Source organism: Pseudophryne corroboree, chromosome 5, assembly GCF_028390025.1.
Source record: "Pseudophryne corroboree isolate aPseCor3 chromosome 5, aPseCor3.hap2, whole genome shotgun sequence".
Classification (NCBI taxonomy): Eukaryota; Metazoa; Chordata; class Amphibia; order Anura; family Myobatrachidae; genus Pseudophryne; species Pseudophryne corroboree.
The window spans coordinates 200,373,146-200,445,234 of record NC_086448.1 but is presented as its reverse complement, the minus strand read 5'-3'; the positions used below and the strand labels follow the sequence as shown (position 1 = coordinate 200,445,234).

General features: G+C 48.0%; 1 long non-coding RNA gene across 1 annotated transcript; it reads left to right on the top strand.

The window, feature by feature from the left end:
- The first annotated feature begins 27,380 nt into the window (after positions 1 to 27,380).
- On the top strand, positions 27,381 to 53,809 carry LOC134928925 (uncharacterized). The gene is made up of 2 exons (XR_010178129.1): positions 27,381 to 27,575; positions 52,806 to 53,809. It is a non-coding gene; the product is annotated as an uncharacterized LOC134928925 (long non-coding RNA).
- The last annotated feature ends 18,280 nt before the right edge of the window (positions 53,810 to 72,089 follow it).

Genomic DNA, 72,089 nt, shown 5'->3' with positions numbered 1-72,089 from the left:
CAGATCCGAACAACAGGCAAATATTTGCGTTTAGGGGCTGATTCAGAGGTGGACGCTATAGCACAGCTGCTGAGTCTTGGAAAGCACTGGCTTTGCTAATATACGCAAAAACCGAAGGATGCGTCCTGTGTAAATTGATGCCTGCTCTCAGATTTTATGATCAGCTGCTGCATCTGAAGACACAGCATCAGATCCCTCTGCATGAACATTGAACATCTAAGTAACCCGTGAAATCACTCTGCATGGGGAAGTGATGCCAAGTCCGATGACGCAACCACTGGCCTCAGTATGCCCAGAAAATGTGGCGGTCAAGTTTCCATTTTCTAGAACGCGGGCCTTCGTCACCCCCAAACATCAGCAGCATGTCAGTCATGCTATTGTGTTGGGGGCACTGCTAGCAACATCGCAGCTCTAGATCTGCACAGTACGGCGTCTGCGCATGTGCCATTCCAAAAACATTGCAGATTCACGTAAACATCGGGTTTAAGTATACCTATGCTCAATCAGGTATAGCAGGAAGAAAACAAAGAAGGACAATTTCTCTAAACTTCCTTCTAATCTGACTGAGTGCTGGAAAGGAAGAGAATTCCAAAAGTCATAAGAACCTACACAACTAATGAATGATTGAGTTGCATTACCAGGAACTCCTTAGCCGCTAGCCAGTCACAAGCAGCCAGTGTGGGAATCCTCCATTGTACCTGGCTAAATCGGCCTCTTGGTCTTCCAGTGGGGTGCATCTGTAGCAAGCAGTTGTGTTGGTATTTAGGTTTTTATTTCCACCCAGTGGATTCCAAAAACAGAATTTTCCATTGGATAAACAACTGATCAAGAACAAAGACAGATTTTATTTTACAATAAAGCACACTTGCAGACTTTTGTTTTTCTCCCTGTGGGAGAAGTCCGGAGGGGAAATGCAGCTGACCACAGATGGGAGCAGGCACTTTATGGCATAATGCCGCAAATTGCATATCTACATGTGTGAAGAGAGAGCAATGACAAAATGATGTGATTCTCATAGAATTGAGTCATATTGGCTCTACCACCCTCCTCATAAACCCGCAAATTGCAGCATTATGCCCATCCATGTCCTGCCCATTTCACAAGGAAGTGGGTGAGATTCAGGAGGGTCACCTATTCTTCCAAAGGTCTGGGAGTCTCCTCAAAAATTCAGGAATCTTGAGAATATTCTGGGAAAGTAGGTAAGCATCTAATAAAGATGTGATCAGAGGTTTGGGGTGTTTTTTATTCATTTAAACTTTATTGTAAAACAGGTGACTGTTTTATTTACTTATTTATATACTTTTGGTATCATGCAGGGATCTTGTGAAACCATTAGATTGGGATTACTGAGATAGCAAAGTTGCCTTAGAAGGGGTCTCAATCGTTTTCATTACTCTTCTCCACAGCCAGTGTAGGCCGGTTTAATCTATGACTTGGGGACTATCGTCATGCTTGTTATAGTGAGAACCAGCCAGCAATATCTAGCACTTGGGTTCTGTGAACATATTAAATGGACATGCAGACCAATTATTTATTCAGATTTTGTCCCTTTTATCTCCTCTGTTTCTTTCCCTCTTTCGTCCCCTCATCTCATAGAAACATAGACTTTGACAGCAGATAAGTATTTGGCCCATCTACTCTGCTCATGCACAGACACACACTTACACATATGGATTAATTTTATTTTATTTTTTTGTCAGTAGCTATTTAACCTCCCAGTATGTTTTTTGTTTATGGGAAGAAACCGGAGTACCCGGAGGAAACCCATGCAAGTACGGGGAGGATATACAAACTCCATCCATCTAGGGTTGTGTTAGGAAATGAACCCACTAAGTGGTGTGAGGCAGTGATGCTAACTATTACACCATCCATACCGTCAGTACTCTCCCTCCCTCCTCCTCTTTTCCTGTTTCTTCCCCCTCTCCCTCCCCCACATGTCTTGGGTGTGTGGTATTTGGGGTGCCTGCTCCTGTTTCCTGGTGTGTGTGATATGTGGGTGGTGCATGTTGGCTCTGTATCTACAGGGGAAGGGATGGCAGAGTTTGGCAGATGACTGGGAGACTGTGCGGGGATTTTGTAGGTTTTTCTTATCTACTCATTCGCTTGGAGTTATGATTGACTTCCTCCTGCCCTCTGATGACTGGCGCAATGGTTTCTCACCGCCTGTCCCCTCCTGAGTGATCTGCACCCCATACCCTTCTCAAATACTTTCATTTTTATTATTTGTATAAAGAAGAAAAAAAAAGAAGAAAAATAGATCCCAGCGCTCAAACAACTACCAATTGTAAGAGCATAGGTGTGTGCCGGGGGAGGTGCCTGGTGCGCACAGGCACCCCCTAATGTCTGGTACCCTGGTCTCACATGCCTGATGTAGTGATCGCCAAGCAGGCTGATTACTGTCCCCTCTGCGTTGCACCCTGTCAGGACTGCATTACTGACCGGACGCCTGGGTTAATCAAGGGTGCCACTGACACCGGCTTTCAAATTCCCAGCTCCACCTCCATGTAAAAAAACAGCGTGATGTGACGTGATTACGTCATGCTGCTCGCATGTCCACCCGCCGCATACACAGTTCTCTCCTTCTATGCTATGCCAACGCCAGCCACTGATGAGGATCAGCATGCAGCCAGCATTCCTCTTAGGAAGACAAATTCAATACCGGCAGACGGCCGGCAGCAGCATTGACACGTCACTAATTTTTCCAGCATCAGCAGTACTAGTCTGTGACTGTCAGTGTCAGTGAGTGAGTGACTTGTAAGTAAGATGCTGCAGCTTGCAGGGGAAAGAGAGGGGGAGCCAGACCAGGCTGAGGAGGAGCAGTGTAATTGCAGTGAGTGCCATCAGGGGTGTTTGTTTGGTGCACACCATAACATCTGACAATGTATCTGCTTTATTAGAATTGGTACAAAGGTGGATATTTTATATGTGTTGACCATCAGTAGATGGTGCTAGACACGCCCAAAAGGCGGTGCTAGACACACTCCTCCAACGGTGCACCCCCTAATAAAATGTGCTGCACACGCCAGTGCATAAGAGCACCCATAAAGTGAAAAGGAATAATAACAGTACCGTAACAATGCTAGTCAATTATTCCGATATTCCCAATTCAGTCACAAATGTTCCAGGTTCTGTAACAGATTGTACTCCTTCATACAAAAGGGCATTAAATGCCCATAAAGGAGTACAAGAACAAAAAGAAAAGTGCAATAGTGCAAATTATGCTTTATTTTAAAACATGTTTTTTTATTAATCCATCACACTTACTCCTAATAGACGAGTTTAAAGGCACAAGATTTTCCTCATAGGCATTCACAGCAACTGGTCTCAATGCTCTGATGATCAAATAGAAGTGCGACCACTGGGTAATCCTGCAACAGATTGTTCCCCCTTCACATCTGGGTAAGCAGTAAAGCTCGTGGAGGGTTTCAGAGAGTAGAAAAAGTGCAATAGTGCAGATTATCCTTTAAAATTCAAATCAATTTATTTAACATTGCACTTACACCAAAAAAGACGAATAACAGCACATAAAAGTATTCCCCAAGGCATTAGCAGCAGCTAGTAGCAGAATCCTGGAAACTCCAAATAAGTAGGGGTAACCTGGGTCCTGGCTCCGGTAACCGCGATCCAGCTCAGCAACCTGGTACCAGCTCGAGATGTCAGCCACAATGGGATAATACCACAGGGAGATTCTAAGCTTAACGCGTTTCAGACACTTAATGTCCTTCCTCAGAAGCGTCTTGCGCAGATTCTCATTACTTTTGTGAATTTTTATTATTTGAAAAAAACACACAAAAAAAACACTTCAGTGTCATAGAGTATAACGCAGAATAGACTCAAAAATGTGTATAGGCATTGTACAGTGTAATCTAGTACTATTACAATAGCATATTTTGAGGGACACTTCCTGTCAGCTACATTGGTACAACATATTATGAAATACTATGTAGTTTTCAAAATATTCCATGCACTGTATATCTAAACAATAAACATTTTTGTCTTTAAGGGCTATTATTTGTCACCTCATTATTTTAGATAATAAGCACAAATGACAGAGCTAATGATGGTGTAAGCACTTTAGCAAATGAGATTTCAGTTTCTAGGATACAGCATCAATGTTATTGCACATGCAGAATGACACTACAGGTAACATGCTGAGAGTACCAAGTTACAAAGCTATCTCCTTACATCCTGGAAACGTATTGTTATGTGGCTCAACAGCATCTTTGCCTGGTGACCCCTGGTTTCAAGAATATCAAATACAATTCTAATTACTCATGCTTTTTGTTTCCTGGACAGGATTATCATTGGAAACAAACTTGGAATATGTGGCACATATTGCAGATTTCCCTGATATAATGGACAGGGCAACATTTTGTTTTTTAAATTGAGTGATCTTTATGTTACAAAGGGATTACAGATCAAGGTGGCCTCTTCATCCCATGGCTCTGCATGGATACCAGTACACATCTTTTACAATAATCATCCCTGCCTAAATGCTTCTCACATATAACTGTAATCCCTAAAACTAGCACATTTATGTATCAGTTACCAGACCTTTACACTGTCAGCAAAACACTAGCACATACATTAAACCCTATATTCATGTCTCTCTTAGATACGGATTAGGTTTGTCATGGTCGCAACTAGGGGTGTAAGAGTTGTGCCACACAAGGCGTATTTGGCTTGGAGGGACTGTGAAATGGCCCCTTGTAGCCTTGAGAGTCTTATGATTTACCCGATGCTGAGCTTTCTGGTCCTTGTCCTCTCTTTGTGACATCATGACATCACATGTGCAGGGACTGGGGAGGGGGCGCTGGCCCGTGGCACATTAAGGCTCTGTTACAGCCCTGGGATCTGTATACCCAATGGCAGCCAATTTCTATTAGCAATACCAGATCAACACTAAGCAAAGACCATAAAATCTCTTGTTATTATTACCAGTTATTTATTTCTTTAGATGCATAAAAGGATTTGATAGAATTGACTGGATGTTCACGATCGTCTCTTTCTGAGCATTCAGTACCTGAGGTGATTTTTTTTTTAGAAATATCAGTCTTATGCCAAACGCCAACATTTCAATCCAAACCCGCGTATACCACGGGTCTGTTATCACACTATATTAATGAGAGACCACAATGCAAATATAGTAGATAAACAATTTCATAATATTAGTAATAAAAAAAACCACAAAGGTAATTTCATATGATTAAAAGTGAGAGTAAAAGACACATATATTTGCCATTTACACAGTAGTCCCACTGACCATATAGAACGTATAGAGATGCACTTGTATGTGAAGGCTTTGTTATAAGTCCAATAGGAATATAGTGACTGCAAAGAGAAAGTCAATTTTACCCACTAGGGTCAATAGTATTGATTCCTTGTCACTAGGAACTAGTGACAAGGGGCAATATTTACTAATATTCGTGTTTGAGTCGGTTTGTGTAGTGTTTAAACCCGTTTTGTATCGGGTGCATTTTCATGCAACTTTTTGAATCCATATACGCAAAGTTACGAAGCAGTCGACTTTATGGTTTTCGTGTTTTCCGATGTCGATGCCAGTCGGGTTTTTTTGCCACATTTACGGCCGTCATTGTCGTTTGCGTACGTGTTTTTGTTGTATTTGCTGTTTTTTTCCCTAAGTTAAACGCGGCAGTGTTTTTTTTTCCCACGGCCGCATTTTCACTTTCAGTTTCGATTTTCATCCCCGTTCGTGATTGGTTGTGTTTCAGATGGTAGGAGTGTCTGTGCGCAACCAAATAAATACGCCCCAAACCGTCCGCACCTCGTGGGTTTAGTTAGTGGTGAGGAGGAGGGAGGTTGTGCTGTGGAGGTAGGTGAATTTGTGGTTTGAAGAGGAGTGGTGGTAGCGATTTCTGAGTGCGATAATGTGTTTGAAAGTCGTCTTGTCATTCTTGTTGTCTTGTATTTTGTGGTTTTGTCTCATTTTTAGTAGAGATGAGCGCCTGAAATTTTTCGGGTTTTGTGTTTTGGTTTTGGGTTCGGTTCCGCGGCCGTGTTTTGGGTTCGACCGCGTTTTGGCAAAACCTCACCGAATTTTTTTTGTCGGATTCGGGTGTGTTTTGGATTCGGGTGTTTTTTTCAAAAAACCCTAAAAAACAGCTTAAATCATAGAATTTGGGGGTAATTTTGATCCCAAAGTATTATTAACCTCAAAAAACATAATTTACACTCATTTTCAGCCTATTCTGAACACATCACACCTCACAATATTATTTTTAGTCCTAAAATTTGCACCGAGGTCGCTGTGTGAGTAAGATAAGCGACCCTAGTGGCCGACACAAACACCGGGCCCATCTAGGAGTGGCACTGCAGTGTCACGCAGGATGTCCCTTCCAAAAAACCCTCCCCAAACAGCACATGACGCAAAGAAAAAAAGAGGCGCAATGAGGTAGCTGACTGTGTGAGAAAGATAAGCGACCCTAGTGGCCGACACAAACACCGGGCCCATCTAGGAGTGGCACTGCAGTGTCACGCAGGATGTCCCTTCCAAAAAACCCTCCCCAATCAGCACATGATGCAAAGAAAAAGAAAAGAAAAAAGAGGTGCAAGATGGAATTATCCTTGGGCCCTCCCACCCACCCTTATGTTGTATAAACAAAACAGGACATGCACACTTTAACCAACCCATCATTTCAGTGACAGGGTCTGCCACACGACTGTGACTGATATGACGGGTTGGTTTGGACCCCCCCCAAAAAAGAAGCAATTAATCTCTCCTTGCACAAACTGGCTCTACAGAGGCAAGATGTCCACCTCATCTTCACCCTCCGATATATCACCGTGTACATCCCCCTCCTCACAGATTATCAATTCGTCCCCACTGGAATCCACCATCTCAGCTCCCTGTGTACTTTGTGGAGGCAATTGCTGCTGGTCAATGTCTCCGCGGAGGAATTGATTATAATTCATTTTAATGAACATCATCTTCTCCACATTTTCTGGATGTAACCTAGTACGCCGATTGCTGACAAGGTGAGCGGCGGCACTAAACACTCTTTCGGAGTACACACTTGTGGGAGGGCAACTTAGGTAGAATAAAGCCAGTTTGTGCAAGGGCCTCCAAATTGCCTCTTTTTCCTGCCAGTATAAGTACGGACTGTGTGACGTGCCTACTTGGATGCGGTCACTCATATAATCCTCCACCATTCTATCAATGTTGAGAGAATCATATGCAGTGACAGTAGACGACATGTCCGTAATCGTTGTCAGGTCCTTCAGTCCGGACCAGATGTCAGCATCAGCAGTCGCTCCAGACTGCCCTGCATCACCGCCAGCGGGTGGGCTCGGAATTCTGAGCCTTTTCCTCGCACCCCCAGTTGCGGGAGAATGTGAAGGAGGAGATGTTGACAGGTCGCGTTCCGCTTGACATGACAATTTTGTCACCAGCAGGTCTTTCAACCCCAGCAGACCTGTGTCTGCCGGAAAGAGAGATCCAAGGTAGGCTTTAAATCTAGGATCGAGCACGGTGGCCAAAATGTAGTGCTCTGATTTCAACAGATTGACCACCCGTGAATCCTTGTTAAGCGAATTAAGGGCTGCATCCACAAGTCCCACATGCCTAGCGGAATCGCTCCGTGTTAGCTCCTTCTTCAATGCCTCCAGCTTCTTCTGCAAAAGCCTGATGAGGGGAATGACCTGACTCAGGCTGGCAGTGTCTGAACTGACTTCACGTGTGGCAAGTTCAAAGGGCATCAGAACCTTGCACAACGTTGAAATCATTCTCCACTGCACTTGAGACAGGTGCATTCCATCTCCTATATCGTGCTCAATTGTATAGGCTTGAATGGCCTTTTGCTGCTCCTCCAACCTCTGAAGCATATAGAGGGTTGAATTCCACCTCGTTACCACTTCTTGCTTCAGATGATGGCAGGGCAGGTTCAGTAGTTTTTGGTGGTGCTCCAGTCTTCTGTACGTGGTGCCTGTACGCCGAAAGTGTCCCGCAATTTTTCTGGCCACCGACAGCATCTCTTGCACGCCCCTGTCGTTTTTTAAAAAATTCTGCACCACCAAATTCAAGGTATGTGCAAAACATGGGACGTGCTGGAATTTGCCCATATTTAATGCACACACAATATTGCTGGCGTTGTCCGATGCCACAAATCCACAGGAGAGTCCAATTGGGGTAAGCCATTCCGCGATGATCTTCCTCAGTTGCCGTAAGAGGTTTTCAGCTGTGTGCGTATTCTGGAAAGCGGTGATACAAAGCGTAGCCTGCCTAGGAAAGAGTTGGCGTTTGCGAGATGCTGCTACTGGTGCCGCCGCTGCTGTTCTTGCGGCGGGAGTCCATACATCTACCCAGTGGGCTGTCACAGTCATATAGTCCTGACCCTGCCCTGCTCCACTTGTCCACATGTCCGTGGTTAAGTGGACATTGGGTACAACTGCATTTTTTAGGACACTGGTGAGTCTTTTTCTGACGTCCGTGTACATTCTCGGTATCGCCTGCCTAGAGAAGTGGAACCTAGATGGTATTTGGTAACGGGGGCACACTGCCTCAATAAATTGTCTAGTTCCCTGTGAACTAACGGCGGATACCGGACGCATGTCTAACACCAACATAGTTGTCAAGGACTCAGTTATCCGCTTTGCAGTAGGATGACTGCTGTGATATTTCATCTTCCTCGCAAAGGACTGTTGAACAGTCAATTGCTTACTGGAAGTAGTACAAGTGGGCTTACGACTTCCCCTCTGGGATGACCATCGACTCCCAGCGGCAACAACAGCAGCGCCAGCAGCAGTAGGCGTTACACGCAAGGATGCATCGGAGGAATCACAGGCAGGAGAGGACTCGTCAGACTTGCCAGTGACATGGCCTGCAGGACTATTGGCATTCCTGGGGAAGGAGGAAATTGACACTGAGGGAGTTGGTGGGGTGGTTTGCGTGAGCTTGGTTACAAGAGGAAGGGATTTACTGGTCAGTGGACTGCTTCCGCTGTCACCCAAAGTTTTTGAACTTGTCACTGACTTATTATGAATGCGCTGCAGGTGACGTATAAGGGAGGATGTTCCGAGGTGGTTAACGTCCTTACCCCTACTTATTACAGCTTGACAAAGGGAACACACGGCTTGACACCTGTTGTCCGCATTTCTGGTGAAATACCTCCACACCGAAGAGCTGATTTTTTTGGTATTTTCACCTGGCATGTCAACGGCCATATTCCTCCCACGGACAACAGGTGTCTCCCCGGGTGCCTGACTTAAACAAACCACCTCACCATCAGAATCCTCCTGGTCAATTTCCTCCCCAGCGCCAGCAACACCCATATCCTCCTCATCCTGGTGTACTTCAACACTGACATCTTCAATCTGACTATCAGGAACTGGACTGCGGGTGCTCCTTCCAGCACTTGCAGGGGGCATGCAAATAGTGGAAGGCGCATGCTCTTCACGTCCAGTGTTGGGAAGGTCAGGCATCGCAAACGACACAATTGGACTCTCCTTGTGGATTTGGGATTTCAAAGAACGCACAGTTCTTTGCGGTGCTTTTGCCAGCTTGAGTCTTTTCAGTTTTCTAGCGAGAGGCTGAGTGCTTCCATCCTCATGTGAAGCTGAACCACTAGCCATGAACATAGGCCAGGGCCTCAGCCGTTCCTTGCCACTCCGTGTGGTAAATGGCATATTGGCAAGTTTACGCTTCTCCTCCGACAATTTTATTTTAGGTTTTGGAGTCCTTTTTTTTCTGATATTTGGTGTTTTGGATTTGACATGCTCTGTACTATGACATTGGGCATCGGCCTTGGCAGACGACGTTGCTGGCATTTCATCGTCTCGGCCATGACTAGTGGCAGCAGCTTCAGCACGAGGTGGAAGTGGATCTTGATCTTTCCCTAATTTTGGAACCTCAACTTTTTTGTTCTCCATATTTTATAGGCAGAACTAAAAGGCACCTCAGGTAAACAATGGAGATGGATGGATTGGATACTAGTATACAATTATGGACGGACTGCCACGGTTAGGTGGTATAAAAAAACCACGGTTAGGTGGTATATATTATAATAATAATACAATTATGGATGGACGGACTGCCTGCCGACTGCCGACACAGAGGTAGCCACAGCCGTGAACTACCGCACTGTACACTGGTTGATAAAGAGATAGTAGTATACTCGTAACAACTAGTATGACACTATGACGACGGTATAAAGAAAGAAAAAAAAATACCACAGTTAGGTGGTATATATTATAATAATAATACAATTATGGATGGACGGACTGCCTGCCGACTGCCGACACAGAGGTAGCCACAGCCGTGAACTACCGCACTGTACACTGGTTGATAAAGAGATAGTAGTATACTCGTAACAACTAGTATGACACTATGACGACGGTATAAAGAATGAAAAAAAAACCACGGTTAGGTGGTATATATTATAATAATAATACAATTATGGATGGACGGACTGCCTGCCGAGTGCCGACACAGAGGTAGCCACAGCCGTGAACTACCGCACTGTACACTGGTTGATAAAGAGATAGTAGTATACTCGTAACAACTAGTATGACACTATGACGACGGTATAAAGAAAGAAAAAAAAATACCACGGTTAGGTGGTATATATTATAATAATAATACAATTATGGATGGACGGACTGCCTGCCGACTGCCGACACAGAGGTAGCCACAGCCGTGAACTACCGCACTGTACACTGGTTGATAAAGAGATAGTAGTATACTCGTAACAACTAGTATGACACTATGACGACGGTATAAAGAAAGAAAAAAAAATACCACAGTTAGGTGGTATATATTATAATAATAATACAATTATGGATGGACGGACTGCCTGCCGACTGCCGACACAGAGGTAGCCACAGCCGTGAACTACCGCACTGTACACTGGTTGATAAAGAGATAGTAGTATACTCGTAACAACTAGTATGACACTATGACGACGGTATAAAGAATGAAAAAAAAACCACGGTTAGGTGGTATATATTATAATAATAATACAATTATGGATGGACGGACTGCCTGCCGACTGCCGACACAGAGGTAGCCACAGCCGTGAACTACCGCACTGTACACTGGTTGATAAAGAGATAGTAGTATACTCGTAACAACTAGTATGACACTATGACGGTATAAAGAATGAAAAAAAAACCACGGTTAGGTGGTATATATTATAATAATAATACAATTATGGATGGACGGACTGCCTGCCGACTGCCGACACAGAGGTAGCCACAGCCGTGAACTACCGCACTGTACACTGGTTGATAAAGAGATAGTAGTATACTCGTAACAACTAGTATGACACTATGACGACGGTATAAAGAAAGAAAAAAAAATACCACGGTTAGGTGGTATATATTGTAATACAATTATGGATGGACGGACTGCCTGCCGAGTTCCGACTGCCGACACAGAGGTAGCCACAGCCGTGAACTACCGCACTGTACTGTGTCTGCTGCTAATATAGACTGGTTGATAAAGAGATAGTATACAATACATACAACAATATACTACTATACTGGTGGTCAGGCACTGGTCACCACTAGTCACACTGGCAGTGGCACTCCTGCAGCAAAAGTGTGCACTGTTTAATTTTAAATTAATATAATATTATGTACTCCTGGGGGCTCCTGCTATAACAACCTGCAGTGCTCCCCAGTCTCCCCCACAATTATTATAAGCTTTGCCTTTTATACATTGATGTGCAGCACACTGGGCTGAGCTGAGTGCACACAGACTGAGTCACACTGTGTGACTGGCTGCTGCTGTGTATCGTTTTTTTTCAGGCAGAGAACGGATATAGCAGAGAACGGATATATTATATTAAAATAAATAAAAGTTAACTAACAACAACTGCACTGGTCACTGTGGTAAACTCTGTCTGACTCTGCACAATCTCTCTCTCTCTTCTAATCTAATTTCTAATGGAGAGGACGCCAGCCACGTCCTCTCCCTATCAATCTCAATGCACGTGTGAAAATGGCGGCGACGCGCGGCTCCTTATATAGAATCCGAGTCTCGCGAGAATCCGACAGCGTCATGATGACGTTCGGGCGCGCTCGGGTTAACCGAGCAAGGCGGGAGGATCCGAGTCTGCTCGGACCCGTAAAAAAAACATGAAGTTCGTGCGGGTTCGGTTTCAGAGAAACCGAACCCGCTCATCTCTAATTTTTAGTCCAAGTTATTTTTCTTTATAGTCCCTTGTCAGTGTTTGTGTGTGTGTGTGTGTGTGTGTGTGTGTGTGTGAGTTGTGTAGTGGTAGTGGAGGAGTGTGTTGTTTGTCTTTTTTTTCCCTGTGTTAACTGTTTAGACACACAATTATGTGTGACTCAGAGGTGGAGGGTGTGAGTGAGGGGGAGGAGGTCGGTCAGGTGGAGGAGGTGAGTGTTAGTGAGGTTAGTGAGGTGGAGGAGGTGGGTGAGGTTGCTGCAGCAGCCTCAAGTGATAGTGACAGTCAGAGTGCTCCGCAGCCACGCACCACTACTAAGACTGGGCGGAATGTTAAGTTTAGTTTTGCTGAAAATGTGGCATTGGTGCGTGAGCTGATGAAGTATCAGAGGCAGCTATTTGGCCCTGAGTCCGCCAAGGTGCCAACACGGAGGAAGACGGTGTTGTGGGCGAAAGTAGTTGCTGCTGTCAATAGTGATGGGGTGGTCAAGCGTACAGAGGACATGTGCCGCAAACGGTACTATGACATAAAGTGACGTGTCAAGTCCAAAATGGCCAAGGAAGCCAAGTCGGCACGGAAAACCGGTGGTGGGCAGCCCTATATTGCAAGTTATCTGGAGTATGAGGAGCCCATGCGGAGTGTAATCCCTCCAGAAGTTGTCTCTGCAACCCATGTCCGGGATTCAAATAGGCCCAGGAACAATGGTGAGCATGTGTATTTCCATTTACATATTATTATTTTTTTGTAATGTGTGTCATGTGACGTTGCATATTACTCCCATCTTCAAGTGTGTGTCTGCAAATACATTGTTTTGGTTAATGTTTTATATAAAAGCCAATGTAACATCTTACTTTATTGTATGTCATGTGTTTTTCAGACAGATATTTTGCATGTGTAGTTTGGACTTGGTGTGTCTCTGAATTGTCCTGCAATAATGTTTTCCTTTTGGGCGTTGTTTTTAAAAAAATTGTGACTATGTTTTTTATTTAAGTGATCTATGTGGAATTTTTAATAAAAAGTGGTTGTCATGTTAGAGGCTGGAGTACTGGAAAGTGGTTTGGAAACCACTTACATGTGTAATGTCATCTTTAGATAATGTTAATTATTTAATGTTGAAAACAATAATTTATTTTTTTTGGCTTCTATTTGTACCGTGACACCACACTGCAGTGTAATTTTTTAATAAATTGCTGCATTTTGTTTTTGCTCATATAGTGGTAATGTGTCTTTGGAGCGCCACATCACAGAGCAAATTATATATTGCATCTGTAATATTTTTCCTTCCAATACAAAATGAAAGTTGTGTGCTTTTAAAAAAAAAAAAAACCTTTTCTTGAACTTGTGGCCTATGTCAGTGTCCTGTACATGTTTTCCTGTGTTGATGTTGCCATAGTGCATATGTGTTTTGGTCATTGTTTTTTTTTTTATTTTTTTTTATTTCTGGTCCTTATGTTTGTTTTAAATAAAAACCAAGCATTTCTAAAAGAATAAATGTTTATAAGCATAATGGGTGGATGTATACACAATAGCATGATTTTTTAATATAATTCATTTTATACAGTGTCTGAGAAAAGCAGTACTACTTGTCGGCCAGTAACTCCTATCACATCTGATGATGATGACGCTGCGGAAGCAGGTAAAGTGTCCATTGTAGTATAGGGTATGTTTGTAAAGGAATGGGCATAACAAAATTGCACTTTCATTAAAAGGTCCATCAAAAGAAGTATGGAGCAGCAGAAGTGGCACTTCTGTAAGACATCACCACAAAAAAACTGTGGCCGAAAAGAAAGCAAGGTCGTATGTCCCAGCACAAACACAGCAGGCTACCCCGCCACGAAGATTATAGTCCGTATGTTCTGTACCCCCACTCCAAATTTTGGACACACCTCCAAGACGTCATCCACACTCCCCTCATCTTGATTGTGAGTATCAAACTGAAAAATATGTGTAAAATGTCAGAACATAATCAAAATCAGTCATAACCGCATTAAGTCAAAACACATCCAAAACTAAAATACTTACCGCAGTAAGTAAAAGCTGAAATGGAATCCAAACTAAATGGCCTTGTCCACATCCAGTAAAGATATGTATGTCCACTTGAGCCATACAGTATGACATTGGGTATAAGATGCTGCAACAAAAAAGCATGTTGGTTTGTTTGCAAAAAGTAAGGTTGTTTTTCCAAAAATCACATGTGTGCTTGAGGTAACATTGCAAAATACATATAAAAACATTACTATGTTTGTTACAACAAACCTATAAGGTAACACATTATGTATTCCAATGTGTTTTTATGGTGGAGTATGTGTGAGCTACAATAAAACTAAAGTGTTTGCTTTCACAATGAAGTAACCAGACACATTTGCCTCAAACAGGCATATGTATGTATTTAAGCTATGAGTGATGATGTTGGTAGCCAGAATAGTTGTAAGCAACAGTGAATGACATGTGTTCCATGTGTAGTGTTTTTTATACATTTCTCAAACATATGGATAGCTAACGGAGATTTGTTTAACATTTCAGCTTCGAGTCCTGGGAACAGCATCCCTCCGCAACAACACCAAAACAGTGACATGTGTCACGATCCGGGTATCTGGACGCCATTTCTTACCCATCAGATGCCTCCTAAGGCTGGCTCAGCGCTCCAGGACCGGATCCCATCTGTTATCCTGATGTGTACATTCCTGTATCCTCTCCTGTCACTCTGGGACGCTGTCACAGTAAACGCCATATTACACCTGGCATGGCGTCTCCCGCGACCTCCGCCGCCGTCCCTGAACTTCTGCATGCAGAGTGTCTGAGTGGCGATTACGTCAGCCGCGGCCTCCGCTGTGTCCGCGTGGTTGGATGTGCATCTGTCAGCCTGGCGCCTCCTGTCTCCAGTGGCCGGCGCCGCCATTACTGTTTTCATTACCACATGGATTACAAACCAAACTTCCCTCCAAGTGTCTGCATGGGCGCAGCCATCTTGGATTCTGTCAGCTGATCATTTACTCCAATCTGTTGTCAGTATTGATAATCTGCATAATTGCCTAGCCAATCCCTTCCTTGCTGCAGGTATAAATACACTGTGCCTGAGCAAGGAAGGCGTCAGTGCTTTGGTTGTCAAACCTAGTTCCTGTTTGTCTCTCTCCTGTGATTGTCTTCCAGGTTCCAGCTCCTGTCTCAAGACTTCCACCATAGAGACCCGCACCAGCATTCCACCTGCGGTGTAGCCTGACTCTCCAATCCATTGTGGATTCATCTGTTTCCAGCTACAACATTACCTGCTTCCAGCCCAGCTTCCAGCAGAGTACAGCTTCTCTTAAAGGGCCGGTGTCCTTTCTACACTTTACCACTCTCCACCGGTATTATTATTTCTCCGCTCTCAAGTTCTACATTTCAGTTCATATTTCATCGCTCCCAAGTTCATTTATTATTTAACTGGTTCCAGCCAGTATCCACTCCGTGCCAACAACAGTCTGGTTCCAGCCAGTATCCACAGCAGCCGTTTTATCTTCAGCAACCCAGCTTTTCCTGGAACACCAGCTGGTACAATCCTGGGTTATCTCCATTGCTACAGTCGGGCCTGGTAAGGACTTTCCATCTAGAAGATTATAAGAACTATCTCACACTACCAGTGCCCTGTGGCTCCTGCCATCCTGTAGTACCCAGGAACTGTATTTATTCTTTGCTGACTTTTACGTTTTCTTTTACTGCTGCTGTGTTGCGGAGTTGTCATAATAAACATCATTGACTTTTATCCAAGTTGTCGTGGTCACGCCTTCGGGCAGTTATTATTCATGTTACTTACATGTCCAGGGGTCTGATACAACCTCCCAGGTTCCGGTACATCTCAGCCCCTACAACTGAGGCTGCCTCCCGTCAGCTCAGGCCCTCAGTTGTGACAACATGGAGGAGACAAACATCTTAGAAATGCAGCCATTAATGCAAGGAATGAGCCCTCCAGCCCCTGTGAGTACACCACCACAGCAATGCACACCACCACCACAACACAGCCCAACAACACCAGGAACACAAGGCACTGATCAGGTGTTTTGGACTATTTGGGCTAGACAGCAGGCCACTAATGAAGATTGCCTGCGTAAGCAGACACAAATGTTTGCAAGCCTACCATCTCACCTCAGAAGAATATCAAGAAATCTGAGTAGACAAAATTAACAAACAACCAGAATAGGCAATACCATGGAACTCATGCATACATACATTACACAGGTCATGGGCAACTTACAGCGCATAATGGAAGAACAGCACAGACAACAGCAAAGTTATATGAGCATTTTTCAAAACAATCAAAAGATTAATGAAAGTTTATTCCGAATAGTAGACAATCAAAATGCTGCTACACGTGAACTCAATGCCACCCTCACTAACCTGAATGAAACACTCAGATGCATGCACCAACAGCAAAGAAGCAGCAGTTCTGGTACGACTACTCCAAATATCACGCCAGTCTCATCACCACCAAGACGGTCCACCAGAGCACGACAACATGACAGTGTTAAAGGCAAAGGGCAGGACAAGCAGCCACCCAAAAAAACGTGAAAAAAAACAAGTTAGACATTTGTGATAAGTAACTCAAAATAGTTAGCAAGTGTTTTTGTTGCTAAAAAAAATATAACACTTAGGTCCTTGACCCTTTTTTGAACATCATTAATTATAAGTGGGCCAAAAAAAAAATAAAAAAATTTAGTACGCACATTTATTCATTATCATTTTTATTTGGTATTGGAGGAGGGAAATGTTGATGGAGCCACACATACATGTTAGCAGGAAGTAAACTGACCACTTGATTTTTTTTAATCATTACTCTTTCTAGATTCTAATCATTCTCTTTGCCTGCAGATACAATAATTGCCAGCCAGGCAGAATGTCTTTAGCAGGAAGTAAACTGACCACGTGATTTTTTTCTAATCATTACTCTTTCTAGATTCCAATCATTCTCTTTGCCTGCAGATACAATAATTGCCAGCCAGGCAGAATGTCTTTAGCAGGAAGTAAACTGACCATTTGATTTTTTTCTAATCATTACTCTTTCTAGATTGCAATCGTTCTCTTTGCCTGCAGACAATCCAAATTACAATGTTAGTGATACATATCTTAGCTATCTTATCTATACAACATTACAAGAAGAACACAATTGAGTTGCGTAAAAAGCTTGTAATATGTTGCCTTTGTTTTGTTTGAAAAACATTGTCCAAATGAATGTCAGTATTGTTGGGACATGTTTGTGAGTGTTAAAAATTATTAAGCATGTTTTTACACATGATGCTGAAACAAACAAATATGTACTTTTACAACAAAAAACAAAAACTGTGTATAATAATGTATATGTGTGGCAAACTGTGTATTTACTTACACATTATCAAGTTTACAGCATCAAACATTAGGAAATAAATTATTCCTGATTACAGTAAGTTTGTGAGTCATAAATATGATGGTGCATCACACATAGGGACACATGTATTCCTCAAGGCGAACATATTATATGTTGAGGAGTGTTTTTTGGGAACACAGGTTCACAAACTCAGCCCTCAGGAACCCACACAGTGCCTGTTTTGCAGGTCTCCTCACAGAATCACAAGTGACATAATTAGCTCCACCTGTGAACCTTTTAACATATGTCTGTGAGTAATTCATACACCTGTGCTTCTACTTGGTTAAGACAAAAAACATGTACTGTGTGTGGTCCTGAGGGCCGAGTTTGTGAACCTGTAACACACAATGATAAAGTGAAATACTAAATGGATGATGTGGGCTTGTAAGAAATTAGCAGTGCAAGTTTTCGAACACTTATCCAGACTTAATGCATGCCACTGTTAGGGTCTCCTGCCCTGTGCTGCCACGTCGTCGTGGCAACCGGGAGACAAGTGCTAGCGGAGTAACCTGAGCGCAGCTGATACTCCGGTTCGGGTCTTTTGCTGTGCAGTGGTTACAGGCTCTGTGCACGGCAGGGGATCCGGTGCTGGTTTTTGTGCTCACAGTCTGTGAGGTCTGAGTGGGGCGTGGACAGCACCTGCTATATAAGGCCTCTTCTCAGGTTAAGCAGATGCTGCTGAATCTTTGTTGGTTAGTCAGTTCCTAAAAGTTAGCCAGTACTGTGTAGCTTTGTATTTGTTGTTGCTTACTGCAAATAGGCCTGGGGATTTGGTATTACACTCTGCCAATCCAGACCTAGCAGTAAGACTGGAGTCAGTCGTTTAACTTGCTGGGGTTCTTTTGCTACTCTGTGAATTTAGCAAGTTTGCGGCTGTATTCTCAGAATTGCCTGCCTAAATCCTGTCTCACTGTGCAAGGTGTTCAGGGGTCAGTTTAGTGGCAGTAAACTGAACCTGTGCACTGCAAGTGAGGATTAGGATTGTGGAGACTCTCCTTGTGTCTATCATTCCATCTCTGACCAAGGAGTTTACTGCCACACCCGTTGGTAACCCTTTAGGGTTTTGCTGTTGCCCTTAGCAACAGCATTTCGGGTTCTCTACGTATTAAAACACAACATCTTGCTTTTTCCATCTGAGCATTATTAATACTAGGGAGACACCCAGTTTCTTAGCCTCTGGACTTCTCTGTTCACTTTGTGTTTATTTTGTTACCCTATCACCTTCTGTGTACATAATGTCATATTCCCCAGTCTGTCTGTGAGTTCATTTGTTTTGCATCCCTATCCGTTCAGACACCAGTACATTCCTGCAGGCACTGGTGTGCATAGCAGTTCAAACACCAGTACATTCCTGCAGGCACTGGTGTGCATAACAGTTCAGACACCAGTACATTCCTGCAGGCACTGGTGTGCATAACAGCCACTCATAATCTGTTGTTTTGAGATTAAAAATACACACAATACAGATGCGACATTTGTTTTTCATATAGCGAGGGTATGTTTGTATGTGTCAAGGAGACAGACACATTCTGAGTAATGGATTTTGGAAAAAAAGGCAAAACATCTATTTATGAATACACAATAAATGAAATAAGCAAACCAAGCTTACCTTAGAAATATCGATTGATGATCCTTTGCCTAACCTGCCTCCCTACATCAGTACTCCAAGTATCACCAGATGTCTCTAATTCCTCTGCTTGCTGGCTGCTTTCTTCCTCCTCCTCCTCAACATGTGGTAGATGTTGTTGCAAACACATGTTATGAAGAAAGCAGCAGCAGAACACAATTTGAGTCACCTTGGAGGGACTATACAACAAAAGGCCACCAGACTTATCCAGACACCGAATCCTAGATTTCAGCACACCAAAACATCTTTCTATCACATTCCATGTGAACTTATGTGCATTATTGTAATTGTGTTCAGCAGGGGTATCAGGTCGGGACAATGGAGTTAGAAGCCAAGAGAAACAGCCATATCCTCCATCACCTAAAAGACAGATATAGTAACGTGATTCATGTTAAGATACAGCAACACATAAGTAACACACTGTGGGGCAGATGTATTAACCTGTAGAAGGCATAAGGAAGTGAAAAACCAGTGATATGTGCAAGGTAATTAAGGCAGCAGACAATCTGTTCCTAAATGTTCATTTACATATTGGAGCAGATTGGCTGGTGCCTTTCTCACCTTGCACAGATCACTGGTTTCTCACTTCCTTATGCCTTCTACAGGTTAATACATCTGCACCTGTATTTGGACAAAGTATACGCAGGCCTACACATGTCAAATTACATACCCAGAAGCCATCCATCTGGCATTTGTCCGTCCTCAAACTTATCAAAGAGGGATGACTGACTGAGGATGAAGGAGTCATGGCAGCCCCCAGGGTAACCAGCAACAACACTCATTATTTTGAGATTTGCATCACAAACCACCTGCACATTTGTGGAGTGTTCGAAATGGCGGTTTGTATATATGAAAAAAGATCTTTCCTGCACACCACACCCAGCGCAACAATGTACACAAATGCAGGCTGCCCTTAGATTAATTACACCTGTGTGAATGCCTCTCCACAGACACCAAAAGATAATACATAAAAAGAAAAGTAGGAGTAAAATGTCATGGGGCGCCACAAGGATTAATAAGTATAATACTTAATTTCAAACCATACGTTCCTTCTATAGTTGAATCCAATTTCATAAATCCGGATATCCACCCTCATTCATTGACCAAGCATGTCAACACATATTTGCAAAATAGAGGGGAAAATACCATCATGTGCAGAAAGCATAAAACGGTTTAATGGCACAAACGACAAAATGTTAAAAAACAACAAACATGTGATGAGTATAACACAGCCACAGTAGAACCACAGAACAATTACCAGATATTTTGAGAACCTAATTAAAGGCTCTCAAATAAGCTCTTAAATCACCAAGCAACCATCCGGGTCTGGAAGCTGGGAAACAGGACCTGGTTCTTGTCGTGCCGTATCTGCTGAAAGAGGCTGATGTGGATGATCAGTTATCCAACGCGTTTCGACTCCTTCCTGGAGTCTTTTTTAAGGCATAATGAGAGAATGTACAAGCTGTCTTATTTAAACATATAACAAGCCAATCAAAATGTCCATTTTTGGCGGGACGTTCAGACGTCAGATACAGTTCGTATCCCTGTTGTCATGACGACCGCTCCTCACGGCCCGTCACTTCCGGTGCGCCTTCTCAGCTCGCCCGTCATACTGCGTCACATCCGCTCCCTCATTGCGGCACGTCATTTCCGTCGCATCCTCAGTGCTTAGATATAGTCACTCGGGTGACGCACCACAATTTATCTAGACCGGAAGTCCGTTCTTTAAGGCGGAAATAGACGGTGCACCTTAATCTCGGTTGTATATTTAAATGTCCTTTCCAGTTTATCATGTGAAATACTGTATAATGTCCATATCACAAATACTGTGAACCAAAACACATAATAAAAATACTCATTACTATAACACGAAAATATTCAATATACAAACATCAAATATTAAAAATTAAAACCTCCTATGATAAAACAAGACATATCAAATGGAGGGTTGTAATGTAAACAGAATAAAAACAAGAGAAGATCCACAGAAAGTGAATAAAAGGAGTAGATGGAAACGAATTAAAAAACAGGATAAAAAAATACAATGTGTGAACAGAGATATAGCAGCATATAGTTCTAAATGAACCACTTGAGTTCAAAGTCCTTATTAAGGCCCATCGGGTGGAGTGTATTGCAATCATATATAAATTGCATCTCCTTTTTTGCCAATAATGTCGCACTATCCCTCTGGCGCTGATTATTTTTTACTACTTTTATTGCTGCAAATCTCATTATTCCTCTGGTTGAACTCTCATGATGGGATTTAAAGTGACTAGACAATGCATGAGTATCGAGGCCTTTTTTGATGTTTCTACAGTGTTCACTAAGGCGGGTTTTAAAAGGTCTAGTGGTACGGCCAATATAAAAAAGATTGCATTTGCACTGAATAAAATAGATCACATTCTTTGTATTGCACGTGATAAAATCTGAAATCTTAACAATATTCCCATTAATGCAGATGGACTCCAATTACGCCTAACCGATTTTTCCAGTAGTCTATATTGGGAGTTGAAACTGGTAGCCAGGGGAAATTTGAGTGGGCCTTTGTTACCAGTTTCAACTCCCAATATAGACTACTGGAAAAATCGGTTAGGCGTAATTGGGACATATTAAAAAAGGATCCCATTATAGGGAAGTCCTTACCTGATCATCCAAAATTTATTTACAGAAAGGCCCCAAATTTGAGAAAAACATTGGTAAATAGTTATTTACCACCCAAAAAATGAGAGACAAGGATTCTGACACAGGGTTTTCACCGCTGTGGAATGTGTATTGGGTGCAGGGAAATTCCAAGTGATGGATCCAAAAAATTGGAGTCCATCTGCATTAATGGGAATATTGTTAAGATTTCAGATTTTATCACGTGCAATACAAAGAATGTGATCTATTTTATTCAGTGCAAATGCAATCTTTTTTATATTGGCCGTACCACTAGACCTTTTAAAACCCGCCTTAGTGAACACTGTAGAAACATCAAAAAAGGCCTCGATACTCAAGCATTGTCTAGTCACTTTAAATCCCATCATGAGAGTTCAACCAGAGGAATAATGAGATTTGCAGCAATAAAAGTAGTAAAAAATAATCAGCGCCAGAGGGATAGTGCGACATTATTGGCAAAAAAGGAGATGCAATTTATATATGATTGCAATACACTCCACCCGATGGGCCTTAATAAGGACTTTGAACTCAAGTGGTTCATTTAGAACTATATGCTGCTATATCTCTGTTCACACATTGTATTTTTTTATCCTGTTTTTTAATTCGTTTCCATCTACTCCTTTTATTCACTTTCTGTGGATCTTCTCTTGTTTTTATTCTGTTTACATTACAACCCTCCATTTGATATGTCTTGTTTTATTATAGGACGTTTTAATTTTTAATATTTGATGTTTGTATATTGAATATTTTCGTGTTCTAGTAATGAGTATTTTTATTATGTGTTTTGGTTCACAGTATTTGTGATATGGACATTATACAGTGTTTCACATGATAAACTGGAAAGGACATTTAAATATACAACCGAGATTAAGGTGCACCTTCTATTTCCGCCTTAAAGAACGGACTTCCGGTCTAGATAAATTGTGGTGCGTCACCCGAGTGACTATATCTAAGCACTGAGGATGCGACGGAAATGACGTGCCGCAATGAGGGAGCGGATGTGAAGCAGTATGACGGGCGAGCTGAGAAGGCGCACCGGAAGTGACGGGCCGCGAGGAGCGGTCGTCATGACAACAGAAATACGAACTATAGCTGACGTCTGAACGTCCCACCAAAAATGGACATTTTGATTGGCTTGTTATATGTTTAAATAAGACAGCTTGTACATTCTCTCATTATGCCTTGAAAAAGACTCCAGGAAGGAGTCGAAACGCATTGGATAACTGATCATCCACATCAGCCTCTTTCAGCAGATACGGCACGACAAGAACCAGGTCCTGTTTCCCAGCTTCCAGACCCGGATGGTTGCTTGGTGATTTAAGAGCTTATTTGAGAGCCTTTAATTAGGTTCTCAAAATATCTGGTAATTGTTCTGTGGTTCTACTGTGGCTGTGTAATACTCATCACATGTTTGTTGTTTTTTAACATTTTGTCATTTGTGCCATTAAACCATTTTATGCTTTCTGCACATGATGGTATTTTCCCCTCTATTTTGCAAATATGTGTTGACATGCTTGGTCAATGAATGAGGGTGGATATCCGGATTTATGAAATTGGATTCAACTATAGAAGGAACGTGTGATTTGAAATTAAGTATTATACTTATTAATCCTTGTGGCGCCCCATGACATTTTACTCCCACTTTTCTTTTTATGGTTTGTATATATGTGCTGCCTGCCCCTAGGTGGTCTCAGCTGAATGTGTGTGCAATCTATGGCTCCAAGCACATTGGGCATGCCAGCCAGCTCATAGAAATCTACCCTGATGGCATGCCACTGAGACTCCTGGGTAGGGAAGCAGATTGAGGCCTCGATGTGGGGCTGCAAAACAGCCAACACCTGTGTGAACATTTTAAAGAACAATAAACATGAGATTTTCGGACAGAACTGGCCACCGAGAAATTAAAACAAACACAAAACAGAAGAGGTCGTTAGGTATACATCACCTGTGTTAAGATTCTTGAAAATGAGGGCTGTGAGATTCCTATGACATCCCCAGACACAGCCTGAAAGCTGCCAGTAGCCATAAAGTGCAACACAGCCAGGAGTTTGTGCAGGCCTGAGACAGGGGAGAGCGTGCTGTCTCAGGGTCTAGGCCCAGTTTGACAAGGTCATACAGACGGAAAATGTTGTTACGATTTAGACGGAACATCTGTATGACCTTATCATCGGACAATGCGTTCAAGTTTAAACGCCCCCTAAAAAAACGAGGCCTGCGCAGCCTCCGCGGAACCTGTACAACCTGCTGACCATGTTCAGTTTCTTGGCCCTGGGTACTTACAGGCTGATGTCTGAGTCTGAGGAATCCCACAGCACACAAAAGATCACTGGCCCACAGTCCTGCTGCCATTTCTGAGTGTAGGTGTACTGAAATGGGCCTAACATCCTTTTATAGGCATCCTAATTCAGGTGTGAGTGATTTTGTATTTGCAACACATGTAAACACGACTGAAAAAAGCAGGTCTATTTTTTTGCCGCTTTTTTTAACGAATCGCAAAAAAATACGACCGCATTTGAGCACTCAGAAACTAACACACAAATACGAATGAATAGTGAATTCCCGTATTCTATGAAATAACAGCCGCGTTTGACCGATGGTCTATTCATTCGTATTTCGGAACGTTGTCATTCAAACCATTACGAATAGACCAAACACTGCCGAGATTGGTGCTTAGTGAATTCCCGGATTGGGACTTATATAAAAAAAAAAAAAAAATCGGCCAAACTCGTTTTTTTTAGTAAATACTGGCCAAGGAATCAATACTATTGACCCTAGTGGGTAAAATTGACTTTCTTTTTGTCGGTCACTATATCCCTATTGGAATTATAACGGAGCCTCCACATACAATAGTATTAAGAGAAACAGAAACAAAGAAATGACCAGGCGCTTATTAGTTACAAAATACCTGCTGCTTTTCAAAGGGGTATACTCCCCAAAAAATATACCCATAAAAAAAAAGAAATATCAAACAAGCTAGTATGAAAGTGCTAGTACAAGGTATACACTTATTAGATCATTTATTCAAAGACAGAGGTATAACGTATTTACACAATTTGCACATAAGCATCAACCGGCCGGCAATGCAATACAATACAATTATTGAAAAAAACACAATTATCCTACTAAAAAACAATATTAATGCTCAGCATGGGAGACATCCTGCTACAATGATCCTGAATTGCTGTCTATGGATGAGAAATATTTAATAGCAGGTGTACATAAAGCCAGGGACTCAGTACGTTCAGCATGCAATGATTAGTATAGAAAGTTTGCTATTAAGCATGGGTCACAAGTTAGTTTTCTGATAGTTATGCAATTAGTTTTAGGCTTGAAGCATTAGTGGGTTTTTTGAAACATACAAGCAGAGAAAAGTGATAATATGGTTGTATTTACCACTTATATCCACAGTCCTTGCGGCTACTTGTGCTATTATCCTTTCAACGTGGCCGTATCCAGAGGAATGTATATTTGGTTGTGTTGCACTATTTATGATGAGCCATCTCCCCTATTTGGGGGAATATTCTCCGCTGCTGAGACCTCTGCAGTACTCCCACTATCAGTATCGTGTGTCAGTAGCAGGGAGACCGCTAACAAATATACTGCTCCTGTTCTGTACAGTGCCTGTGACGGGTAAAATTACTGCTGACTCCAGAGCCCTCTCGTCTGCGTTTGGTGGGCACTCAGGGCCGGCTCTACCATTTGGCAGCTTTAGGTGGCTGCCTAGGGGTGCCGGCCACTGTGGGGGCACCACTGAATTCATCTAGCAAAAAAACTGAAGGATGTCTCTTAGGACGATATTCAATTCTTTTCACCCCCTTCCAAACCTGTTCTGTTTCTGCCCTTGGGGGCGTGGTATCATCACTTCAGCTCTCTACCCCCGGAGTAGCGAGGCATCCAACCCTTTACACAGCTAAACCTGATTACTATAGGTGCAATATGCGCAATAACGGGGATCATTTTAGAAAGGAAATTTGGAGGGATACGGTATATCATTTGATTACCGTCCTTTGGGCCTAATTCAGACCTGATTGTAGATGTGCTACGATCAGTTACTCACACATGCGGGGGGGACGCCCAGCACAGGGCCAGTACGCCCCACATGTCTGGCTCTGCTACCCCGCACAGGTACAAAAGCATTGCACATTGGCGATGCTTTTGTACCTGAGGAGTAGCTTCCTAACAGTGCAGCTCCTGTGTGCTGGCAGGGAGCTACTCGTCGCTTCCTGGGTCGCAGGGGCTGCGTGTGACATCACGCAGCCACCGCGGCCCGCCCCCCGCACGGTCCGCGCACACCTACGTTGCCCAGACCACGCCCCCAAAACGGAGACTAACCGCCACCGGCCTGCCCCCTCCCGCAAAGCAAACGCTCTGCCTGTCAATCAGGCAGAGGCGATCGCTGGGCTGAGATGCCGATCGCAACTCTGGCATGCACATGCGCACTGCGGCGCATGCACAGTTCAGACCTGATTGCCCGCTGTGCGAAAATGCTTGCTCCCTTTATTACCCAGCTTGCCCTTCACCTGAGGCAGGCTATAGCTTACCTGTTCCTGTATGTACCTGTGCCTGGTCCCTGTCCTATGTTGGAATCTTCAACATGTGCAGTTGGTGCTATTGCATTGCTTGTGATACCCATTCCAGTTTGAATCCTGTGTGTTCTGTCCTGCCAGAGTCCAGAGTACATTATCCCTGTCACCTGAGTTCCTGATTGTGCATGTGAGACCTAGCCTGGAAGTACTTTCAGACAGCTTACTGCCAGTCTGCCTGCCTCTGGTTAAGTCTCCAGGAGCACGCGCTCCTCCTGCCCCTCTCCTGCCCTCAGTCTGTCTCTCTCCTGTATCTTAGAACTGGCGCCGGTTCGCGGGCCAATCAGGCAGCAGCGGCTCCTGATTGGCTGCCGGCCCGCGAGCTCTGATTGGCTCATGAACCGGCTAAGTGCACGCCGCCACCGTCGCCGGACGGGACTCTGGCAGGCAGGAGAGGAGAGGCGCATGCTGCGCTCTCCTCTCTCCAACACCCGGTGTCTGCAAGGTGGCGGCCCGGTGGTATGGTGTAGCTGCTGGGATTTTCTTACAGGTACGCAGTACCGCCCCGTACCACCATACTTGCAGCACTGGTTGTGCCCCATGTAGCTGTGCCCCCTGTAGTAACGCTGCTTACAAACACAAAAAAACAACCAATACTCACCAGCCCCGCTCCTGCTCCCCAACCGCTGCTGCCGTTGCTGCTCCGTCTCTGGCCGCCGGCTCCTCTCTATGGGAGAGATGTCATGACGTCTTTCCCATAGCAGCGCTGCACAGACCCTAGAGGTCAATTATGACCTCTAGTATCTGTCAATGGCGCCTGCTGCGGCCGGGGAGCGGGATGCGGATGCTGGGAGTGGGTGGGTGGCGGGCGCCTGCGGGGTGACTGCGGCCAGGGCCGTTTCTACAGGCGTGCGAGCCGTGCATTTGCACGGGGCGCCCACTGCGGCTTATGCTGCCAGCAGCTGCATTCAGTATTTTGATTCCCCCCTCCCCTCCGTTTTACTCCGCTCGCTGGGCGGAGCTATGCATTGTGACGCGATTGCGTCCCGACGTCATGACGCAGTGACGTCATGACGCGAAACGCCGGCGGTTTAGGTAGACGCCGCGGAGGAGCGGGTGGGCGCCATTGTAAGTCCGTCAGGCGCCAGGGGCAAGCTGAGCTGAGGACGGTAATTTGGCTGGCAGTGGCTGTGTGCTGATGGTGGAGCGGCTGCGGAGGATTAGCTGTAGGCCGCATTTCAAAGGTAGCGTAGCACTGACAGACTCACTGACCACGCTTATTCTGCAGCCAGCAGTCTCTCACTGTGGGGGGGGAGGGGAGAGAGAGAAGAGAGAGGAGATTAAAAAAAAATAATGGGATTCCATGTTGCTCTGGGGCAGAGGCGTCGGAACTGGGGGGGCAAGGGGGCAGCTCGCCCCCCCCCCAAACATAGAGAGGCGCCGATCAGGGTAGAGGAGGAGCGGAGGAGCGATGTGCGGTCAGGTGATAGACCGCACATTACATCCTCCGCTCCGTGTAGCGCCCAGTGCGGACCCCTCCCCCGTCATTTTCAGGCTTTTTTTGTTTGTTATTGCTGCCGCTGCGCTGCTAGTTACACAGCAGCAGCATCCCTGCAGCCAGAGGAGCTCCGCCTCCTTGAACTCTGCTCTGCGAGGTGCGAGTATCCCGGCCGTCAGCTTGAGGGAGGAGGGGATCTCTCCACGCGCGATGTATGCAGCCGACGGCGGACCTACTGAGCTTGGAGTCGGACAGGTGAGCGGGAACGGAGAGGGTGAGGAGCCTGGCTGTGGACTGTGCGGCTGGAGGCATCCCCGGGGACAGCGTGGGGGAGAGAGGTAAGAGGCGGCTGGAGGCATCATCCCCTGTGACAGGGGGGGGGGGGGGGGGGGGAGGAGCTGCCTTCCACGCCGCTGGAAGCATCCCTTGTGACTAGGGTTAGAGGAGGCTGGCTGTGCCACTGGATGCATCTTCTGTGCTCTGTGAAAGGGGGGGTGGGGGAGGAGGCTGTCAGTGCTGCTGGGAGGCATCCCCTGCCCCTGTCACCATGCAGTGGGGGGGAGGGTTAGGAGTCTGGCTGTGCCCTATCATCCACTATCCCCCTGTCACCCTCACCATGTCACCCACCATCCACCTGTCACCCTCACCATGTCACCCACCATCCACCTGTCACCCTCACCATGTCACCCACTATCCACCTGTCACCCGCACCATGTCACCCACTGTCCACCTGACACCTTTACCATGTCACCCACTATCCTCCTGACACCCACTATCCCCCTGTCACCCTCACCATGTCACCCACTATCCACCTGTCACCCTCACTGTCACCCACTATACCCCGTCACCATCCCCCTGTCACCCTCACCATGTCACCCACTATCCCCGTCACCCGCAGCATGTCACCCACTATCCACCTCTCACCCTTACCATGTCACCCACTATCCCCGTCACCCTCACCATGTCACCCACTATCCCCTTGTCACCCTCACCATGTCACCCACTATCCACCTGTCACCCTCACTGTCACCCACTATCCCCTTGTCACCCTCACCATGTCACCCACTATCCACCTGTCACCCTCACTGTCACCCACTATCCACCTGTCACCCTCACCATGTCACCCACTATCCACCTGTCACCCTCACTGTCACCCACTATACCCCCGTCACCATCCCCCTGTCACCCTCACCATGTCACCCACTATCCCCGTCACCCTCAGCATGTCACCCACTATCCACCTCTCACCCTTACCATGTCACCCACTATCCCCTTGTCACCCTCACCATGTCACCCACTATCCCCTTGTCACCCTCACCATGTCACCCACTATCCACCTGTCACCCTCACTGTCACCCACTATCCACGGGTCACCCTCACCATGTCACCCACTATCCCCCTGTCACCCTCACCATGTCACCCACTATCCACCTGTCACCCTCACTGTCACCCACTATACCCCCGTCACCATCCCCCTGTCACCCTCACCATGTCACCCACTATCCCCGTCACCCTCAGCATGTCACCCACTATCCACCTCTCACGCTTACCATGTCACCCACTATTCCCGTCACCCTCACCATGTCACCCACTATCCCCTTGTCACCCTCACCATGTCACCCACTATCCACCTGTCACCCTCACTGTCACCCACTATCCACCTGTCACCCTCACTGTCACCCACTATACCCCCGTCACCATCCCCCTGTCACCCTCACCATGTCACCCACTATCCCCTTGTCACCCTCACCATGTCACCCACTATCCACCTGTCACCCTCACCATGTCACCCACTATCCCCCTGTCACCCTCACCATGTCACCCAATATCCCCCTGTCACCCACTATCCACCTGTCACCCTCACCATGTCACCCATTATCTCCCTGTAACTCTCTCTTCCTGTCACCGTCTCTACCTGTCACCCACTGTCTCCATCACCTAGTATCTCCCTGTCTCCCTCACCATGTCACCCACTATTTTTCTGTCACCCAATGTCTTTTTGTCACCCACTATTTCCCTGACACTTTCTATCTTCCTGTCACACCTCCTTGCTGAGAAGTGCTGCTGTTGCTGCCGGCTGCCAGCGCTTGTCACTCTGACAGGCTGCAGCTGCGCCGGCAGCATGAAAAGCCGCTCCCCCCTCTCTGCGTCCTTACTGATGGAGCCGCACTGTCCTGCCTGTTGCTGCCGCTGCTGCCAGAGCCTGTCTCACTTACCACAGGCAGCGCAGCAGTGGCGATGGCGGCATGAAGAGATGTGGCGCTCACCCGCCCAGGAAGACCACACTATCTCAGGCAGCTCTAGGTACTCTCCGAGTCCCGGGCTCCGCCTCCCCAGTGGGCTGCTCTAAATCAAAGGGATCTCCGCAGCACACAGACAGAATCCCACGTATGACAGGCTGGTGCTTTTTCCTAAAGAAAAGAGGAGGCGCTACTTACACTCCAAATATATGGTAATCAGCAGTCGGGGGGGGATGGGGGTGGCTCTCCGTATGTTATAATCTGTATATGAATGTTTAATCCACACTTGGATTTAGAGTATTTTATTTATTCTAATAAAGCTATTTTTATATGCCCCTTCCCTCACTCTCCCTGTAAGTCCACCCTTGGTGCCCCTGCCATCGCCCTCCCTGTAACTCCCCCCTCAGTGCCCCTGCCTTCACCCTCCCTTTAACACCCCATCAGCACCCATGCCCTCACCCTCCCTGTAACTCCCCGTCAGCATCCCTGCCCTCACCCTCCATGTAGCTCCCCCCTCAGTGTGCACTCATCCTCCTTCTAACTCCCCCCTCAGCATCCCAGCCCTCACCCTCCCTGTAACTCCACCCTCAGTGCTCCTCACACTCCTCCTAACTCCCTGTCGGCATCCATGCCCTCCCCCTCCCTGTAACTCCCCCTCACCCTCCCTGTAACTCCCCCTCACCCTCCCTGTAACTCCCCCCTCAGCATCCCAGCCCTCACCCTCCCTGTAACTCCCCCTCAGCATCCCTGTAACTCCCCCTCAGCATCCCTGTAACTCCCCCTCACCCTCCCTGTAACTCCCCCTCACCCTCCCTGTAACTCCCCCTCACCCTCCCTGTAACTCCCCCTCACCCTCTCTGTAACTGCCCCCTCAGCATCCCTGCCCTCACCCTCCCTGTAACTCCCCCTCACCCTCCCTGTAACTCCCCCTCACCCTCCCTGTAACTCCCCCTCACCCTCTCTGTAACTGCCCCCTCAGCATCCCTGCCCTCACCCTCCCTGTAACTCACCCTCACCCTCCCTGTAACTCCCCCTCAGCATCCCTGCCCTCATCCTCCCTGTAACTCCCCCTCAGCATCCCTGCCATCACCCTCCCTGTAACTCACCCTCACCCTCCCTGTAACTCCCCCTCAGCATCCCTGCCCTCACCCTCCCTGTAACTCCCCCCTCAGCATCCCTGCCCTCATCCTCCCTGTAACTGCCCCTCAGCATCCCTGCCCTCACCCTCTCTGTAACTCCCCCCTCAGCATCCCAGCCCTCACCCTCCCTGTAACTCCCCACTCAGCATCCCTGCCCTCACCCTCTCTGTAACTCCCCCCTCAGCATCCCTGCCCTCACCCTCCCTGTAACTCACCCTCACCCTCCCTGTAACTCCCCCTCAGCATCCCTGCCCTCACCCTCCCTGTAACTCCCCCCTCAGCATCCCAGCCCTCACCCTCCCTGTAACTCCCCCCTCAGCATCCCTGCCCTCACCCTCCCTGTAACTCACCCTCACCCTCCCTGTAACTCCCCCTCAGCATCCCTGCCCTCACCCTCCCTGTAACTCCCCCCTCAGCATCCCTGCCCTCACCCTCCCTGTAACTGCCCCTCAGCATCCCTGCCCTCACCCTCTCTGTAACTCCCCCCTCAGCATCCCAGCCCTCACCCTCCCTGTAACTCCCCCCTCAGCATCCCTGCCCTCACCCTCTCTGTAACTCCCCCCTCAGCATCCCAGCCCTCACCCTCCCTGTAACTCCCCCCTCAGCATCCCTGCCCTCACCCTCCCTGTAACTCACCCTCACCCTCCCTGTAACTCCCCCTCAGCATCCCTGCCCTCACCCTCCCTGTAACTCCCCCCTCAGCATCCCTGCCCTCACCCTCCCTGTAACTGCCCCTCAGCATCCCTGCCCTCACCCTCTCTGTAACTCCCCCCTCAGCATCCCAGCCCACACCCTCCCTGTAACTCCCCCCTCAGCATCCCTGCCCTCACCCTCTCTGTAACTCCCCCCTCAGCATCCCAGCCCTCACCCTCCCTGTAACTCCCCCCTCAGCATCCCTGCCCTCACCCTCCCTGTAACTCACCCTCACCCTCCCTGTAACTCCCCCTCAGCATCCCTGCCCTCACCCTCCCTGTAACTCCCCCCTCAGCATCCCTGCCCTCATCCTCCCTGTAACTGCCCCTCAGCATCCCTGCCCTCACCCTCTCTGTAACTCCCCCCTCAGCATCCCAGCCCTCACCCTCCCTGTAACTCCCCCCTCAGCATCCCTGCCCTCATCCTCCCTGTAACTGCCCCTCAGCATCCCTGCCCTCACCCTCTCTGTAACTCCCCCCTCAGCATCCCAGCCCTCACCCTCCCTGTAACTCCCCCTCACCCTCCCTGTAACTCCCCCTCACCCTCTCTGTAACTGCCCCCTCAGCATCCCTGCCCTCATCCTCCCTGTAACTCCCCCTCAGCATCCCTGCCCTCACCCTCCCTGTAACTCCCCCTCACCCTCTCTGTAACTGCCCCCTCAGCATCCCTGCCCTCACCCTCCCTGTAACTCACCCTCACCCTCCCTGTAACTCCCCCTCAGCATCCCTGCCCTCATCCTCCCTGTAACTCCCCCTCAGCATCCCTGCCCTCACCCTCCCTGTAACTCACCCTCACCCTCCCTGTAACTCCCCCTCAGCATCCCTGCCCTCACCCTCCCTGTAACTCCCCCCTCAGCATCCCTGCCCTCATCCTCCCTGTAACTGCCCCTCAGCATCCCTGCCCTCACCCTCTCTGTAACTCCCCCCTCAGCATCCCAGCCCTCACCCTCCCTGTAACTCCCCACTCAGCATCCCTGCCCTCACCCTCTCTGTAACTCCCCCCTCAGCATCCCTGCCCTCACCCTCCCTGTAACTCCCCCCTCAGCATCCCAGCCCTCACCCTCCCTGTAACTCCCCCCTCAGCATCCCTGCCCTCACCCTCCCTGTAACTCACCCTCACCCTCCCTGTAACTCCCCCTCAGCATCCCTGCCCTCACCCTCCCTGTAACTCCCCCCTCAGCATCCCTGCCCTCACCCTCCCTGTAACTGCCCCTCAGCATCCCTGCCCTCACCCTCTCTGTAACTCCCCCCTCAGCATCCCAGCCCTCACCCTCCCTGTAACTCCCCCCTCAGCATCCCTGCCCTCACCCTCTCTGTAACTCCCCCCTCAGCATCCCAGCCCTCACCCTCCCTGTAACTCCCCCCTCAGCATCCCAGCCCTCACCCTCCCTGTAACTCCCCCCTCAGCATCCCTGCCCTCACCCTCCCTGTAACTCACCCTCACCCTCCCTGTAACTCCCCCTCAGCATCCCTGCCCTCACCCTCCCTGTAACTCCCCCCTCAGCATCCCTGCCCTCACCCTCCCTGTAACTGCCCCTCAGCATCCCTGCCCTCACCCTCTCTGTAACTCCCCCCTCAGCATCCCAGCCCTCACCCTCCCTGTAACTCCCCCCTCAGCATCCCTGCCCTCACCCTCTCTGTAACTCCCCCCTCAGCATCCCAGCCCTCACCCTCCCTGTAACTCCCCCCTCAGCATCCCTGCCCTCACCCTCCCTGTAACTCACCCTCACCCTCCCTGTAACTCCCCCTCAGCATCCCTGCCCTCACCCTCCCTGTAACTCCCCCCTCAGCATCCCTGCCCTCATCCTCCCTGTAACTGCCCCTCAGCATCCCTGCCCTCACCCTCTCTGTAACTCCCCCCTCAGCATCCCAGCCCTCACCCTCCCTGTAACTCCCCCCTAAGCATCCCTGCCCTCATCCTCCCTGTAACTGCCCCTCAGCATCCCTGCCCTCACCCTCTCTGTAACTCCCCCCTCAGCATCCCAGCCCTCACCCTCCCTGTAACTCCCCCTCACCCTCCCTGTAACTCCCCCTCACCCTCTCTGTAACTGCCCCCTCAGCATCCCTGCCCTCATCCTCCCTGTAACTCCCCCTCAGCATCCCTGCCCTCACCCTCCCTGTAACTCCCCCTCACCCTCTCTGTAACTGCCCCCTCAGCATCCCTGCCCTCACCCTCCCTGTAACTCCACCCTCAGTGCTCCTCACACTCCTCCTAACTCCCTGTCGGCATCCATGCCCTCAGCCTCCCTGTAACTCCCTCTCAGCATCCCTGCCCTGGCCCTCCCTGTAACTCCCCCGGCCACTACTATCAGTCACCATGACGCCAGCACTGCACTGGTCACTGCTAGTGCTTGCCCTACTCTCCCTGCTACATGGGGCACATGGTGGGAAACTAGAGTGACATGGGAGAGCTGAAGTGCTTATTTTGCTGTTCTGTGTTCAAATAGTCACCACTTCCAAGGGGAGTGTATATTTGCTGTGCAAGTGTGCAACTGCGTGTGTACGTCGAGCTGCTAAAATCCACTAAAATCCACTGTGTGCAGTCTCTGCGCTGCCTAGGACTTACTCCTACAGTGCGATCACATCAGGCTGATCGGGGCCGGAGCTGACGTCAGACACCTTCCCTGAAAATGCTTGGGCACAACTGCGATTTTCCGGACACTCCCAGTAAATGGTCAGTTTCCACCCACGAACGGCCACTTCCTGTCAATCACCTTGTGAACGCCCGTGCCAACGGATTTTTTGCATCATCCTCTCGCTGACCAGCGACACCCTTTGTTGCTGTCCAACGCGCGTGCGCCGTTAATACCTGATTGCCCACTGTGCGAAAACAAACAGCAGCGATCAGATCTGAATGACCCCCTTAGTGTGGATCTGGCCTTCTCAATGTATTTCAGGTGGATCTGGCCTTTAGCGATTCAGCAATTTAGGGGCGCCAGAATGAGACTATATCTTGCCCCCCCCAACCTAAAAACGTTCTGACGCCACTGCTCTGGGGGGCGCCTCACAGTCACACTGCTGGCTTGCTGGGTTTTTTCTTAGGATGGATTTGTGTCTTTTTCCAGGGAGGATGGGGGGAGGGGGGGGGGGGTGTAGGTAAATGAAGGCTATAGATAGGAGCCTGCAATGTATTTCTCCACCCTTTTTTTTGGGTGTGGGGGGGGGGGGGATAAATTGCAGGCTCCTATTTATAGCCTCCATTTACCTACCCCCCCCCCCCCCCCCACCTCCCCCTGGAAAGACACAAATTCTCCCTGAAAAAAAAAACACAGCAAGCCAGCAGTCTGATTGTGAGGCGCAGTGCCGTTTCTAGCGGCGGGCGAGCCGTGCAACCGCACGGGGCGCCCGCCGTGGCACTTTGTAACCACTCCTCTCCTCCCTCTCTCTCCCCCCGAGCGCTCCTGCTCGGGGGGCGGGGCTTCGCGGAATGACGCGTTTGCGTCGTGACGTCACGACGCAAACGCGTCATTTCGCGAAGCCCCGCGGGCGCCCCGTGCGGCCGCACTGTGTAAAATGGGGGCACCTGCCGCACTGTGTAAAATGGGGGCACCTGCCGCACTGTGTAAAATGGGGGCACCTGCCGCACTGTGTAAAATGGGGGCACCTGCCGCACTGTGTAAAATGGGGGCACCTGCCGCACTGTGTAAAATGGGGGCACCTGCCGCACTGTGTAAAATGGGGGCACCTGCCGCACTGTGTAAAATGGGGGCACCTGCCGCACTGTGTAAAATGGGGGCACCTGCCGCACTGTGTAAAATGGGGACACCTGCCTGCCGCACTTTGTAAAATGGGGACACCTGCCTGCCGCACTTTGTAAAATGGGGACACCTGCCTGCCGCACTTTGTAAAATGGGGACACCTGCCTGCCGCACTTTGTAAAATGGGGACACCTGCCTGCCGCGCTGTGTAATATGGGGACACCTGCCTGCCGCGCTGTGTAATATGGGGACACTTGCCTGGTGTAATGTGTAAAAAGGGGACTTTTTAATTTTTTCCCCCTGTGGTGGGTGTGATATCAGACGAGGCCACGCCCACTGTAATGAGACCACGCCCATTTCAATCAGGCCACACAGCCTTGTCGGGAGCGCGCGCGCCTTCGGCGCGCGCATGCTTTTTTTCTGGCTATATGGGGGGGGGGGGGGGGCACGCAAATTTTTTTTTTTATAGCAATGGGGGGGGGGGGGCGCATTTTGAAATCTCGCACTGGGAGCCAAATTGTCTAGAAACGGCCCTGACTGCGGCCATGCCCGCAAACCGCAGTGCCCCGAGCGCCCACCCTTCTTGCCCGTGCCTAGATCCGCTCCTGTCTCCAGTTCCAGCTTGTGATTCTAGGTGTCCTGTTCCCAGCATCCAGGCAGAGGGATCGTTTCCAGCTTGCCATCTGTTCCTGCTTCCAGTGGAATTAGCCTGGTTCCAGAGCACCTCGGTACTGCGGTTGTTTCTGCATATACTTCTCGTGGTACCGCATTTGACGACAGAGGTCGTGTTTTCCGTTTCTTTTTCAGTTTTGTTATTTCTCTTACGTCCTAGAGGATACTGGGGTCCACATTAGTACCATGGGGTATAGACACTGCGACACTGTCGCTACTGAAAGAATACAACTAAAGTATCGCGGCCTAGCCGCATAATGCAACACAGTCACAAATAAACAAGCCTCCGCAGAAAATAGGATTTTAATTACCTACCGGTAAATCCTTTTCTCGTAGTCCGTAGAGGATACTGGGGTCCACATTAGTACCATGGGGTATAGACGGGTTCACTAGGAGCCTTGGGCACTTTAAGAAATCAATAGTGTGCACTGGCTCCTCCCTCTATGCCCCTCCTACCAAACTCAGTTTAGAAAATGTGCCCGGAGGAGCCGGTCACACTCAGGGAAGCTCCTGAAGAGTTTTCTGCATTTATTTTCGGTTTGTTGTTTTCAGGCAGGTCTGATTGGCACCAGACTGCCTGCTTCATGGGATTTAGGGGGGAGAACGTGCCCAACTTCCTAAAGAGTTAATGGTCCCGTTTCATGGCTGACAGGGAGTCATTCGCAAGCCCCACCACGGCGAGCGTAACCTCTCGCAGCACGCCGCCACCCCTAACAGAGCCAGAAGATAGAAGAGTGGTGAGTACAGCGCCGGCGTCCCGGTTAGCGGGTTGCCGGCGGGAATGGTGGCACAAGGGTAGGAGCGCAGCTCTGAGTGCAGGCTGCGCTCCAAGGGGCTCAGGAGGACATACACAGATGTGTATCCCACTGTGAGGGGCGCGCTGAGCCACCAATGCATACCCACACTGGCTATCATACTGTTAGGGTCTCCTGCCCTGTGCTGCCACGTCGTCATGGCAACCGGGAGACAAGTGCTAGCGGAGTAACCTGAGCGCAGCTGATACTCCGGTTCGGGTCTTTTGCTGTGCAGTGGTTACAGGCTCTGTGCACGGCAGGGGATCCGGTGCTGGTTTTTGTGCTCACAGTCTGTGAGGTCTGAGTGGGGCGTGGACAGCACCTGCTTTATAAGGCCTCTTCTCAGGTTAAGCAGATGCTGCTGAATCTTTGTTGGTTAGTCAGTTCCTGAAAGTTAGCCAATACTGTAGCTTTGTATTTGTTGTTGCTTACTGCAAATAGGCCTGGGGCTTTGGTACTACACTCTGCCAATCCAGACCTAGCAGTAAGACTGGAGTCAGTCGTTTAACTTGCTGGGGTTCTTTTACTACTCTGTGAACTTAGCAAGTTTGCGGCTGTATTCTAAGACTTGCCTGCCTAAATCCTGTCTCACTGTGCAAGGTGTCAGGTGTCAGTTTAGTGGCAGTAAGCTGAACCTGTGCACTGCAAGTGAGAATTAGGATTGTGGAGACTCTCCTTGTGTCTATCATTCCATCTCTGACCAAGGAGTTTACTGCCACACCCGTTGGTAACCCTTTAGGGTTTTGCTGTTGCCCTTAGCAACAGCATTTCGGGTTCTCTACGTATTAAAACACAACATCTTGCTTTTCCCATCTGAGCATTACTAATACTAGGGAGACACCCAGTTCCTTAGCCTCTGGGCTTCTCTGTTCACTTTGTGTTTATTTTGTTACCCTATCACCTTCTGTGTACGTAATGTCATATTCCCCAGTCTGTCTGTGAGTTCATTTGTTTTGCATACCTATCCGTTCAGACACCAGTACATTCCTGCAGGTACTGGTGTGCATAACAGTTCAAACACCAGTACATTCCTGCAGTAACTGGAGTGCATAACAGTTCTGACACCAGTACATTCCTGCAGGCACTGGTGTGCATAACACATACCTAACAAGGGTTTTAACCCTCTGTTAGGCATAAAAATTACCTCAGGCCAGTATAAAAAAGCAGGAAGGCTAGTGCCAATACGGGGGCGGGGCTTCACTGCTCACCAGCGCCATTTTCCCTCTGCATGGCAGTGTCAGCACGCAGGGCCTTGTGGCTACGCCAGTGGACTGCGGATGCGGATTCCAGGAAAGGCGTGGAAAACCTACCATTCACAGGTGAGGCCCTTTTTGGAGATGAACTGGATAAGTGGATATCCAAGGCTACGGCGGGTAAGTCTACATAACTTCCTTCCACAGCACCCCCAGCTAGGAAACCCTACTTTGCTCCAAATCTGCAGCGAAAGTCAAAGGCAAATCCAAAGGTTCTTCTACAGCCTTCAAAGGTAATAGAGGTAAACCCAGAAAACCAGCAGCTGCAGGTTCTCAGGAACAGACCTCTGGTTCTGCTTCCTCAAAGCCTTCAGTATGACGGTGGTCCACACTGCCTGGAAGACAGACAGGTGGGATCCCTGGGTCACAGACCTTATCACCCAGGGATACAGACTGGAGTTTCAGGAACTCCCACCTCACAGATTCTTCAGATCAGGCTTACCAGCTTCTACGGAAGCAAGTATGACTTTACGGGCAGCAATTAAAAAACTGGTACAGACTCAGGTCATTGTCCCAGTTCCACTTCAACCACAAAACAAGGGTTATTACTCCAAGCTGTTTTTGGTACCGAAACCGGACGGTTCGGTAAGGCCCATTTTAAACCTCAAATCACTGAACCCGTATTTAAGGTTGTTCAAGCTCAAGATGGAGTCTCTGAGAGCAGTGATCTCAGGTCTGGAGGAGGGGGAATTCTTGGTGTCTCTGGATATCAAGGATGTGTACCTTCATAATCCAATTTGGCCGCCTCATCAGGCTTATCTAAGGTTTGCATTACAGGAGTGTCACTACCAGTTCCAGGCCCTGCCATTTGGCCTCTCTACGGCACCAAGGGTGTTCACCAAGGTAATGGCAGAGATGATGTTTCTCCCCAGCAAACAGGGAGTGAACATAATACCGTACCTGGACGATCTGCTGATAAAAGCACCATCCAGGGAGAGGTTGTTAGTCAACATTGCCCTCTCAACGTAACTACTCCAGGATCATGGGTGGATTTTGAACCTGCCAAAATCTCATCTGGAACCGACATGGAGTCTTCCGTTCCTTCGGATGATATTGGATACGGTGACGCAGGACAGGGCCGAAACTAGGATTTTTGTCACCCGGGGCAACGGGGCAAGGCAGTAATTTGGCACCCCCTCCCACACACACACACACACACACACACACACACACACACACACACACACACACACACAAACACACACACACACACACACACACACACACCTCCCCCCCAAAAACAAATCACACAAAAAAATAAACAAACCCTATCAGACTAAAATAATCAGATTATCAAAAATTTTTAAAAACGGGGATACTACCGGACAATATTACGCTATGTGCCTCAAATGCCCTATGCGTCACATGACCCACCAGCTGTTCAATTTCATGCTTCTCTGTGTGTCCCCATACATTGCACTATATCATAACACTTCATCACTGCACTAGACTCCCCTATCCACTGCACTACATCACTATACCCCATCCCCTACACGCTGAACTACATCAATACACTACATGCCCCTATGCACTGCACTACATACCCTATATGCTACACTACATCACTACACTACATTCCATTATATGCTACACCACATCAGTGCACTACATGCCCCTATATACTGCAATACATGACCACACTACATACCCTATATGGTACACTACATCACTGCACTACACCTCCCTATAAGCTACACCAAATCCCCCCATCTGGGAGGCAAAGCGGAGGTTGATACTGCTAACTGGGTGCTCCGTGCGCTTCTATAGCTTGTACGGTGCACCGCATGTTAGTCACAGCATTGTATGGCAAAGAAGAGAGTTTAAGACAGTAGCCAACATGGGAGAGACCTGTCTGCCCGCACAGCATCGGAACCAGTTGCGGGCAGACAGGTGGGTCAGATACATTGCCCTGGGAGCTGTCTGCTGTCTCACTGTAGCAGCACAGCACTGCCGGTAAAAAATAAAAAATAAAACTGCTCCTCTGTAACTCCTTGACGCCCCTTCAAATCCTGCATCCCCCCCCCCTAGTTACGGCCCTGCGCAGGAGGTATTCCTTCCGTTGGAAAAAGCATTGGTGATCCAGTCACTGGTGCGGGATGTTCTAAGACAAACCCGGACATCGGTGCATCTATTCATTGGCCTTCTGGGAAAGATGGTGGCCGCTTACGAAGCGCTGCAGTACGGAAGGTTCCACGCAAGGCCCTTCCAGCTGGATCTGTTGGACAAATGGTCCGGATCGCATCTTCACATGCACCAGAGGATCCGTCTGTCACCAAAAGCCAGGATTTCTCTTCTGTGGTGGCTTCAGACTTTTCATCTGGCCAAAGGCCGGAGACTCAGGATTCAAAATTGGATTCTGCTAACCACATATACAACCCTCAGAGGTTGGGGAGCAGTCACCCAGGGGGAACAGTTCCAAGGAAAATGGTCAAATCAGGAAGCCATTTTTCCGATCAACGTTCTGGAACTAAGGGACATATACAACGCCCTTTTACAGGCATCGCATCTTCTTCAAGATCAGGCCATTCAGGTTCAGTCGGACAATGTGAGTGCAGTAACGTACATACAGTATACCAACAAGGCGGAACGAAGAGCAGAGCAGCAATGTCAGAGGTAACAAGGATTCTCCTCTGGGCAGAAAGACACGATCTTGCGTTGTCCGCGATCTTCATTCCGGGAGTAGACAACTGGGAAGCGGACTTCCTCAGCAGACACGACCTCCACCCGGGAGAGTGGGGCCTTCACCCGCAGGTATTTGAGTCCTTAACACGTTGGTGGGGAATTCCACAAACAGACATGATGGCCTCTCATCTCAACAAGAAGCCAAAGCGGTATTGTTTCATGTCGAGAGACCCGCAAGCAGTGGCGGTGGACTCCATGGGTCTACCAAATGGTTTACGTGTTTCCACCTCTTCCACTGATCCCAAGAATTCTCAAAAGAATAAAAAGGGAAAAGGTTCAAGCAATTCTCATTGCTCCGGATTGGCCAAGAAGGGCCTGGTACGCGGATCTACTGGAGATGCTCCTAGAGGACCCGTGGCCTCTGCCTCTTCTGCAACAGGGGCCGTTCATCTAACATGTCTTACCATGGCTACGTTTGACGGCATGGAAGTTGAGCGTCAGATTCTAGCCCGAAAAGGCATTCTGGACAAGGTTATTCCAACCCTGATCCAAGCCAGGAAAGGGGTAACGTCTAAACATTACCACCGTATTTGGAAAAAATATGTCTCGTGGTGTGGAAGCAGTAAATTTCCTGCAGTGGAATTTCAACTGGGACGTTTTCTCCTTTTTCTACAGTCAGGTGTGGATGTGGGCCTACGTTTGGGCTCCTTGAAAGTCCAGATTTCGGCCTTATCCATTTTCTTCTAGACAATTGGTTTCCCTCCCTGAAGTTTAGATGTTCTTGAAGGGTGTTCTGCATATCCAACCGCCCTTTGTGCTTCCCACGGCACCTTGGGATCTTAACATGGTGTTGCAGTTTCTACAATTGGAATGGTTTGAGCCTGTACAGGAGGTGGACGTAAAGTTTCTTACGTGGAAGACTTTTACACTGTTGGCCTTAGCTTCGGCAAGGCGTGTGTCAGAACTGGGGACATTGTCTCACAAAAGCCCCTATTTCATTTTTCATGAAGATAAAGCTGAACTAAGAACTCATCAGCAATTTCTTTCTAAGGTGGTGTCTGCGTTTCATATCAACCAACCTATTGTGGTTCCGGTGCTTACTGACACCTCTGTTACCTCAAAGTCCTTGGATGTTGTGATGGCTTTGAAGTTCTATGTGAAGCAGACAGCTCGTCACAGGAAATCTGACTTGCTGTTTTTTTCTCTATGATCCCAAGAGAACTGGGTGTCCTGCTTCAAAGCAGACAATTGCAGACAATTGCACACTGGATCAGGCTTACTATCCAGCTTTGCCGTGTCCAAAATCTGTACAGGCCCACTCTACTAGGTCGGTGGGTTCTTCCTGAGCGGCTGCCCAGGTGTCTCGGCTTTACAGCTCTGCCGAGCCGCTACTTGGACAGGTTTGAACACATTTGCTAAGTTCTACAAGTTCGATACTTTGGCCTCTGTGGACCTTCGGTTTGGTCAATCAGTTCTGCAGGAACCTCAGCACTCTCCCACCCGATTTGGGAGCTTTGGTACATCCCCATGATACTAATGTGGACCCCAGAATCCTCTAGGACGTAAGAGAAAATAGGATTTTAATTGCCTACCGGTAAATCCTTTTCCCGTAGTCCGTAGAGGATACTGGGCGCCCGCCCAGTGCTTCGTTTTTCCTGCACTGTTACTTCGTTAAGTAATGTTGTTTGTTCAGCTGTTGCTGTTCCTGTTCAAGTTTGTTTAGCATGGCTTTCCTCTTGTTTGTGTGTGCTGGTTCGAATCTCACCACTGTTCTGTTACATCCTTCCTCAGGTTATGTCCGTCTCCTCGAGCACAGTTTCTAGACCTATTCTGGTAGCAGGGGCATAGAGGGAGGAGCCAGTGCACACTATTGATTTCTTAAAGTGCCCAAGGCTCTTAGTGGACCCGTCTATACCCCATGGTACTAATGTGGACCCCAGTATCCTCTACAGACTACGAGAAAAGGTTTCACCGGTAGGTAATTAAAATCCTATTTTCTGCGGAGGCTTGTTTGTTTGTGACTGTGTTGCATTATGCGGCTTGGCCGCGATACTTTAGTAGTATTCTTTCAGTAGCGACAGTGTCGAATTCTGCGGGTCGGCCGCTTGGTTCCTGTGTTTGGGTTTTGGTGGCCGCACATAATCTGTTTGTTGTTTTTTCTGTATTCTCCCGTTAGTAATCACGTTAGTTAGTTTCCCCTTATTCACTTTCAGTCTCGGTTGGTGCCTTGTTACCTTGTAAGGCCAGGGGTCATCGGAGTCTGGGCAGACCTAATTCGCCCATTCAAACGTGGCTGCTAAAGGAGAACACTAGTTCTGCAGGCACCAACCGACTACGGGGGGTGAATAACAGAGTCAGTGTTTAGAGTAGGGATGAGCGGGTTCGGTTCCTTGGAATCCGAACCCGCCCGAACTTCATGTTTTTTTACACGGGGCCGAGCGACTCGGATCTTCCCGCCTTGCTCGGTTAACCCGAGCGCGTCCGAACGTCATCATCCCGCTGTCGGATTCTCGCGAGGCTCGGATTCTATCGCGAGACTCGGATTCTATATAAGGAGCCGCGCATCGCCGCCATTTTCACACGTGCATTGAGATTCATAGGGAGAGGACGTGGCTGGCGTCCTCTCCGTTTATAGAGAAGAGAGTGAGACAGTAGAGAGAGACACAGTAGTAATTTTGGGGAGCATTAGGAGGAGTACTAGTTACTTGCTGAAGTGATAGATAGTGTGACTGTATATTATCTGACTTGTGGGGGAGACACTGACAGTGGGGAGCAGTTAGAGTCTGAGAGCAGGACTCAGGAGTACATATAACGTACAGTGCACACTTTTGCTGCCAGAGTGCCACACTGCCATTGTGACCACACTGACCACCAGTATAATATATATTGTGATTGTCTGCTTAGGAGTACTACTTGCAAGTTGCTGATAGTGTGACCAGTGACCTGACCACCAGTCACCACCAGTTTAATATATATATATATAATTGTATATAATATATATATAATATTGTATACCACCTACCCGTGGTTTTTTTCTTTTTCTTTCTTCTTTATACATACTACTATAGTAGCTTACTGTAGCAGTCTGCGGTGCTGCTGAGCTGACTGTGTCCAGCAGGTCCGTCATCAGTCATTACATAATAAATATATATACCTGTCCGGCTGCAGTACTAGTGATATTATATATATATATATATATATTGATTTCATCTCATTATCATCCAGTCTATATTAGCAGCAGACACAGTACGGTAGTCCACGGCTGTAGCTACCTCTGTGTCGGCAGTCGCTCGTCCATCCATAATTGTATACCACCTACCCGTGGTTTTTTTTTTCTTTCTTCTTTATACATACTACTATAGTAGCTTACTGTAGCAGTCTGCGGTGCTGCTGAGCTGACAGTGTCCAGCAGGTCCGTCATCAGTCATTACATAATAAATATATATACCTGTCCGGCTGCAGTACTAGTGATATTATATATATATATATATAGATTTAATCTCATTATCATCCAGTCTATATTAGCAGCAGACACAGTACGGTAGTCCACGGCTGTAGCTACCTCTGTGTCGGCAGTCGCTCATCCATCCATAATTGTATACCACCTACCCGTGGTTTTTTTCTTTTCTTTCTTCTTTATACAGACTACTATAGTAGCTTACTGTAGCAGTCTGCGGTGCTGCTGAGCTGACAGTGTCCAGCAGGTCCGTCATCAGTCATTACATAATAAATATATATACCTGTCCGGCTGCAGTACTAGTGATATTATATATATATATATATATTGATTTCATCTCATTATCATCCAGTCTATATTAGCAGCAGACACAGTACGGTAGTCCACGGCTGTAGCTACCTCTGTGTCGGCAGTCGCTCGTCCATCCATAATTGTATACCACCTACCCGTGGTTTTTTTTTTCTTTCTTCTTTATACATACTACTATAGTAGCTTACTGTAGCAGTCTGCGGTGCTGCTGAGCTGACAGTGTCCAGCAGGTCCGTCATCAGTCATTACATAATAAATATATATACCTGTCCGGCTGCAGTACTAGTGATATTATATATATATATATATTGATTTCATCTCATTATCATCCAGTCTATATTAGCAGCAGACACAGTACGGTAGTTCACGGCTGTAGCTACCTCTGTGTCGGCAGTCGCTCGTCCATCCATAATTGTATACCACCTACCCGTGGTTTTTTTTTTCTTTCTTCTTTATACATACTACTATAGTAGCTTACTGTAGCAGTCTTCGGTGCTGCTGAGCTGACAGTGTCCAGCAGGTCCGTCATCAGTCATTACATAATAAATATATATACCTGTCCGGCTGCAGTACTAGTGATATTATATATATATATATTGATTTCATCTCATTATCATCCAGTCTATATTAGCAACAGACACAGTACGGTAGTCCCCGGCTGTAGCTACCTCTGTGTCGGCAGTCGCTCGTCCATCCATAATTGTATACCACCTACCCGTGGTTTTTTTTTTCTTTCTTCTTTATACATACTACTATAGTAGCTTACTGTAGCAGTCTGCGGTGCTGCTGAGCTGACAGTGTCCAGCAGGTCCGTCATCAGTCATTACATAATAAATATATATACCTGTCCGGCTGCAGTACTAGTGATATTATATATATATATATTGATTTCATCTCATTATCATCCAGTCTATATTAGCAGCAGACACAGTATGGTAGTCCACGGCTGTAGCTACCTCTGTGTCGGCAGTCGCTCGTCCATCCATAATTGTATACCACCTACCCGTGTTTTTTTTTTTTCTTCTTTATACATACTACTATAGTAGCTTACTGTAGCAGTCTGCGGTGCTGCTGAGCTGACAGTGTCCAGCAGGTCCGTCATCAGTCATTACATAATAAATATATATACCTGTCCGGCTGCAGTACTAGTGATATTATATATATATATATATATATATATTGATTTCATCTCATTATCATCCAGTCTATATTAGCAGCAGACACAGTATGGTAGTCCACGGCTGTAGCTTCCTCTGTGTCGGCAGTCGCTCGTCCATCCATAATTGTATACCACCTACCCGTGGTTTTTTTTTTCTTTCTTCTTTATACATACTACTATAGTAGCTTACTGTAGCAGTCTGCGGTGCTGCTGAGCTGACAGTGTCCAGCAGGTCCGTCATCAGTCATTACATAATAAATATATATACCTGTCCGGCTGCAGTACTAGTGATATTATATATATATATATATTGATTTCATATCATTATCATCCAGTCTATATTAGCAGCAGACACAGTACGGTAGTCCACGGCTGTAGCTACCTCTGTGTCGGCAGTCGCTCGTCCATCCATAATTGTATACCACCTACCCGTGGTTTTTTTTTTCTTTCTTCTTTATACATACTACTATAGTAGCTTACTGTAGCAGTCTGCGGTGCTGCTGAGCTGACAGTGTCCAGCAGGTCCGTCATCAGTCATTACATAATAAATATATCTACCTGTCCGGCTGCAGTACTAGTGTGATATAATATATATTGATTTCATCTCATTATCATCCAGTCTATATTAGCAGCAGACACAGTACGGTAGTCCACGGCTGTAGCTACCTCTGTGTCGGCATTCGCTCGTCCATCCATAAGTATACTAGTATCCATCCATCTCCATTGTTTACCTGAGGTGCCTTTTAGTTGTGCCTATTAAAATATGGAGAACAAAAATGTTGAGGTTCCAAAATTAGGGAAAGATCAAGATCCACTTCCACCTCGTGCTGAAGCTGCTGCCACTAGTCATGGCCGAGACGATGAAATGCCAGCAACGTCGTCTGCCAAGGCCGATGCCCAATGTCATAATACAGAGCATGTAAAATCCAAAACACCAAATATCAGTAAAAAAAGGACTCCAAAATCTAAAATAAAATTGTCGGAGGAGAAGCGTAAACTTGCCAATATGCCATTTACCACACGGAGTGGCAAGGAACGGCTGAGGCCCTGGCCTATGTTCATGGCTAGTGGTTCAGCTTCACATGAGGATGGAAGCACTCAGCCTCTCGCTAGAAAACTGAAAAGACTCAAGCTGGCAAAAGCACCGCAAAGAACTGTGCGTTCTTCGAAATCCCAAATCCACAAGGAGAGTCCAATTGTGTCGGTTGCGATGCCTGACCTTCCCAACACTGGACGTGAAGAGCATGCACCTTCCACCATTTGCACGCCCCCTGCAAGTGCTGGAAGGAGCACCCGCAGTCCAGTTCCTGATAGTCAGATTGAAGATGTCAGTGTTGAAGTACACCAGGATGAGGAGGATATGGGTGTTGCTGGCGCTGGGGAGGAAATTGACAAGGAGGATTCTGATGGTGAGGTGGTTTGTTTAAGTCAGGCACCCGGGGAGACACCTGTTGTCCGTGGGAGGAATAGGGCCGTTGACATGCCTGGTGAAAATACCAAAAAAATCAGCTCTTCGTGTGGAAGTATTTCACCAGAAATGCGGACAACATTTGTCAAGCCGTGTGTTGCCTTTGTCAAGCTGTAATAAGTAGGGGTAAGGACGTTAACCACCTCGGAACATCCTCCCTTATACGTCACCTGCAGCGCATTCATAATAAGTCAGTGACAAGTTCAAAAACTTTGGGCGACAGCGGAAGCAGTCCACTGACCAGTAAATCCCTTCCTCTTGTAACCAAGCTCACGCAAACCACCCCACCAACTCCCTCAGTGTCAATTTCCTCCTTCCCCAGGAATGCCAATAGTCCTGCATGCCATGTCACTGGCAATTCTGACGAGTCCTCTCCTGCCTGGGATTCCTCCGATGCATCCTTGCGTGTAACGCCTACTGCTGCTGGCGCTGCTGTTGTTGCTGCTGGGAGTCGATAGTCATCCCAGAGGGGAAGTCGTAAGCCCACTTTTACTACTTCCACCAAGCAATTGACTGTCCAACAGTCCTTTGCGAGGAAGATGAAATATCACAGCAGTCATCCTGTTGCAAAGCGGATAACTGAGGCCTTGACAACTATGTTGGTGTTAGACGTGCGTCCGGTATCCGCCGTTAGTTCACAGGGAACTAGACAATTTCTTGAGGCAGTGTGCCCCCGTTACCAAATACCATCTAGGTTCCACTTCTCTAGGCAGGCGATACCGAGAATGTACACGGACGTCAGAAAAAGACTCACCAGTGTCCTAAAAAATGCAGTTGTACCCAATGTCCACTTAACCACGGACATGTGGACAAGTGGAGCAGGGCAGGGTCAGGACTATATGACTGTGACAGCCCACTGGGTAGATGTATGGACTCCCGCCGCAAGAACAGCAGCGGCGGCACCAGTAGCAGCATCTCGCAAACGCCAACTCTTTCCTAGGCAGGCTACGCTTTGTATCACCGGTTTCCAGAATACGCACACAGCTGAAAACCTCTTACGGCAACTGAGGAAGATCATCGCGGAATGGCTTACCCCAATTGGACTCTCCTGTGGATTTGTGGCATCGGACAACGCCAGCAATATTGTGTGTGCATTAAATATGGGCAAATTCCAGCACGTCCCATGTTTTGCACATACCTTGAATTTGGTGGTGCAGAATTTTTTAAAAAACGACAGGGGCGTGCAAGAGATGCTGTCGGTGGCCAGAAGAATTGCGGGACACTTTCGGCGTACAGGCACCACATACAGAAGACTGGAGCACCACCAAAAACGCCTGAACCTGCCCTGCCATCATCTGAAGCAAGAAGTGGTAACGAGGTGGAATTCAACCCTCTATATGCTTCAGAGGTTGGAGGAGCAGCAAAAGGCCATTCAAGCCTATACAATTGAGCACGATATAGGAGGTGGAATGTACCTGTCTCAAGCGCAGTGGAGAATGATTTCAACGTTGTGCAAGGTTCTGCAACCTTTTGAACTTGCCACACGTGAAGTCAGTTCAGACACTGCCAGCCTGAGTCAGGTCATTCCCCTCATCAGGCTTTTGCAGAAGAAGCTGGAGGCATTGAAGGAGGAGCTAAAAGGGAGCGATTCCGCTAGGCATGTGGGACTTGTGGATGGAGCCCTTAATTCGCTTAACAAGGATTCACGTGTGGTCAATCTGTTGAAATCAGAGCACTACATTTTGGCCACCGTGCTCGATCCTAGATTTAAAACCTACCTTGGATCTCTCTTTCCGGCAGACACAAGTCTGCTGGGGTTCAAAGACCTGCTGGTGACAAAATTGTCAAGTCAAGCGGAACGCGACCTGTCAACATCTCCTCCTTCACATTCTCCCGCAACTGGGGGTGCGAGGAAAAGGCTCAGAATTCCGAGCCCACCCGCTGGCAGTGATGCAGGGCAGTCTGGAGCGACTGCTGATGCTGACATCTGGTCCGGACTGAAGGACCTGCCAACGATTACGGACATGTCGTCTACTGTCACTGCATATGATTCTCTCACCATTGAAAGAATGGTGGAGGATTATATGAGTGACCGCATCCAAGTAGGCACGTCAGACAGTCCGTACTTATACTGGCAGGAAAAAGAGGCAATTTGGAGGCCCTTGCACAAACTGGCTTTATTCTACCTAAGTTGCCCTCCCACAAGTGTGTACTCCGAAAGAGTGTTTAGTGCCGCCGCTCACCTTGTCAGCAATCTGCGTACGAGGTTACTTCCAGAAAATGTGGAGAAGATGATGTTCATTAAAATGAATTATAATCAATTCCTCCGTGGAGACATTGACCAGCAGCAATTGCCTCCACAAAGTACACAGGGAGCTGAGATGGTGGATTCCAGTGGGGACGAATTGATAATCTGTGAGGAGCGGGATGTACACGGTGATATATCGGAGGATGATGATGAGGTGGACATCTTGCCTCTGTAGAGCCAGTTTGTGCAAGGAGAGATTAATTACTTCTTTTTCGGTGGGGGTCCAAACCAACCCGTCATTTCAGTCACAGTCGTGTGGCAGACCCTGTCACTGAAATGATGGGTTGGTTAAAGTGTGCATGTCCTGTTTATACAACATAAGGGTGGGTGGGAGGGCCCAAGGACAATTCCATCTTGCACCTCTTTTTTCTTTCATTTTTATTTGCGTCATGTGCTGTTTGGGGAGTGTTTTTTGGAAGGGCCATCCTGCGTGACACTGCAGTGCCACTCCTAGATGGGCCAGGTGTTTGTGTCGGCCACTAGGGTCGCTTAGCTTACTCACACAGCTACCTCATTGCGCCTCTTTTTTTCTTCTTTGCGTCATGTGCTGTTTGGGGAGTGTTTTTTGGAAGGGCCATCCTGCGTGACACTGCAGTGCCACTCCTAGATGGGCCAGGTGTTTGTGTCGGCCACTAGGGTCGCTTATCTTACTCACACAGCTACCTCATTGCGCCTCTTTTTTTCTTCTTTGCGTCATGTGCTGTTTGGGGAGTGTTTTTTGGAAGGGCCATCCTGCGTGACACTGCAGTGCCACTCCTAGATGGGCCAGGTGTTTGTGTCGGCCACTAGGGTCGCTTAGCTTAGTCATCCAGCGACCTCGGTGCAAATTTTAGGACTAAAAATAATATTGTGAGGTGTGAGGTATTCAGAATAGACTGAAAATGAGTGTAAATTATGGTTTTTGAGGTTAATAATACTTTGGGATCAAAATGACCCCCAAATTCTATGATTTAAGCTGTTTTTTAGGGTTTTTTGAAAAAAACACCCGAATCCAAAACACACCCGAATCCGACAAAAAAAATTCGGTGAGGTTTTGCCAAAACGCGGTCGAACCCAAAACACGGCCGCGGAACCGAACCCAAAACCAAAACACAAAACACGAAAAATTTCAAGTGCACATCCCTAGTTTAGAGTAGGTGTTGCTGCTATTTCCCACTTATCAGCCACAGCTCCACACAGGAGTACTGGAACTCCCCAGTTGCTACCCAGTTCCCAAGGTTCCAGATGCTTATTCAGAACACCTCTGCTCCTTTCCAAGGTGATTGGTGACTGGTGACACGTCCCCCCCCCCCCCCCTTGATTACGATCGGCGGCTTCCTCTGGAATGTGTATTTGGCTGTGTGTGATAAATTCACTTGCACTTTTTATAATGATCCGTCTCCCCTATTTGGGGAATAATCTCTGCTGCTGAGACCTCTGCAGTGCTCCCACTATCACATAGCCAGATTAAGGGGGGATGCAGGGCATAGTGGTCCCCCCAACCAGAGCACACTGACTAGCTCTCCCTCTTGTGCCGCAACAGAACCAGGCCGTCAGAATGTGAGCAGGACAGTATGCATTCCAGGCAGACACACAGGAGTATCAGGTTTCATGTGATACTGACAGAGCTTCCTGACCAGAGGTGAGATAGGAGAGGGGAGAGAGCTGTAAGTGACCCAGGGATACCAGCTTCTCCTCCTCCCGCCTGGGTGTCAGGGTTCTGTGTAGCATGTTATCTAATGAGAGCGTTCATGTCTAGAGAGAGACACACACAGATCATTCTCCTGAGTCCTGTCCCAGTGTGTTAGTAGTACAGTGGCTGCTGCTATTGCATTTTTTGTAAGATAAATTATAGATTTTAATTTTCTATGTCTATTTTAAGCTTAAATTGTCATTGTTCCACTACAGGAAAACATTATAAAATAGTTGTTTCTCTATTAGGTGGAGATATAAACAGTACTCAGGCCTTATTAATCTATTAGTTTACATCTAATATACACCATTGGTTTATATTTAAAATACAGAATCCACACCTCCCTCTGACCCATTCCAAGAGGGACAAAATGCTCTCTACCTGGACTTCCCTCTTAATTTATGATTGTAATCATTTTTGTTTAAATACCTTTTTTTATCAATTAAATAGTTCAACACATGCGATGCCAATCATGTATTAAAAGGGAAGCTCAGGTAGAGAGCATTTTGTCCCTCCCAGAATGGATCATGTTGAGAAGTATGCACAATCTAATATACAGTACACCCTCCCCCTCCACCAAGGCCCCCCTGTCCTATGTGCCCCAGGCCCCTCAAGGCTTAATCCGGCCCTGCACTATCAGTTGTGTGTCAGTAGCAGGGAGACCACTAACAAATATACTGCTCCTGTTATGTACAGTGCCTGTGACGGGTAAAATTACCTATGACTCCAGAGCGCTCCCATCTGCGTTTGATGGGCGCTTGTAGCGGCGTGTCTCCTTTGTACCGCAGCTCCACACGCAGCTGACCTATGCTCCTTTCCGAAGTGATTGGTGATGCGTTTCCCTGCCTTGAGTAAGATTGGCGGCTTCCTCAGGAAGATAATAGCAGATAATAGCACCAGTAGCCGCAGGGACTGTGGATATAAGTGGTAAATACAACCATATTCTCACTCTTCTCTGCTTGTATGTTTCAAAAAACCCACTAATGCTTCAAGCCTAAAACTAATTGCATAACTATCAGAAAACTAACTTGTGACCCATGCTTAATAGCAAACTTTCTATACTAATCATTGCTTGCTGAACGTACTGATTCCCTGGCTTTATGTACACCTGCTATTAATTATTTCTCAACCATGGACAGCAATTCAGGATCATTGTAGCTGGATGTCTCCCATGTTGAGCATTAATATTGTTTTTTAATAGGATAATTGTGTGTTTTTTTTTTCAATAATTGTATTGTATTGCCGGCCAGTTGATGCTTATGTGAAAATTGTTCAAATACGTTATACCTCTGTCTTTAAATAAATGCTCTAATAAGTGTATACCTTGTACCAGTGCTTTTCATACTAGCTATTCCTCCACATACAAGCGCATATCTATATGTTCTATATGGTCAGTGGGACTACTGTGTAAATGGCAGATATATGTGTTTTACTCTCACTTTTAATCATATGAAAATACCTTTGTGTTTTTTTATTACTAACATTATAAAATTGTTAACCTATTATATTTGCATTGTGCTCTCTCCATTAATATGTTTTTTGTTTTTTTAAAGAACTGTATATTGGATTGATCACATCATGTTACAGTAAACAGAAAAAAATGACTTTCAATAGAATCACAGGTGTCAGAATGAGAAACAGTAATTTTTTTGATGGTAACAATTATGGAGTGATGCATTTTTAACAGAATTGAGAGATGAGGAAGTGAAACGGTCGTAAGACCGTAGGGAAGAAAGAGAGAAAAGCAAAGAGAGAAAAAAGAAAGAGAAAAAGATAGGACCCCTGTTGCAGGACTTCGGAGGGGACGTAACAAAGAGGAATGTTAGATCTGGGAAGTTTTAAAGGAATGGAGATGAAACATTCTGGAAAGCTAACCAAGGACCCCACACTTTATTAAATGAATTGGCGGAGTGATTAATTAACCTTGTCATGTATTCCATTATATGAATGTACCATATTCGAGAGAGAACTGCTTGCAATGATGGTACAGTAAGTTTTTTTCCATTCTACAGCTATTTGGCATGATGTTGCCGAAATAATTGTTACCGCACCACACAGAACAAATTCGGACCCAGGGAGTATGGTTTTTAGTTCCTGGAAGGTAACAATGGGGTGGCTAGGCAGACATGGGAGTATCAGTGAAAGCGGCTACATCTAAAGGCACAAAGCCACTCACAAAGGTCACCATACTGAGATGGAGAAATTGCAACTGCCATAGGCTTGACGCAAGCTTCGAAGATGCATCTGATGGTTTGTCTAAGATGCACTAAGATGGATTTCCAGAGCGCAAGATGCTGCAAGTGGGCATCATAGTTTTGAAGAAAATGGATGAGGTATCAGCATCTGCATGCCACTCATTATCAATGCCCAATATATTTTATTATTGTATTTATTGTATGTTAATCGTGAATACGTAAGTGAAATATTTCATTTACACGTTTGTGCTAGTTCCATGACACGGAGTAGCAGATAGAAACAATTGCATCTATGCACCATTGCAGTGAAGGTCAAATTTTTATATTTGCTCATTTGAATAAATGAATGTATTGCATATACAGAGCATGTGTGTGTGTTTCTTTTTTTATTTTTTATTTTAGAAATGCAAGGTTTATAATGTATACATTACTATTATTCCGAGAATGCAAAATCACCTCTGTTTGCTAAACCCCATTTTGGCAGCCCAAATTTTCCAGACAGGTGACACACAACAACATAGACTTATCTTAAGTAATGACACAGAAGCAAACATTGTGGGAAAATAAGGTCAGCTTTACTTAATATTAAATGAGGACATTCATTAAAAAGGAAAGTATGGTGGTACAGAAAGAAAGGCAAACTCAACACACCAAGATGGGGGACCTTCTGCCATCCCAGCATACTCCAGTCAAGGTATCCAACTCCCCTCCAATGACACAAATCTAAAAGGCCTACATGGACCAGTGGTGCCGCTGACCCCAGTAGAAAAGAATCAGCCTAGCCTGTGTATTGGCGAAGAGTGCGCCACAAGATCTACAGCAAGATGGTCGCTGCAATCATAGTTTCCCACAAACCCCATAAAGCTGTCAATTACTAGGGCAAGAGGATGTAGAGAGTTCCAAAGAGCCTAGACATACCTTAAAACACGCACACACTCCACCCATAACTATGGCAACCTATAACTGGTTTTATGCAAAAACCTACAAAATCTAACCATTAACCCTGTAAAGTCAGTGTTTGCTGACCCATCCTCATGTATTTATAAAACCCACTAGGCATACAGTATTAAATACTTTCTGTCACTTCTGTGCAATCATCAGATAACATTCTTGGTCTCCTGAAAACCTCCTATTTCTATAATAGACCAAAATGAATCTGATAATACAAAGACAGAAGACACTGGGGCAATAGTTTTGAACTACTGGGAGTCCAGCGTGCCATAATAAAACAGGTGGATGGCTTTATGATGGTGCTAAAAGTTAACTTTATTGATTAAATGGCAATTCCCCTGCAAGGCAAAACCTCACATTGCTACTACTTTTAGTACTGCAAGTAAATCAATAGTTTGTGAAAGGTGATGATTAAGGCAGATTTTCAGTTTAATCAAATTCATGAGCCCAAGGGAAAACGGAAAGCAATATTAATTAAATGTTCCACACCCTCTCATTGCTTTCTAATTTTATGGTTGATACGGTCTTAAAAGCCATACTAGTCATATTCTGATTTGTAATATTAAATAAAAAACACAGCAAAGACTGTACTGTTATAAAGAGTGTATATTTTATTTTACAACTTTTTTGTTACATGCCGTTAAAAAGCTATGTCACCTTGGCAAAGTTTTCAATAGAAGATGAGTTCTCCATCGTTTTGTGTCCACAATAAAACGGGTTAAAAAATATGGTGCCGTACAGTATATCAGGATTATTTTTTAATCTATAGGATCATTTTTAGACAGAAATCCACTTTTTATTTTTTATGCTGTAAAAGAAAACACCTGGAAGTGTTGTCTAAGTGGGTTTTTAAAAAAAAAAAAAAAAAAATATATATACACACACACACACACACACACACACACACACACACACACACACACACACACACACACACACACACACATACATACATACACAGGTTCTGTGTCTGACAAAATTCAAGCCTGCATTTCACGCAGAACCGGATTCATGGGGAGGCACAGGTGGTGAGTATCCCTGGGCCCCCTCACTAAGGGCTAAAACACACTACCCGGCATTTGCCGGCATTGTAGTTAACAGTGTGAGGGCTAGGGTCCCTTCACACTGCACGGCCCCGGCCCGGCTGCCGGGTTGCAGCCGGGTCTCACCACTGGAAGGGCTGTAACACACTGGCCGGTTTCTCCCGGATGGCAAAAAGCCGGACAAACTTTGTCCGGCTTTTTGCCATCCGGGAGAAACCGGCAGAGTCTCGCACACAGGGCGGCTTTGAGCCGTGTGTAATGCTGTGCGCATGCGCAGCATCAGACACGGCTTCAGAAAAAACCGTTGTGTGTGAAAGCTCCCCTTCACACACACGGTTCACTGGCTGCAAAGACGGCCCGGCGGCCGCCTGGCCGCCGGACCTTCCAGTGGTGAGACCCGGCTGCAACCCGGCAGCCGGGCCGGGGCCGTGCAGTGTGAAGGGACCCTAGCCCTCACACTGTTAACTACAATGCCGGCACGGGAAAAAGCCGTCCGGCTTTTTCCCGGCCGGCAAAAGCCGGGTAGTGTGTTTTAGCCCGAAGGTCCGGCGGCCGGGCGGCCGCCGGGCCGTCTTTGCAGCCAGTGAACCGTATATGTGAAGGGGAGCTTTCACACACAACGTTTTTTTCTGAAGCCGTGTCTGATGCTGCGCATGCGCACAGCATCACACACGGCTCAAAGCCGTCCTGTGTGCGAGACTTTGCCGGTTTCTCCCGGATGGCAAAAAGCCGGTGTGACAGGACGGTACCGTATGGAAGCACTCGCCGCTTGCCGCGTCCCGTCGACTGCGCACAGAATGGAAGGTCAAGCCGCACGAGGCCTGACCACATAGGGGATTCCCGCTTACCGTCAGTAACCGCCTGTTACTGACTCCACCCACTGCGTTGTGGGCGGGTTTTTGCTGCCACCACCAAACTCCTAACCTGCCGTGGCGTTTGGAACCATGGTTCTGCTCTGTATGTGCCGACGCACTGCCTTACCACACCTGTGTGGTGTTGACGAATCCCCACTAGCCACTTGCTAGGCCTCTACCGGTAGCTGGCGGAAGGCGGAGCTTGGAGACGTCAGGTGCTTCCCTGGACAGCCGGAGAACGGGGCTAGGTTTGGCCTAACCCTGTAGGTCACAAGATGAAGCAGTCTTGAGGCAAAGATGTTTATTGCTCAAATAACCTTTAAAAAGGCTCCTCCCTATTGCTAGGGGCAACAGCATACAATCAAGATGTTTTCAGCAGAATAAAGATGTTACAACTACTCTGGAGGCACGCAGGTCTCCTTTTTATGTCAGTTTTCCACACAGTATCACAGGGGGGTAAGCCCTCCCTGTCTTCTCCAACCAATCAGGTTATTTTACAAAATACCAATAAATCACATTTTACAAGGATATAAGTGCAATAAAACAATATCCTCCTTCCTCTGACACAGACGTTTGGTATCAGATTAACATTCACTATTGATAAATTTATCACATAGCTTCAAAATACAATGTTTCTGTCTCATTCACATCTCCAGGCAAACCCAGTGTCTGAGATTACAACAGGAAGGCTACAATACAAACAAACAGTCTTCCTTCCTACATCGGTCGTTCGTATGTCAATTAAATCAGGTACATGAAACAAGTTCCAAGCCCATAGACCCAGTGATTAGCATCTCTCTCTAAGGAACTTACACATCAAAAGGCATTGTCCTTCACACCTCTCTGATAGCACAGAGCCATTAGCATGCCACTTCCCATTTCCAGAGGATAAGAGTTGCTCATTCAGACAGCTATAGTAACTGCATTTTTCCTTTAAATACATTTAATTTAAACACGTGTTTCCCTTTAAATATACACAGAGCCTGTCTTGAATATAAAATAGATACAGTTAAACATGCCTTCCTGCAATGGTGCACAGAGCACTACATACGACATGTCAAAAGTAAAACACACCATTAAACAAACTTCCAAACAGTCCGTAACATGGCACCGGGCACGAGGGTCAACCCCTTCAGTGCCGCAGACGCCATTACACGTGTGGCTGGCCAGTCTCTCCGGCCACATTCCCCCCCCCCCATTCAAGCGGGTCAACCAGGGACCCATGTCCCAACGATTTGGGTCCTGGTCCCGCAGTCCGTTGGGGTGAAGGGGACGCTACCTGGGATGTGTAGGCTCTGGCCTAGACAGTTCATCCATAGTGTAGTGGGCCTCTCTTCGTGGGTGCACAATGTTCAAATAGTCCACCTGAAGTCCAAGTTCAAGGCTCCACCACAAAAGTCTGTCCAATTCCCCCAAGGTAGGTTGCAGCCACCTAACAGGTAGGTGGTAAGTCACCACGGTGGGGGGCCGGTTCCTACCAAGTGCCACCCAAGGTGTCCCAACTGTGGCATACCCCACCTCCCACAATAGCAGTATACTGCTCAACCAGGCCACAGAGTGCTCCTGCCCATATGGCTCTTTCTGGCTCGGTACTGCTCCCAGTCCGTGCAGTGGCGCAGTAGTTCGTAACACACAGTCCTGGTCAAGAATGTGCGCCATCAGCACTGGAGCGGGTACCCGAGCCTCCTTTAATGACTGGAATGCCAACTCGCAAGTGGGTGCAAAGTCCACTGACTTGGGAATGCCCTTCCTAGCCATCTCTGTCAAGGGGTTCACTACAGGACTAAAGTCAATGACAACATGTCCGTAGGGCCTTACAGGTTCTAAGGTCAGTACCGGTCTGGGTGATGTGGGCCGGGGACAGCCTCTGGTTGCCTCCACCCCCGCTGGGTTGGGCCTACCCCTGTCTCCTCCCACATGGTGCCCCAGGCACTGCACCTCCGTCATACCTAACTGGCAACTGTTTGCCCTAACCGTCAGACCTGCCCTCCAATCCTCCTCTGTCGACCTATGACTCGGGAAACATACCCTGTCACCTAGGCCTACTCTTCCCTCCTCGTCCACTACCTGTGCCACAGTGATGGCGGCCAGACCACCAGCCTCTGGATCCTGTGTGGCATCCACTACAGGGAGGCTGCGTGTCTTCCCCGATCTACTGTGCACAGGCAAGGGACCTGCTATGTCCACAGCAACTTGCTGCAAGGGTTCTCCTATGGGCAGAGGCCCAGAGACAACACAACCGCTGGAGTGCCCCGGCTGCCAACGCATGGCACCAGCCTTACATGTGGTCTGGGCGTCATCCGACATTCCAGACCAGGGTAAGCTCTGTGTCAGGCACTTCAGGGTACGGTCTGTCTCCGGGTTACTGTCCAAAGGGGTTTCGCTGGCAACCGACACCGGTTGCACAGGAAAGTTCCCTGGGGGGACCAGTTGGACACATTCCCTATCTGGTCTATCCCCTCCCACTTTCCTGGCTACCCTGTACCTTAACCCTTCCCGCCAGGTCAACCTCCCCGCCCCAACCCTGTCAAGGCCGCTGCCAGAGTGGCGCCTCATGCCTTTCGGGGATGGGTCAGAGAGTTGAGCCTCCCTAAACTCCTGCCTGTGGCCCTCAATCTCTCCTAAATTGGGACACTCTACAGGGGGATCTAGGTGGGGACTACTAGGGTCAGTCTGGTAGGGGTCAGTCATGGAAAAGTCAGTGTGGTTTCTCATACTCACCGCCGGAGTTGGCAAACCACTTGGGTCAGGAGCATCATTGGGCACCCCCACAGGATCAAACGAGCTGGAACCGACATCCTCTGCGTTGCTAGGGGACGTAGGCATACCAGAGGCAAAAGGCATGCGGGGTCGATGTACTGATCTAGCCGCTGTGATCTTTTCCTCTGGGCTGGTTGATGCTGTGGTTGGCTGTGCTGGCAGTTGTCTAGCAGCTGTAGTCTTTTCCTCTGGGCTGGGCTGTGCTGGAGTAGCTGATGTCAACGGTGGTTTTGGAACTTGACTCCGGGGAATGGCGCCAACAAACATAGTGACGATCCCACCACCCAGATCATTTCCTAGGACCACATCAGTTGGGAGACCATCCATGACGGCAACTTCTCGCAACTCTGGTCCAGCTCCCCAGTCCAGGTAGACTCTTGCCATGGGAACCGCTTTTTCTGTTCCTTCTGCCAGGGTGACCGTGGCAGTGCGACCCTGCAATACTGCAGCAGGATCTATAAGGTGGGGGCTCACCACAGTGATTGAGGCCCCAGAGTCTCTTAGGCCTTCTCCCTGCAGGGGTCCCACGTGGACTGGCTGCAGGTGCCTCCACATGTTGTGTAGGGGCTGTTTGGCCATGCAGGTGACTCTCTCCGCAGAGTGCACCTGTCTCTCGCCACACTCCATCGGACTGACTGGAGGGGGAACAGTCTCTGTAGGCTCATCTCCTCTCGTCAAACAAGCGATCCGGGCTCCAGCACTCGGATTTGGGGCACGAGTCTGGGGTGCTTGGGATGCAGGACAGTTCATCCTCAGATGTCCGATTTTCCCACAGCCGTAGCACTTCTTCTCCAGTCGTGGCACCGATGATCTCTGATCAGTTGCAGGGACGCTGCGGTGCGGTTGCTGGCCAAGAGCACCCGGGTTGGAAGATGCTTGTCTTTGGGGGTGATGAGCTGAAGAGGGTGGTCCCTTTGGTGGTACAGTCTGTTGGAGCTGGCTGCTGGCGGGGCGCTTCTACCCCCGTGGCCGAATTGCCACATATTTGTCGGCTAATTGGGCAGCCATTTTTAAGCTGGGTGGCTCCCGATCTAGCACCCACTCCTTCACTTCTTGGGCGCACCTGCGGTAGAACTGCTCTCTGCAGATCAGGTCGATCAGTGCGTCCCATGTAGTGGCTTCCGAATCCTTCACCCACTTCACCACGTACTGCCGCAGCTGGTTGGCGAACTGCTCATGGGTGCTGCTAGGATTCTTGGGCAAGTCTCTGAACTTCTTCCTGTAAGACTCTGGAGTGATGAAGAATCGCTGGAGGAGGGCCTTCGCGACTTCGTCGTAGTTCCCACAGTCCTCCGTCGCCACTCCTCGATAGGCCTCCAAGGCCTCTCCATGCAGAGTGGGCACAAGGTGTCTCACCCACTCTGACTTGGGTAGATCGTGTAGTTTACAAGTCCTTTCAAAAACTTGCAAATGTCCATCAATGTCCCCATCACTGTCTGCAAACTTGGCAAACTGTATACGTCCTGATCTGTGTACAACAGCTGACAACGGCTCCCGGGGTACCACGGCCTGTGGTGCCCGCTCCGCATGCCACATCCGAATGACAAGCATGCGTTCTTGCTCCGTTGCCCTTTCCCCCAATTCCGCTAGCCGATCTGCTAGGGTATCCGGGTCGCCCCCCCTGGGACGTTGGGATCCTGGCCCTGCTAGGGATTGCTGGGAAACATGGCTGTTGTGAGAGAGGGAGGGGCTTGTGGTTCTCACCGGTTCTGTGCGAAGGTCCACTGTTGGGTCGTCCTCTGCGATGCTGACGCCGTCAGTGTTTTCCACCTCCACCCGATGAGACTCCTCCCAGCTCCTGAGCGCCGCCTTCATGACGCTTCTGGACGCGTTGGAAGGGATATCCACACCCTTCTCCTGGCACACGATCTCCAGATCGCCCTTGGACATTCCGCTGAATTCCGCCATCTTGTGCGTTCTCCTGCGCTGCAGTTACTCCTCTTCTGAGTAACTCGGCTTCTCCAATCGGGTGATGAAAAGCCGCCTGGGAATATCCCACCACTATGCCACCAATTTCTGTGACAGGACGGTACCGTACGGAAGCACTCGCCGCTTGCCGCGTCCCGTCGACTGCGCACAGAATGGAAGGTCAAGCCGCACGAGGCCTGACCACATAGGGGATTCCCGCTTACCGTCAGTAACCGCCTGTTACTGACTCCACCCACTGCGTTGTGGGCGGGTTTTTGCTGCCACCACCAAACTCCTAACCTGCCGTGGCGTTTGGAACCACGGTTCTGCTCTGTATGTGCCGACGCACTGCCTTACCACACCTGTGTGGTGTTGACGAATCCCCACTAGCCACTTGCTAGGCCTCTACCGGTAGCTGGCGGAAGGCGGAGCTTGGAGACGTCAGGTGCTTCCCTGGACAGTCGGAGAACGGGGCTAGGTTTGGCCTAACCCTGTAGGTCACAAGATGAAGCAGTCTTGAGGCAAAGATGTTTATTGCTCAAATAACCTTTAAAAAGGCTCCTCCCTATTGCTAGGGGCAACAGCATACAATCAAGATGTTTTCAGCAGAATAAAGATGTTACAACTACTCTGGAGACACGCAGGTCTCCTTTTTATGTCAGTTTTCCACACAGTATCACAGGGGGGTAAGCCCTCCCTGTCTTCTCCAACCAATCAGGTTATTTTACAAAATACCAATAAATCACATTTTACAAGGATATAAGTGCAATAAAACAATATCCTCCTTCCTCTGACACAGACGTTTGGTATCAGATTAACATTCACTATTGATAAATTTATCACATAGCTTCAAAATACAATGTTTCTGTCTCATTCACATCTCCAGGCAAACCCAGTGTCTGAGATTACAACAGGAAGGCTACAATACAAACAAACAGTCTTCCTTCCTACATCGGTCGTTCGTATGTCAATTAAATCAGGTACATGAAACAAGTTCCAAGCCCATAGACCCAGTGATTAGCATCTCTCTCTAAGGAACTTACACATCAAAAGGCATTGTCCTTCACACCTCTCTGATAGCACAGAGCCATTAGCATGCCACTTCCCATTTCCAGAGGATAAGAGTTGCTCATTCAGACAGCTATAGTAACTGCATTTTTCCTTTAAATACATTTAATTTAAACACGTGTTTCCCTTTAAATATACACAGAGCCTGTCTTGAATATAAAATAGATACAGTTAAACATGCCTTCCTGCAATGGTGCACAGAGCACTACATATGACATGTCAAAAGTAAAACACACCATTAAACAAACTTCCAAACAGTCCGTAACATGGCGCCGGGCACGAGGGTCAACCCCTTCAGTGCCGCAGACGCCATTACACGTGTGGCTGGCCAGTCTCTCCGGCCACAGCCGGACAAAGTTTGTCCGGCTTTTTGCCATCCGGGAGAAACCGGCCAGTGTGTTACAGCCCTAAGGGCTATAACACACTAGCCGGTTTTCCCCGGATGGCAAAAAGACGGACAAACTTTGTCCGGCTTTTTGCCATCCGGCAGGGTCTTTCACACACAACGGCTTTGAGCTGTGTTTACTGCTGGGCGCATGCTCAGCATTAGACACAGCTTGAAAAAAACCCGTTGTGTGTGAAAGCTCCCCTTCACACGGTCCACTGCCTACAAAGACGGCACGGCACCAGCCCGGCAGCCGGACCTTTCAGTGGATATTTCCGGCTGAAACCCGGCAGCCGGGCCAGGGCCGTGCAGTGTGAAAGGACCCTACCCTTCATACTGTTAATTACAATACAATTCAGTCCCGGGCCCGGGCACACTGACAGAGAGGGGACCCGGTCAACTCCCACTGCCCGGCAGGCCGCTTCTGCCACTAGTTGTCCTACCGCTACTACTAGTGTCCAGTCCACTATCGCCCATCAGTGCCGCAACTCCCCTTGGTCTAAGCTCGCCTGCCCAGGACGTGCCATCGACCTCCCACCCATCGCGAGTGCAATGAAGGAGCCAGGGCCCCTGCCTGCCACCCGCCGCAAGTGCAATGAAGGAGCCAGGCCCCCGCCTCCTGTGAGTGCAATGAAAAAGCAAGGACCCCCGCTCCCGTGAGTGCAATGAAGGAGCCATAGCCCCCGCCTGCCACCCGCTGCGAGTGCAATGAAGGAGCCAGGCCCTCGCCTCCCGCAAGTGCAATGAAGAAGCCAGGCCCCCGCCTCCCGCGAGTGCAATGAAGGAGCCAGGTCCCCCGCCTCCTGTCCGCCGCGAGTGCAATGAAGGAGCCAGGGCCCAGGACATTCCATCTGCCTCCCGGCCGCTGTGAGTGCAATGAATAGAAGGGGGCCCCAGATCTGCCTCCCGCCCGCCTCTGTGAGTGCGAGCGCTGCATAGAAAAGGAGGGCCCTGGACCTGCTGATTGACGCTGCGCACTACCTTGCAGAGAAGGAGAGCGCCAGACCTGCTGCTCGCCACGCTGCCCAGAGCCTGCTGCTGCCTGTGCCAATGCATGTGTGTGTCCAGTGATGGAGGGGTAAGAACACATTTTTGTGTGTGTGTGTGTTTGTTTCAAACAATGGAGGGGTAAGCAGAGATCTGTGTGTGTGTGTGTGTGTGTGTGTGTGTGTGTGTGTGTGTATGTTGCTGGAGGGGTAAGGAGAAGTACGTATGCCTGTTTGTGTGTCCGGCCTGGAGGGGTAAGCATGAGTGTGCATTTGTGCCTGTGTTTGTGGGTGTGTACGGCCTGGAGGGGTAAGCTGGAGTATGCATGTGTTTCTGTGTGTGTGTGTCCGTCTTGGAGGGGTAAGCAGGAGTATGCGTGTGTTTGTGTGTGCGTCCGGCCTAGAGGGGTAAGCAGGAGTATGCTTGTGTTTCTGTGTATGTGTGTCCCCGTCCTGGAGGGGTAAGCAGGAGTATGCTTGTGTTTCTGTGTGTGCGTCCGGCCTGGAGGGGTAAGCAGGAGTGTGCGTGTGTGTGTGTCCAGCCTGGTGGGGTAAGCAGGAGTATGTGTGTGTTTCTGTGTGTCCCTGGCTTGGTGGGGTAAGCAGAAGTATGCGTGTGTTTCTGTGTGTGTGTCCGTCCTGGAGGGGTAAGCAGGAGTATGCGTATGTTTCTGTGTGTGTGTGTGTTCGGCCTGGAGGGGTAAGCAGGAGTATGCATGTGTTTCTCTGTGTGTGTGTGTGTGTGTGTCCCCGGCTTGGAGGGGTAAGCAGGAGTATGTGTGTGTTTGTGTGTGTGTGTGTGTGTGTGTGTCCGGCCTGGAGGGGTAAGCAGGAGTATGCGTTTGTGCCTGTGTTTGTGGGTGTGTACGGCCTGGAGGGGTAAGCAGGAGTGTGGGTGTGTTTGTGTGTGCATCCGGCCAGGAGGAGTAAGCTGGAGTATGCATGTGTTTCTGTGTGTGTGTCTGTCTTGGAGGGGTAAGCAGGAGTATGCGTGTGTTTGTGTGTGTGCGTCCGGCCTAGAGGGGTAAGCAGGAGTATGCGTGTGTTTGTGTGTGCGTCCGGCCTAGAGGGGTAAGCAGGATCATGTGTGTGTTTCTGTGTATGTGTGTCCCCGGCCTGGAGGGGTAAGCAGGAGTATGCTTGTGTTTCTGTGTGTGTGTGTGTGTGCGTGTGTGCGTCCAGCCTGGAGGGGTAAGCAGGAGTATGTGTGTGTGTGTGTGTGTGTGTGTGTGTGTGTGTATAATGCCTGGAGGGGTAAGCAGGAGTGTGCGTGTGTGTGGGTCCAGCCTGGTGGGATAAGCAGGAGTATGTGTGTGTGTGTGTGTGTGTGTGTGTATACTGCCTGGAGGGGTAAGCAGGAGTATGCGTATGTTTCTGTATGTGTGTGTGTGTGTTCGGCCTGGAGGGGTAAGCAGGAGTATGCATGTGTTTCTGTGTGTGTGTGTATGTCCGGCTTGGAGGGGTAAGTAGGAGTATGCGTGTGTGTGTCCGGCCTGGAGGGGTAAGCAGGAGCATGCGTGGGTGTGTGTGTGTCCAGCCTGGTGGGGTAAGCAGTAAGCAGGAGTGTGCGTGTGTTTGTGTGTGTGTGTGTGTATATTAGAGATGAGCGCCGGAAATTTTTCGGGTTTTGTGTTTTGGTTTTGGGTTCGGTTCCGCGGCCGTGTTTTGGGTTCGACCGCGTTTTGGCAAAACCTCACCGAATTTTTTTTGTCGGATTCGGGTGTGTTTTGGATTCGGGTGTTTTTTTTCCAAAAAACCTAAAAAACAGCTTAAATCATAGAATTTGGCGGTCATTTTGATCCCAAAGTATTATTAACCTCAAAAACCATAATTTCCACTCAGTTTCAGTCTATTCTGAATACCTCACACCTCACAATATTATTTTTAGTCCTAAAATTTGCACCGAGGTCGCTGTGTGAGTAAGATAAGCGACCCTAGTGGCCGACACAAACACCGGGCCCATCTAGGAGTGGCACTGCAGTGTCACGCAGGATGGCCCTTCCAAAAAACCCTCCCCAAACAGCACATGACGCAAAGAAAAAAAGAGGCGCAATGAGGTAGCTGTGTGAGTAAGATAAGCGACCCTAGTGGCCGACACAAACACCGGGCCCATCTAGGAGTGTCACTGCAGTGTCACGCAGGATGTCCCTTCCAAAAAACCCTCCCCAAACAGCACATGACGCAAAGAAAAAAAGAGGCGCAATGAGGTAGCTGTGTGAGTAAGATAAGCGACCCTAGTGGCCGACACAAACACCGGGCCCATCTAGGAGTGGCACTGCAGTGTCACGCAGGATGTCCCTTCCAAAAAACCCTCCCCAAACAGCACATGACGCAAAGAAAAAGAAAAGAAAAAAGAGGTGCAAGATGGAATTGTCCTTGGGCCCTCCCACCCACCCTTATGTTGTATAAACAGGACATGCACACTTTAACCAACCCATCATTTCAGTGACAGGGTCTGCCACACGACTGTGACTGATATGACGGGTTGGTTTGGACCCCCACCAAAAAAGAAGCAATTAATCTCTCCTTGCACAAACTGGCTCTACAGAGGCAAGATGTCCACCTCATCATCATCCTCCGATATATCACCGTGTACATCCCCCTCCTCACAGATTATCAATTCGTCCCCACTGGAATCCACCATCTCAGCTCCCTGTGTACTTTGTGGAGGCAATTGCTGCTGGTCAATGTCTCCACGGAGGAATTGATTATAATTCATTTTAATGAACATCATCTTCTCCACATTTTCTGGATGTAACCTCGTACGCCGATTGCTGACAAGGTGAGCGGCGGCACTAAACACTCTTTCGGAGTACACACTTGTGGGAGGGCAACTTAGGTAGAATAAAGCCAGTTTGTGCAAGGGCCTCCAAATTGCCTCTTTTTCCTGCCAGTATAAGTACGGACTGTGTGACGTGCCTACTTGGATGCGGTCACTCATATAATCCTCCACCATTCTTTCAATGGGGAGAGAATCATATGCAGTGACAGTAGACGACATGTCCGTAATCGTTGTCAGGTCCTTCAGTCCGGACCAGATGTCAGCATCAGCAGTCGCTCCAGACTGCCCTGCATCACCGCCAGCGGGTGGGCTCGGAATTCTGAGCCTTTTCCTCGCACCCCCAGTTGCGGGAGAATGTGAAGGAGGAGATGTTGTTGACAGGTCGCGTTCCGCTTGACTTGACAATTTACTCACCAGCAGGTGTTTGAACCCCAGCAGACTTGTGTCTGCCAGAAAGAGAGATCCAAGGTAGGCTTTAAATCTAGGATCGAGCACGGTGGCCAAAATGTAGTGCTCTGATTTCAACAGATTGACCACCCGTGAATCCTTGCTAAGCGAATTAAGGGCTCCATCCACAAGTCCCACATGCCTAGCGGAATCGCTCCGTGTTAGCTCCTCCTTCAATGTCTCCAGCTTCTTCTGCAAAAGCCTGATGAGGGGAATGACCTGACTCAGGCTGGCAGTGTCTGAACTGACTTCACGTGTGGCAAGTTCAAAGGGCATCAGAACCTTGCACAACGTTGAAATCATTCTCCACTGCGCTTGAGACAGGTGCATCCCACCTCCTATATCGTGCTCAATTGTATAGGCTTGAATGGCCTTTTGCTGCTCCTCCAACCTCTGAAGCATATACAGGGTTGAATTCCACCTCGTTACCACTTCTTGCTTCAGATGATGGCAGGGCAGGTTCAGTAGTTTTTGGTGGTGCTCCAGTTTTCTGTACGTGGTGCCTGTACGCCGAAAGTGTCCCGCAATTCTTCTGGCCACCGACAGCATCTCTTGCACGCCCCTGTCGTTTTTTAAAAAATTCTGCACCACCAAATTCAAGGTATGTGCAAAACATGGGACGTGCTGGAATTGGCCCAGATTTAATGCACACACAATATTGCTGGCGTTGTCCGATGCCACAAATCCACAGGAGAGTCCAATTGGGGTAAGCCATTCCGCGATGATCTTCCTCAGTTGCCGTAAGAGGTTTTCAGCTGTGTGCGTATTCTGGAAACCGGTGATACAAAGCGTAGCCTACCTAGGAAAGAGTTGGCATTTGCGAGATGCTGCTACTGGTGCCGCCGCTGCTGTTCTTGCGGCGGGAGTCCATACATCTACCCAGTGGGCTGTCACAGTCATATAGTCCTGACCCTGCCCTGCTCCACTTGTCCACATGTCCGTGGTTAAGTGGACATTGGGTACAGCTGCATTTTTTAGGACACTGGTGACTCTTTTTCTGAGGTCTGTGTACATTTTCGGTATCGCCTGCCTAGAGAAATGGAACCTAGATGGTATTTGGTACCGGGGACACAGTACCTCCAACAAGTCTCTAGTTGGCTCTGCAGTAATGATGGATACCGGAACCACGTTTCTCACCACCCAGGATGTCAAGGCCTCAGTTATCCGCTTTGCAGTAGGATGACTGCTGTGACATTTCATCTTCCTCGCAAAGGACTGTTGGACAGTCAATTGCTTGGTGGAAGTAGTAAAAGTGGTCTTACGACTTCCCCTCTGGGATGACCATCGACTCCCAGCAGCAACAACAGCAGCGCCAGCAGCAGTAGGCGTTACACGCAAGGATGCATCGGAGGAATCCCAGGCAGGAGAGGACTCGTCAGAATTGCCAGTGACATGGCCTGCAGGACTATTGGCATTCCTGGGGAAGGAGGAAATTGACACTGAGGGAGTTGGTGGGGTGGTTTGCGTGAGCTTGGTTACAAGAGGAAGGGATTTACTGGTCAGTGGACTGCTTCCGCTGTCGGCCCAAGTTTTTGAACTTGTCACTGACTTATTATGAATGCGCTGCAGGTGACGTATAAGGGAGGATGTTCCGAGGTGGTTAACGTCCTTACCCCTACTTATTACAGCTTGACAAAGGGAACACACGGCTTGACACCTGTTGTCCGCATTTCTGGTGAAATACTTCCACACCGAAGAGCTGATTTTTTTGGTATTTTCACCAGGCATGTCAACGGCCATATTCCTACCACGGACAACAGGTGTCTCCCCGGGTGCCTGACTTAAACAAACCACCTCACCATCAGAATCCTCCTGGTCAATTTCCTCCCCAGCGCCAGCAACACCCATATCCTCCTCATCCTGGTGTACTTCAACACTGACATCTTCAATCTGACTATCAGGAACTGGACTGCGGGTGCTCCTTCCATCACTTGCAGGGGGCGTGCAAATGGTGGAAGGCGCATGCTCTTCACGTCCAGTGTTGGGAAGGTCAGGCATCGCAACCGACACAATTGGAGTCGGACTCTCCTTGTGGATTTGGGATTTCGAAGAACGCACAGTTCTTTGCGGTGCTACTGCTTTTGCCAGCTTTAGTCTTTTCATTTTTCTAGCGAGAGGCTGAGTGCTTCCATCCTCATGTGAAGCTGAACCACTAGCCATGAACATAGGCCAGGGCCTCAGCCGTTCCTTGCCACTCCGTGTGGTAAATGGCATATTGGCAAGTTTACGCTTCTCCTCCGACAATTTTATTTTAGGTTTTGGAGTCCTTTTTTTACTGATATTTGGTGTTTTGGATTTGACATGCTCTGTACTATGACATTGGGCATCGGCCTTGGCAGACGACGTTGCTGGCATTTCATCGTCTCGGCCATGACTAGTGGCAGCAGCTTCAGCACGAGGTGGAAGTGGATCTTGATCTTTCCCTAATTTTGGAACCTCAACATTTTTGTTCTCCATATTTTAATAGGCACAACTAAAAGGCACCTCAGGTAAACAATGGAGATGGATGGATTGGATACTAGTATACAATTATGGACGGGCTGCCGAGTGCCGACACAGAGGTAGCCACAGCCGTGAACTACCGCACTGTACTGTGTCTGCTGCTAATATATAGACTGGTTGATAAAGAGATAGTATACTCGTAACTAGTATGTATGTATAAAGAAAGAAAAAAAAACCACGGTTAGGTGGTATATACAATTATGGACGGGCTGCCGAGTGCCGACACAGAGGTAGCCACAGCCGTGAACTACCGCACTGTACTGTGTCTGCTGCTAATATAGACTGGTTGATAAAGAGATAGTATACTCGTAACTAGTATGTATGTATAAAGAAAGAAAAAAAAACCACGGTTAGGTGGTATATACAATTATGGACGGGCTGCCGAGTGCCGACACAGAGGTAGCCACAGCCGTGAACTACCGCACTGTACTGTGTCTGCTGCTAATATATAGACTGGTTGATAAAGAGATAGTATACTCGTAACTAGTATGTATGTATAAAGAAAGAAAAAAAAACCACGGTTAGGTGGTATATACAATTATGGACGGGCTGCCGAGTGCCGACACAGAGGTAGCCACAGCCGTGAACTACCGCACTGTACTGTGTCTGCTGCTAATATAGACTGGTTGATAAAGAGATAGTATACTCGTAACTAGTATGTATGTATAAAGAAAGAAAAAAAAAACACGGTTAGGTGGTATATACAATTATGGACGGGCTGCCGAGTGCCGACACAGAGGTAGCCACAGCCGTGAACTACCGCACTGTACTGTGTCTGCTGCTAATATAGACTGGTTGATAAAGAGATAGTATACTCGTAACTAGAATGACTATAAAGAAAGAAAAAAAAACCACGGTTAGGTGGTATATACAATTATGGACGGGCTGCCGAGTGCCGACACAGAGGTAGCCACAGCCGTGAACTACCGCACTGTACTGTGTCTGCTGCTAATATAGACTGGTTGATAAAGAGATAGTATACTACTAATATTATATATACTGGTGGTCAGGTCACTGGTCACTAGTCACACTGGCAGTGGCACTCCTGCAGCAAAAGTGTGCACTGTTTAATTTTAATATAATATTATGTACTCCTGGCTCCTGCTATAACCTATAACTGGCACTGCAGTGCTCCCCAGTCTCCCCCACAATTATAAGCTGTGTGAGCTGAGCACAGTCAGATATATATATACATTGATGCAGCACACTGGGCTGAGCAGTGCACACAGATATGGTATGTGACTGAGTCACTGTGTGTATCGTTTTTTTCAGGCAGAGAACGGATATATTAAATAAAACAAACAACTGCACTGTCTGGTGGCCACTGTGGTCGTCAGTCACTAAACTCTGCACTCTCTTCTACAGTATCACAGCCTCAGGTCAATCTCTCTCTCTCTCTCTCAACCCTAATCTAAATGGAGAGGACGCCAGCCACGTCCTCTCCCTATCAATCTCAATGCACGTGTGAAAATGGCGGCGACGCGCGGCTCCTTATATAGAATCCGAGTCTCGCGAGAATCCGACAGCGTCATGATGACGTTCGGGCGCGCTCGGGTTAACCGAGCAAGGCGGGAGGATCCGAGTCTGCTCGGACCCGTGAAAAAAACATGAAGTTCGTGCGGGTTCGGATTCAGAGAAACCGAACCCGCTCATCTCTAGTGTATATATATGTGTCCAGCCTGGAGGGGTAAGCAGGAGTATGCGTGTGTGTGTGTATCCGGCCTGGAGGGTTAAGCAGGAGTATACGTGTGTGTGTGTGTGTGTGTGTGTGTGCGTCAGGCCTGGAGGGGTAAGCAGGAGTATGCGTGTGTTTGTGTGTGTGTGCGCATGTCCGGCCTGGAGGGGTAAGCAGCAGTGTGCGTGTGTTTGTATGTGTGTCCAGCCTAGAGGGGTAAGCAGGAGTATGTGTGTTATTGTGTGCGTGTGTCCGGCGCTGGAGGGGTAAGCAGGAGTGTGTGGGTAAGATTGACGTACAGTATGTCAGCGAGTGTGAGGTAAAACATTTCTGTTTAGCTACACTTTTATTTTATATTTGCAGAATTGCTATTGGGTATTCCCAGGGAGTTTCTATGTGCTTACATAGGTTTATATGCTACAAAATACTTTGGGGGTCATTCCGAGTTGTTCGCTCGCAAGCGGATTTTAGCAGATTTGATCATGCTAAGCCGCCGCCTACTGGGAGTGAATCTTAGCATCTTAAAATTGCGAACGATGGAGGTCATTCCGAGTTGTTCGCTCGGTAAAAATCTTCGCATCGCAGCGATTTTCCGCTTAATGCGCATGCGCAATGTCAGCACAGCGACTGCGCCAAGTAAATTTGCTATGCACTTAGGAATTTTACTCACGGCTTTTTCATCGTTCTGGCGATCGTAATGTGATTGACAGGAAATGGGTGTTACTGGGCGGAAACAGGCCGTTTTATGGGCGTGTGGGATAAAACGCTACCGTTTCCGGAAAAAACGCAGGAGTGGCCGGAGAAACGGAGGAGTGTCTGGGCGAACGCTGGGTGTGTTTGTGACCTCAAACCAGGAACGACAAGCAGTGAAATGATCGCAGATGCCGAGTAAGTCTGGAGCTACTCAGAAACTGCTACGAGGTGTGTAATCGCAATATTGCGAATACATCGTTCGCAATTTTAAGATGCTAAGATTCACTCCCAGTAGGCGGCGGCTTAGCATGAGCAAATCTGCTAAAATCCGCTTGCGAGCGAACAACTCGGAATGACCCCCGATGTATTCGCAATATTGCGATTACACACCTCGTAGCACAGCACAGGGCTAGTCCGCCCCACATGTCAGGCCCGACCGCAACCCCCCGCAGAAGTACAAAAGCATTACCGCTTTTGCACTGTAGGAGTAACTCCCAGCCAGCGCAGCTCCTGCGCCCTGGCCGGGAGCCACTCGTCGCTGCCCGGGTCGCAGCAGCTGCGTGTGACATCACGCAGCTACCGCAGCAC